This window comes from Notechis scutatus, chromosome Z, assembly GCF_049901735.1.
Source record: "Notechis scutatus isolate UNSWTSFEM ecotype Mainland chromosome Z, rNotScu1.2, whole genome shotgun sequence".
NCBI lineage: Eukaryota > Metazoa > Chordata > Lepidosauria > Squamata > Elapidae > Notechis > Notechis scutatus.
In genome coordinates, this window is record NC_142025.1 from 105686399 (window position 1) to 105753458 (window position 67060).

At 34.4% G+C, this 67060-nt stretch overlaps 2 protein-coding genes across 2 annotated transcripts; one reads left to right on the plus strand and one right to left on the minus strand.

Moving 5' to 3' along the window:
• Window positions 1–5626: 5626 nt before the first annotated feature.
• On the minus strand, window positions 5627–26582 carry LOC113426282 (serum albumin-like). The gene is made up of 15 exons (XM_087946845.1): window positions 26460–26582; window positions 25438–25498; window positions 23094–23229; window positions 21899–22110; window positions 19135–19267; window positions 16388–16485; window positions 13981–14110; window positions 12444–12658; window positions 11181–11313; window positions 9924–10021; window positions 9181–9319; window positions 8074–8297; window positions 7539–7671; window positions 6400–6456; window positions 5627–5808 (listed from the first exon to the last, which is right to left on the minus strand). Exons 1-14 carry the CDS (start codon window positions 26542–26544, stop codon window positions 6409–6411), a joined length of 1845 nt encoding a protein of 614 aa, XP_087802971.1. The 5' UTR covers window positions 26545–26582; the 3' UTR covers window positions 5627–5808; window positions 6400–6408.
• A 9913-nt stretch (window positions 26583–36495) lies between these two features.
• On the plus strand, window positions 36496–37467 carry LOC113426281 (olfactory receptor 2AP1-like). Its single transcript, XM_026688643.2, has one exon. It carries the CDS (start codon window positions 36496–36498, stop codon window positions 37465–37467), a length of 972 nt encoding a protein of 323 aa, XP_026544428.2.
• The last annotated feature ends 29593 nt before the right edge of the window (window positions 37468–67060 follow it).

A 67060-nucleotide genomic window follows, 5' to 3' on the forward strand; every position in this document is an offset into this window, starting at 1 on the left:
TATTGACTCTTTCAAACAGGGTAATGTATTTTTTTAGTTTGGGTCTGCACAGTGGACAGAAATATGGAAAAGCATTGGCAGGTGTTTTTAGGAATAGAGCTATTTGCTTGGGTAATCCTAAGCAATTATGGTGAGTATAGTTATTACAAAGAGAACATTTGATGTAATCTTCATTCTCCTTTAAAGATTCCTTACAAATAAGGCAAGGGTAAGAGTCTTGTGGTTCTTTAGTAGGAGTTTCTTTTTAGGTTGAGGTTTGACATTGGATTGTTTTCCTGGCATGGTGGGTTTGTTGAGATGGTTTGTTGATTGGGTTGTTCAATCAAACAAGGTATTATGGTAATTAATAAAGTAATATCATACCAAACAGTCTATTATACTTATCACACTAGTCAATTAATTTAACTAATCAATAATCACCCTAATAATTAATTACACTAATCAATAAACACACTAGTCAATTAATTGTCCTAATCATTAATTTGCACTAAACATACTAATCATACTAATATTCAAAATAGTTAATCAAACTAATCAATAACCACTAGTCTATGATAATCTATAATAATATATTACTCACTAGTGATAAATAATTGTAAAAATTAATTAATCGTTTAGTAAGATCAGTTAATGAATTAAACAGAGTTATATTGGGAAAAATTAGAGCAGGAAGAGAATAATGGGAGGAAGAGAAGAAGATTTGGTTTGGATGGCTCCTGGGGGATATAGGAAGAGGGCATATATTAGGTTGGAAGTATAGATGAAAGTCTTTTGGCAGAAAGTTACTCTTTACTCATTTCTTCAGATCTTCAGTTAGTGATTTTTGGGAACCAGATCTGTCTTCACATGGATCTTCTTGTCTTCGGGCATATATTAGGCTGAAAGTAAAGATGAAAATCTTTTGGCAGAAGGTTAATCTTCACTTGTTACTTCAGATCATCAGCTAGCGATCTTAGGGATTAGGTCCATCTTCTCACAGATCTCCTTGTCTTTGGTCAGCAATCTTAGGAATTAGGCTACTGCATGAGATCAGGACCTCCGATGTGGGATTTGATGATCACAGATGATCGATGGTGCTCCGGGATCAAGTCCTCAGCTGTTGGAAGTTTGGCGGTTGTAGCTCTGCCGTTGATCGAGGCTCCAATGGGTTCAGGGCTACAGCCCACCCTTAGGAATTAGGAGCTTTGGCTCCTCGGGATTTCAGTTGCAGGCAATGATTTTATAGGTTTCTATAGATAGGAAAGGCTCCAACGGGCTCTGGGCTACAGCGTTTTGAAGGAAACAGTAGCTCCAGTGCTCTGGGATCCCCGGCACAAGTGGTCCTTCAGGGTGGCCACAAGAATGGCAAGTGCTCCTGAAACCGGTCCTCAGTCACAGGATTGGGTAATTATTGCCGATGACTGATGCAGGTGGCGACCTAACAGAGCCTCTTTTGATCAGGGATGAACAGCAAATCTTCCCACGATCAACTATTCATTTCAATCAGGAAGGGAAATGGTAGGGACCCCACTCGTGATCAAATGACCATCGGAGCGAGAGCCTCACCTTGCTAGTTATAAGCCACCATCTTCCTGTTGCATGCTGTTGTCTCATATTAAGATGATTGTCCACTGGAACTCCAAGATCCTACTCACAGTTACTTCTCTGCACCAAATTTCACATAATCTGTATGTATACAATTGGTTTTCCTTGCCTAAGTGTAACACTTTGCTTTTCTCTACATTGAATTTCATTTTGTTTGATAGGGCTCAGTTTTCAAGCCTGTTGAGATCCATCTAGATTTTGGGCCTATCTTTTGGGGTACTGCCAATTTAGAGTCATATGCAAATTTGATGAATTCCCCTTCTATTTCTTCATCTAGATCATTTATGAAAATATTGAAGAATGCTGGGCCTGAGAAAGAATCCTACTGATTACTTCCATCCATCTGGATATAGTTCCATTGAATATGGTTTGTTAGCTAGTTACAAATCCATCTGTTGGTAGTGCTGTCCATCCCACATTTTTTCTAAGTTTTCAAGAAGTAGATTGTAATCTATTTGGCAAATACCTTAGTGAAATCCAAGTATACAACGTACATATTATTTCATTGGTCTACTAGTTTAGTAATTTATCAATGAATGAAATAACCATGTTTGACATGATCTATTTTTTGATGAACCCATGTTGAATTCTGGTTATAACTTTGCTTGTTTCTAGGTATTCACAGATTTGTTGCTTGATTATCTTATTCAGGATCTTCCCAGAAATGGATGACAGGCTGATTGGTCTATAGTTTCTTGGGTCTATTTTTTTTTTAAAGATGGGAAACACATAACCTTTTTTCTAGTTCTCAGGTAGTTTCCCAGTGCTCCAAGAACTTCAAAAGATATGGTACAATGGTTCTGAGATGATATCTGCCAATTCCTTCAAAATGCTGGGATGTAGCCCTTCTTTCTTTCTTTCTTTCTTTCTTTCTTTCTTTCTTTCTTTCTTTCTTTCTTTCTTTCTTTCTTTCTTTCTTTCTTTCTTTCCTCGTCTTCTTCCTCTTCCTCTTATTCTTATTCTCTTCCCTCCTTCCCTCCCTGTATTTTTGCTTCCAGAATTTGAAAATTTCTTTACAAATAATTTTGAATGTTGAGAGATGGTGAAACCAGCAGATTCATTTGTCTACTCATTTCACTATAGATATTCAAAATTTTAGTAACATTCAAATAGCAGCTCACTGAATATCTGGGGAAGGGGGATAGGAAGTGGTGCGAGGAATCATTGAATGTCTTGGTCATCCTTGGGATCCTCTAAACATCTTCTCTCAAGCTTTAGCATTTGTTAATGGGAATACAAATCTCAATGAATTCTGTTTAAGAAGGATAATTTGCTTACATTCTAAGCTCTTTATAGAACATTTAGTTTTGATTTAAAAATGAAGAAATGGAAATACACCTTAATATATTGATATATACCACTTCTATATTAGACTATGAAAATGTTATATGAATTTGAATCTTCAGGGAAGGGCATTAGACAGGCAGATCATTTTGTATGCCCTCCGTTTCAATTTTGAGGGTTGTTCATTTGTCCATAAAACAGATCTCAACATCCCATAAATGTTTATCTATGCAATTGAGGATTTTTTTTGTCTTATTTTCAACACTTACATACCCTTAATGAGGTTTCAAAAAGAGGGGGATATTAGATATTTAAATAATAAAAAGCCAATGGGAAAATATAGTAAGTAGTTTTGTTATAAAATAATAATTTAGTTACAAGATTCCATTTTCTCTTTCCAGCTTCTTTTGCTTACATTTAATTTCACTTTTTAAGCACCTGTTTAACCCCAAAATAAGTTGGATAATGAGTATGTATATATTACATATGTAGCTTTTCTTTAACAGATAACAGATAATCAGAGTTGGAAGGGACCTTGTAGGTCATCTAGTCCAACCCCCCACCCAAGCGGGAGACCCTACACCATTTCTGACAAATGGCAGTCCAATCTCTCCTTGAAAGTCTCAAGTGATGGCGCTCCCACAACTTCCGAGGGCAAGTTGTTCCATTGGTTGATTGTTCTCACTGTCAGAAAGTTTCTCCTTATTTCCAGGTTAAATCTCTCCTTGTTCAGTTTCCATCCATTATTCCCTGTCTGGCCTACAGGCACTTTAGAAAACAGTTTGACCCCTTCCTCCCTGTGGCAGCCCCTCAAATATTGGAAGACTGCTATCATTTCTCCCCTGGTCCTTCTCTTTATTAGACTATCCAAGCCCAGTTCCTGCAACCATTCATTGTATGTTTTAGCCTCCAGTCCCCTAATCATCCTGGTTGCTCTTCTCTGTACTTTTTCTAGAGTCTCAACATCTTTTTTATAATGTGGTGAACAAAACTGGATGCAGTACTCTAGGTGTGGTCTTACTAAGGCTTTATAGAGTGGTATTAGTACTTCCTTGATCTTGATTGTATCCCTCTGTTAATACAATTTAGGATTGCATTAGCTTTTTTGACAGCTGCTGCACACTGCTGGCTCATATTTAGCTGGTTGTCCACTAAGACTTCAAGATCCCTCTCACAGTTACTACTATTGAGCCAGTTTATATGTGCACTTTTGGTTTCTCTTGCCTAAGAGTAGGACTTTACTTTTCTCTACATTAAATTTCATTTTGTTAGAACACTGTTTGCCCAGTGTTCAAGTCTGTCAAGATCCATCTGGATCTTGAGCCTATTTTCTTGGGTGTTAGCTATTCCTGCCAGCTTGGTATCATCTGCAAATTTGGTAAGTTCCCCTTCTATTCCCTCATCTAAGTCATTAATGAAGATATTGAAGAGTACTGGGCCTAAGATGAAACCTTGTGGCACCCACTGCTTACTTCCCTCCATGTAGACTTAGACCCATTAAGGACTACTCATTGAGTACGGTTTAAAAACATAATTTTCTTTGTTTTTCTTCATATTAACATGACAATCTTAGGTATCCATGAGTACCGAAGCATGAATCATATTTGAAGAGATTTTTGGTGTGTGTGTGTGTGTGTGTGTGTGTGTGTTTATGTGTATGTATTATTTAGGGATGTGGATGACTTTTCACCAAATATATTATCTTTTATTTTTAAATATATATATTGGAACTATTCATTTAAAAGGTTTTTCACCATACAGTTAACTAAATTTTCCAAAGGTTATGGCAAAGTATTTCCACATACTAGGCAATAAAACTACAAGGAGTTCTCTGAATGAAATTATCAGGATATGGTTTTTGTTTGTAGAAAAGCCATATGCTTAAGTATGGTCAAACTTTGTTTTTTAAATATGGGAGATGCATATATTTTGATGCTGTCAATGACAGTTACTGAAACATCTATATTTAGTTGATTTTATATTTGAAAAATAAACCTAATTATGAAAAAATATGTTATGTCACTGCAACATAAAATATTTCATATATGTGTGTGTGTGTGTGTGTGTGTGTGTGTGTGTGTTTCTTAAGTGTTCGCGGGTACTTACATGTATGGTATTCAGTTTTGTTCGGGTATTTTCCCACGTCATTATAGTTGTGCTTTTAAAGTTGTAGCAACGTTTTGGCAGAATCTCATCTGCCATCATCAAGCTTGTGTATTGTGTTCGTCTGTGAGTCAGGCTTTCACAGCAGTAGGCTAGCACCAAATTTAAAACAGAAACGGCTGTGAAAGCCTGACTCACAGACGAACACAATACAGAAGCCTGATGATGGCAGATGAGATTCTGCTTAAATGTCACTACAACTTTAAAAGCACAACTATAATGACGTGGGAAAATACCCGAACAAAGCTGAATACCATACACACACACATACACAAACATATTGAGATAATGTGTATACACACACCCTCTTTTAGGAAGAAAAAAGCACTAAATGACCAGAATAAACATTATAAAACAATATTCAGAAACTATTACTTGATTTTTGATGTGTTGGTTATTAAACCTCTCAACGTACCCAGAATTTCATTCTCTCTTTTTCATACTATCTCTTGTACATACACACACAGAGAGAAACAGAGAGACAGAGACTGAGAGAGGGTGGGGGAGGGGGGAGGGAGGGAGAGGGAGAGATGGAAACAAATAACTGCAGGCATGCTGATGCTATATCTTTTTAGCATTAATTGGTAAGTCAATCTTTCTTTTTAAAGCTTTTATTTATTTTCATTTTAAAGATGGTGACACTTTCATAAGAAATAATTGTTTAGCCAAGAATCAAATTGGAGATCCTTGACATTAGAAGGCTGACATGAAAGCAGCAACCAAAGATGCTTGGGGATGTTTGGATTCTTTATCTCCAGCATTCTTCCATTGTGGAAGCTACAAAAAAGAATAGGATGAATCTGTTATTTTAATGCTGAAGACATAGATATAAAATATTTAAACTCAGTTATCAAGAATTAGAGGGAAATTCTTTTGATAGAGACATTATGGAAGAAATACATTCTGGTGACAATGCCATTGCTAATGTTTTACATGAAACATATTTTTGGGCCAACAATATAAATAGCAATTGAGCTAAAAATAACCATGGCACTGCATAAGAACCTATGTGTTCCAAAGCAGAAAATATCAACATAAATCAGGGCAACTGGATAAATAGATTATCAACATCCTGATTTTTCATGGTCTGTTATAAACACAAAGATACAAAATCAATTAAAACTAAAGGATTTTGAGAATAAAGAAAATAAATTAATTCACTTTGGATTATTCAAAATAAGGAAGGAATTATTTGAAGAGACCAAGGAATCATATTATATTAATCTAAGGAATATCATGATTGAATAGAGACTTATTCATACATTTGTATCTTCGGTGTGCAAGGATGGCTTCTTATCCCATTCAAGCATCATTAGCATAAAATTACTAAAGCACTGAGATATAAACTATATCTCTATATTAGCTCACCTAAGATAGTTACTCAGTTATATGACCACTTTGAAGCTGTTCAACCAGTTTTTGACCCTGAAAAACAAAACAAAAAAGTATATATAATCTGAGACTTGCTGAACAAAGTAAATCACATAAATCTTCACCCAGTTGAATAAATTAATTGTGTTCTTCCTAACAGTCATTATTATGAACAGAAGGCTGCTTCTGCACCTAAAACCTTCCATGCTCTTATTCATAAGAACATTCTTCTTAGATTTGTCAGTTTCTCATTCCACAGGAAGACACAGAAGATGTGTAAACACACACACACACACACTTTATTATTTTTATAAACAACTTAAGGTGGTACATACACCTAATATTCTTCTTCTTCCTATTTTTCCCACAATAACAATCCTGTGAGTACAACTGGTCACCCAGACCAAAGGACAACTGGTCACCCAGCCAGCTTTCATGCCTAAGGCAGGATTAGAACTCACAGTTTCCTGGTTTCTATCCTGGTGCCTTAACCACTAGACCAAACTGGCTTCATACAAAGTATTACCAAAACCAAGATAGAAAAGGATAAAAGTAGTATGATGTGGACTTTTGGTCTGCACCCTTTTTGCAGTAATACAAACACAATTCATTTACTTTGAAGATGCTGGGAACTTTTTATGGTGTATATCATTTTCCATGGCATAATACATGGGTGAAAAAACTTTTTCTTGTGCTGCAGATCTGCAGAATTATCTTCTAATAGAAAAATTATATTTTACTATTAAATTTTATATGTCTCTAAAGACTGGATTTCTGATAGCTAAATTCCATTCACCTTGTTTACAAGTTAAAATTGGTTTGTATTTCACAGTGAATGCATATTTATTTATATTATGATAGTAGAACCTTATTAATTGGAACTGTGACTTATAGTTAAAATATTAAAATTATGCAAATTAAAGAATTAAAACTCCACAAAAATCATCATTAAGATGGATTCTTATATCTGTTCCAATCTCTTTTACATATGGCCATGCCAACTAGAATTGTAAGAGTAATAGTTTATTCCACTAAACTGATGCTTATTTGATGAAGGGAAATTTAAATTTGGAGGCAGTAATAATCCAGAACACTTTATTAAACTTTCCCCATGCATTCTCCTATTTAAGGTATACCTTTGTGTCAAAGCATTCTTTTTTGTTTTCAGCTGCACAGCAATCTGTTTGGAGCTCACGGAAAGCTAGGATTCCAACGGCAAGCTCTTCATCTGGGATATTAGGTTTGGATTTTATCAAGTCACTAAGCAAACTGCAAGACAAACAATAACTATTAAATCCTCTGTTGATACTAAGAGCTTCTACAATTTCACTATTTTTTAGATTCCAAAGGTGAGAAATCTGACCATGCATATATACACAATTTTTTAATTATGTACTTTCTTAGTGTAAACTCCCGCTGATGAAACTGGAAATTTCTACCAAAACAAAAGATGAAAAGAGGATGAAAACAAATGCTGCAAGATAAATCACCAAAGACATTTTGAGAAGGCAGATATCCTAAGAAAGGAGATTGATATGGCAGGTATCTAAATAAAATCATGCCTAGAATACAATAAGATGAACACAGGAATTGCAGATGTATGAAGTATCATGTCTTGTTTGATATATATCCTGTAACAATATATTAGATTAAAAGGATTTGTTTTCTTACCTTTGCTTACTTTTCTGCACAGTCTCTTCATTAGGTGAGCACAAATTCTCGGGGGCATCCAGTGTTTTAGGTTTGAATGGAGGAGGGACATAGGATGGATCTGGTCCTAAGTTATTGATACATTCCCAACGGCTGATAAAGGAGGAGTCACAGCAATGGCAAATTTGTTTGTTTGTATGATGTTCCTCATGATAGCTACATATAGATCCTATCACTTTATCTGTCTGAGAAGGGAGAGAGGGGGGTGGGAATCCAATGAACTTCTTCAACTACATGATATAACCAGTATATGCTATGCATGTAGTATACAAGGGTTAGCTTTTATTTGATGCTAACAGGGTTGCATGAAAGGTATGTCAAAAACAAGTCTAGATAAATTAATAGCTTTTTTCTCTGAATGTTCAAAATACACTTTCCTTCTTAGGACAAAATTTTAATTGATATGTGCTGTAGATAACTGCTGATTCTTTCTGCCTGTCTAACTGTCCGTCGATCTGTCTCTTTGTATTCCAACATAGTAACAAGAAACCAAATTATTGAGTTGACTTAGTAAATTGCTTTACAGGAAAGGTTTTATCTGTTGGCTTCTTTTTTGGAAGCAGGAGATTTTAATGTTTCCAATTTGTAAATTTACAGTATAACTTTATTCATAAATGAAATATTAAAAAGACAAAATCAGAATTTTGACAACAAAAACTAATATTTCTCCACTGAGAATACACAGCTTCAAATAACGACATTAAAATATTTTGATTACATATGGATAGGATCACACTCATACACATCTAAGAAGATCCCTGTAACTAATCCCTTAGTAGTTTATATTTGATAAAATGTTTTTTTTTCTTGCTCTCAGTTCAGTTTTATGGCGTTATCGTTTTTAATAGAAATTTGTTGTTTGTGGAAGACTCTGTCACTTGACGATAGAGTATGGAAGATATTGGCCCAGGGGAAGATATTGGCCCAGGGGAAACTCTTAGCTTTGGAAGCCCACATAGCCCTTCATTCCACTGAGACCATCTACAGACATTTCATAGTGATGTGTCACTTAAGGAAGAAATGGAATTGAAGCAAAGGAACAGAATATATGAAAGAAACAGTACTCACATTTTCTAAAGCACATAAGACTTGGTGATTGCTATCTAAATGGCAGCATTTCTCAGCTACCTTTGCCACTTTTTCGGTCAACTCAATCAGCTTAGAAGTTGGAGCCTGTGGTATAATTTTGCTATACTTGATCAAATATCTGCAAGAAAAGGCCAATTAGAAAAGTTGTATGCTTTTGAATAAGACAAGTTTGTAAAAGCACTAAAGGATGCTAGGGAAAAAAAAGAATTCCTGAGGATTGATTTGTAGGGTTTTAGTAAAATCCAAGCAATCTTTCCCTTTCAACAAAATCTAAAAATCTGACTATGCAAACACATCTCAGCCATTCCCTTCTCTTTGGGACATCAGAGAAGCACCTGAGTAATTACATTTTTAATGTTAATTTAAATGATTTATACATGCTGCCATAAGCTTTATGACATTTTATTAAACTCCTTTGGCGCATTTTAAAATCCTTTTATACCTAGAAAACATTATTATTTTAGCATTTTTGTATTATAAAAAGTAGATTCATAGTTGCAATTGAATTATCTAGTCTATTTATAGGCAGTAAAACATTTAGAAATTAATTTCCTGAATATTCCTCTGAAAAAGACTGAAAATCACTACAGGTGCAGGAGAACCTCAAGACATTTTAAACATTTGGTGAAATATTATTTTCTTTCATCCCCTTGAATATAAACAATTTTGCATCCACAAATGGTTCTGCTTATCAAAAATTTATCATCCAAAGAAAAACTTACTCGTTTTGGAAGAAGTACCCTCCTATTTCTTTATAATTATTACAATTATTCTTCACAACTTCATTAATCTTAGTAATGTATGATTTAAGTTGTTCTTCCTGAAAGAGAATACAATTTTTAATACACACACACACACACACACACACACACATAATGTACATATACATACATACACACACACACACACATACATATATTTATATACATATACACATACATACACATACACACACACAAAATAACAATGAGCACACCTAGGAAGAAGCAATATAAATAATGCTAGGACAAAGTTGGAGAAATATATATTCTTACTTTGGAGGAGGCAAGAGATATTAAACACTGTTGAAAATGGGATTGGCAACTTTGGATTTTCCCCATGTTAGAGGAAAATGCGAATGGGAAAAAATAACAAAGATCATGATTTGTTAAAAACAATTTTGCTGTAATCATTTAAATTTGCAAATGTGACTATAAAGGAAGGGACAAACAATATCTTCTAATCTGGCTAGTGCCATATATTCCTTTTATATCTAGAATTTTTCTTTCCACAGCGTTTTTGGAAATTTTTAGAATTTTTAGAAACCTTCATTGGTCATTATAATTTTAGAATAAATCTGTACTCAGTGATTTGTTTTTTTAAAATATCATACAGATGTCTTTATACTTCATTCCATTCTGAAGAAGGATCCTAAAGTCATTTATAGTAACTAAATGATATTAAAAATATCCCCTTTGTATAGAGTGCTGTCATAGAAAATGTCATGTCACATGTTCCTATCATTTGAACCTATTTTATAGATTAGACATATTACAAACTGACATGAAAATTTAAATAGACCTGAAATTTGGCCTGGTAATGAAATCAGTGCAGGAATTATACATAAGACCTGTATAATATAGCAAAAAAATATCTGGCTTTACAATAGTTATGATTTCCAAATATTTTTCAAGAGCTGCTCCACTCAGTATATATTGTAATGACTTCCGGTGTAATGACTCTTCCATCTTCCCAAGCAAAATAAAACTTAACAAAACAAAAGAAGCAAGTTTAAAAAATGAATAATTAAAAAACAGTCATACATTGCCTGAGGCTGACATTTTCCATTCTAAATATGACATTTAATAAAGGTCTTGTCTCAATGCATAATATGTCTTTCAGTTTCTGAGTAATTATTAATAGTGTCGCAATGGGGCTGGGTTGGGCTGGCTGAGGATAGGCCAATAGGAAGGGCCCTGGGCAGAGACAAAGGAACTCACCCCTGTATGCAAACACTGTACGTGGTCTTCTAGTTGGCAGCATTTTTCCAACAGTTGTTCATATTTATGCAAAATTTCCAGATCAATCAGTTTAGAAAGTTCAGGATGATTTCTTGTTAATGTAAAGAGGAAGCTAAAACAAGTGAAAAATTGGATAAAAAAACATTGCTAGCTACAAAATAAGACAATATATTCCATATTCTTGAAATGTATTATTTCAGTAATCATTGAAAAATACTGTCATTATATAATATATAATTATATTATATATAATTCTAGACTTTGCAGATGTCTTCTGGGTGGCAGCGTGGAAAATGGCTTTCAAAACTCACAGGTACTGATTGGAATGGACGTTTGCTGGAATGCTGACATTGGGTCAATCTTGGAAATTATGGAGCAAATACAAAAGAGCTGTGTGTCAGCTTCCAGCATTTTTATAGTATGACTAATCTGTTTCTTTTGGTATCGGTTGAAATTACCCAAACACACATATTTTTTCAGTTTCAATTGTGAATCCATGCTTCTCTCTTTCAGGTTTAGTTTGCTAGATCATTTTTTCTATTTACTACTAATTCGGCTTCTTTTCTTTTTGACTCTTATTTCTGTAGAGAGATTCATTAACTTTTTAATTCCAATGTATTATGTCTAGATCATCCTACTGTTGTGCCCTCCATCTGCCCGAACAGTTTATTACTTGAAACAAAGTATAATGAAAATTTCTCCATTCAATTTGAAAAATCCAACCAGACTGGCAACTGCATCTTGTTTCAATTCAGACAGTGCAATTAAATCCTTCCAGACAATGTCGTTTAGGAGCTGAGATAAAGTTATGAGATACAAATAATTCTTCAAATAACTCCTCAACCCCCTGGGCCCCAGCCCAATACTGGGCCATGGCCTGTTTAGAACTGGGCCACAAAACAGTAGGTAAATGTGGGCATAGCTCCACTTGCATGAGCAACAGATCAGTATGTGCATCCATGAAGATCCATTTGTGCGAGTGGTGGAAACATTCCCTCTTCTTCTCACCCCACCGGTCCTCAAAGCCAGAAAGGTTGGGGACCATTGCTTTAAGGTTTTGAAGTAATACTTAGGGGAAAACTGCCAATACTCTTCTCCAATACCCATTGTCTTATTGCATCTCAACTTGGAGTAGGATCTGTTCCATACATTCAAAGCACAAGACTGTATCTACTTGCATTATTTTGTACAATCTAGCCCCAGCCTTTAGTGAGGACTAGTGTGAAAATCTCTAAGCCATACCTTTCCTTGTAGTCATCTCTATGTTCAGTATAAGATTTACATGCTTCTGTCTCCTTTAATATTTCTCCAGATGGTGGGGGCAGATCCGGAGATCTTGCATCATTTTCTAAAGTAGCAAGGCAGTTTGGCCTTTCCACCAGAGGCTTTTCACAGCAAGGAGCAATGTTAGAAGATATAGCATCTTTGTGCTCACAGGCATATTGTGACAGGGCTATCTGTAAGAAGAGAGAGAAATTGGTCCTTAGAAGAAAAGCAAGTTATAGCTGGAGGAACTATGGACCATCGCAAAACCCTTTCAAGGCTTCTTTCCAAATAAAATTAATAATGGTGAATAAGTAACTCTTCAAAAGATTTTGCTTTGATGTAAATCACTAAATCTGTGGAAACACACAACACATTAGATATATTCTATTTCAGATGTTTAGAGAATGTGACATAATTCTTAAAACAGCCTTTTTCTACACAATGTACAATGCTTATTTATTTTTATTTGCAAATGTTTAATCCTGCAGAGAATAAGTAACCTTTCTCTTCTTTCATTCTAGGAAACTGAAGCAAAGACAGAGGTATTGTGCTGATGTTACTAGAAAAAAATGACTAGATAAAACATCTAGAGAGATGCTAAAAGGTAGGATTTGAGTTCATTCCTGAAACTACTATATAAGTCATTTACTGTATATATGAAGGGTCATCTAGTTTACCAGATCTTTTCTGTGTTTTTAAGAAGTTGGTGTTAATGTGGTTCATATTTGTTAGTTTGTGTCTTTGTCCATCTATGGTTGGTGGTCAAAGTTTTTTAAAAAGCAAATAGAACCACATAAATCTAAATAAATTCTACTCATTTTATGTCATCACACAACCCTCTGCCACTTGTATAAAGTGGTATCACAGCTATGTCCTACTTCTCTTCCTGTTCCTCCTTTTTTTCTTGCTTGGTTGTATACTTGCTTGTTTGCAAAGTGCTGGCATACTTTACGCAGCAAAACAAAAGCTGACAGATAAAGAGTTATATTGTGATGGTTTGGGACTGAGAACAATTGACTTGCCCAAGATCAGCTAGCCAACTTCAATGCCTAAAGAGGACCAGAACCTGGGTCTGAATGTTATATATTTTCTATTTACATTTTCAATCTTCAGTTGTGAAAACAAAATAATATAATGTATCTGTTTGTATATATGTGTGTTGAACCAAATTTTCATGAATTTAGGAAATTTAATTTGAAAAATCAACATAGAAATTTGAAAATGTCAAAAGATGGTAGTAGAAAAAAAGACCAAAGTAAAAAAAAAAATCCTTGGGGTTGAGACAGAGCATTTAAAAAACTACTTCTTAACTTTCTACAGTACTTTGGATAAAAGTTCATTGAGCAAATGCCTTATCCACTCAAAAGCATGGTTGAGTGCTTTGAAGGCCTAGTAAAAAAGAAAAAGAAAGCACCTTAATAAAGTCAATCAGGTAAACAAAAAGAGCCTCTTTCTAGGAGTTTTCATATCTATATATCTTAGATTTGAAGCAGCAGACATGAGTATATCTTACTCTATCAACTAAAACCTCCACGGAATTCCCCTTACAGATTTCTTCATAGATGTGCACAACAACTTTAACAATATGGGATATAGTTTCCTGATTAGCATTGACAAACTTTTCATGTGTCTCAATAAATTTCCTAGAAAGAAAAGCAAAGGAAAGCATTAGGATTATTTCAAAGCAGATTCTAAATAATTTCTACCATGTATTTCCACAAGCAATTGCAATATCATATATTCATGTAATCTTCCACTTTAAAATTGGATATCCCCATAATTGCACAAGGTACTATTTTTTAATTTATTTTGCAATCATATTTGGGGCTTTAGGTTTCCTTTCTTGCATAATCACACTGGTATAGATACAACTATTTTTCTTTCAGTGAACAATAATTCCTTCAGCAGTAGCTCCCTATGCATCAGGGAATTTAGTTTCCAGAGAAGGGATTTTGTTGGAATTCTCCCCTTGGGAATGTTTCAAAAATAAGAAAAAGAAATAACCAATATTGTCTTCAAAGATGTATATGAATGGTGAGCAGAATCTTGTAACTCTAAATAAACAAAAACCTCCCCTCTGCCATGAAAAGTAAGCTAAAAAATCTGAAATAAATTCTCAAGGATCATGAACATATTTTTTAAACAAAAACAAAAATGTATGGAGCAGATTTTGGCACAGCGTCAGTTTTTAAGAGCAATAGGAATCTTTCTTGAAATTTACAGTCCCAAGAATATTTTACATATTCAGAAATCAGTCACTTTCAAGATGACTAATCTTTATAGAATAATTTAGAAAACATAAGAGATAGAAGTTGCCAATAGTATGCCACAGCCAGTAATGGTGCCATTTGTCCTTTGTGGATATCAAATATGTATATATATTCTGGCACAGCAGTAGGCTAGTACCAAATTTAAAACAGAAACGGCTGTGAAAGTCTGACTCACAGACAAACACAATACAGAAGCCTGATGATGGCAGATGAGATTCTGCCGAAACGTTGCTACAACTTTAAAAGCACAACTATAATGACGTGGGAAAATGGAAGAATATCCATCCTGAGATCAGTTATATTTAAAAATTCATTGATTCAAAAATTAACAGAATAATAATTAAATCTTTTAAAGTTCTAAAAGTACTTAGTTGCATCCAGCTCTACTATCTATCTACTATAAACTATTTTAACCAGATTATTCTCCAAATGATTACTTCTATCAATGTCCTTCTGCAATAGAAAATTATGTATGGATTCCGTAAGATTGTGTGTGTGTGTGTGTGTGTGTGTGTGAGAGAGAGAGAGAGAGAGAGAGTGTATACAGTGTGTGTGTGAGTGTCTCTCTGTATGTATAAATTTTCCGAAGTTGTCCTTCCTTCCTCCCTTCCTCCGTCCCTTTTTCATTATTAATTTAGGTTTCTTATTTGGGATCTTTTGTTTATTTCAAAAAGTAAATAAATATAATGGTATGTGAAAATGATTTTGGGAAACAGCAGCCTAGACTACCATCTCAGTCAACAGAAAGAAAAGAAGAGCATGAAGCACCTCAGAAGGGGTCATCTGCAGTTTCCTTAAAAGTAAAAATAAAGGAGTAGAGAAGCTCTGTCAGATTTGTAAGACTCTGTTATTTAAAAATAGAATTTATAAGTTGCAAGTTTGTGCTTCTTATCTGCATTACCTAAAAGGGCTGATTATAGCAAAGTAATAATCTATTAAACATATATAAATCTTTCTCAAATGGTCAAAATACAAAATCGTTGCCTCCAGACCATGTTCTTCATATGATTTTGATCTTGCTTGAGTCTCTGGGTAAATAAAATCTTAAGAATTATAAAAAACTGAATATGATTACTGAAACTTTGTCTTATCAATAAAATGGCTTCATTGTTTATATCCTATTTTCCTTTTAAGATATTTCATAAATAAAGGCTAATTGATTTAGCTATTATTATAGACATAGTGTTGGCTTATTTTCAGTACCACTATCTCTTCTGAATATCCCTGTTGCCAGTTCTTCCAGGTAAACCAGACAGGAAACATGGCTACATAAGCTAATTCTCCTTTATTATAAGGCTACATACAGAATTTTGAGACTGAAGGTACAAACTTTTTGCCACTGCTTTTAACCATCTGATCAGTTAGGGTGGGTCATCCCTAAACTTCTTCCTCTGACTTAAGCTGTTGGGAATTTCCACTTCTCTCGACTGATTATTTCCTAGGCAGCAATTCTTTCCCTTGTCCCACAAGGTCATCCATACACTCTATTACATTGTTTAATCTGTTTCATATAGAGATCACATATTGCCTCATGAAACCTATTGACATATACTCAAGATGGCCTTAAAGTCTAAGTATACCATTTAGTTATATTTAATGCACATTCCCAGGAGTTCATTTCCTACAACATCCCAAATAAACCAGACTTACAATGCATGTAATTTATCTTTTCCATATTTCTTCAGATTATAACAAGTATATTCCTGTTCTTCAAGTATTTCCCTGAATTTCTTTTTGGCTTCTGTTGCCTGTTACAAAAAAGAAAAGAAAAGAAGAAGAAAACATTTTTACTCAGTCTGAGAAGAGAGAGATAAAAAAGAGTGATAACACATAGAAATAGAATGACTATGGCTAAAGAATGTAAATGTAACACCTAGAGCAACATTTGAACACCATCGACTTTGACAAATTCACCCCCAGCCAATATTGCAAAAGGCAACCTTACTCAAAACTGATAACATCTTGCAAGGATACTTCTAACACTATAAAACTTTCATATATCTGTATCCCAAGTCCTTGGGAAAAAACTCAATAGGTGGATAAAAATGCCAAATCCAGTCTGGACCTCTGGCTCACTGTGCAACAAATCAAAATTTCCAATCTAATTGATGTGATAGCTAATGCAATCCAACAGCATCTAGTTGAAACAATGCTCTTTGCTAATAAATAAGAATATTTGTAGCTCAATGTTGAAATGAGAGTTCTTTGGTGCTCTCTGAGCTTGTTTTCTTGCAGACATTTCATTACCCAAACTAGGTAACATTACTAGCATTGATTATATTACCTAGTTTGAGTAATGAAACAACAATTGCAAGAAAATAGCCAAGCTTAGAGAGCATCCTTCAAGCTCTTTGCACCTGAGCAGAAAGGAAACTGCCCAAACAGTAGAGCAGCAAAAAAGCAACTCCTAATTGACAAGGTGATTCTGGAAAACTGCAAGAGAAGGAAGACTTACTTGAATATAGCATAGACTCCCTGACACTAAGTTGATAATCAAGTGCCTAGCAATAATTGGAGTTAGTAGAAACATCAGAAGTTTTCTGCAAAGATTGACAGCACAATGGAAGACATGATTATAGGTCAATGGTGATAGATTGGGAGAAGTTAATATCAAAAGAGGAATCTCACTTTCACTACTATTGTTTGTCATTGCACTGATTTCTCTGTCAACAATACTGAATAACTCAGGTGATGGTTATCAAACATCCAAAGCATCTGCCAGGCTATTCCACCTCCTTTGCATGGATGATTTGTAACTGTATGGAAAAACAACATCTGAAATAGAATTGCTCCTCAACACTATCCATATATGCAGCCAAGATATTGCAATGGAATTGGAGTGGACCAAACTCTCACCATCAAATGTTGAAAAATAATGAAAACTGAAATAAAGAAATAATATCAAGAGTCTCTGATGAAATGAATGGATGAAGATGATCATTACAAACACCTGGCATTCTACAAGCTGACAACATCAAGGACAGTGAACTCAAGAAATAGGTTACAAGTGGATACATCAAGAGAATGAAGAGGTTCTTAAAGTACAGTGGAGGAAATAAAGATAGTCCATGACTTACAATTGTTTATAAATGATCAGTTGAAATTACAACAGCACAGAAAAAAGGACACAAGACTTGTTTTTCACACTTATGACTATTGCAGCATGTGATCAAAATTCAGTTGCTTGGCAACTGACTCATATTTATAATGGTTGTAGTGTCCCGGGATCATGTGATCACAGTTCACAACTTTCTGACAAGCAAAGTCAATGGAAAAACCAGATTCACTTAACAACCATGTTACTAACTTAATTGCAATGATTCATTTAACAAGTGTGTCAAGAAAGATCATAAAATGGGGAAAAGCTCACTTAACATCTGTTTCACATAGCAACAGAAATTTGGGGTTCTGGTATTGTCATAAGTTAAAGACTGGAATAGTACATAGCTGGAATAGTGGTTTGGACCCAAACAGGACAAGAAGTCCTGGATAGAAAGACCAGAAAAATAATGACAGTGAATCATGCTTTTCTTGCAGTGCTGTTGACTGATTATACTTACCAAATAAATTAGGTCAGGGTCCAATGTTGCAAGTACATCAGATAGTTGAACAATAATATAGAGAATTAGAAGAATATCTGAAGGCAGTGAATAAGAAATATCGAAGCTATTCTACTAGGGAAGGTTACTGAGTACTGAAAAAATTGAACTGGCTTACAAAAAAAGAACAATCGAAGAATAGAAAAGAGACATAAGAAGAAAAAATATTATATGTCTGGTATATTACAAGAATAGTAGGCAAAGCATATACTTATAAGGCTATGGATAGGTGCAGAAAAATTGAAGAGATATGGGATTCATTGTGGCTGCACAAAATCAAGCCGTTAGGACAAACACATATATTTGTACACAAATCATAACTGAAAAGACAACAGCAGATAATAAATGCCATCCCCAAGGAAGCTGAAGAAATATTGGATCACCTAATTAGCTGCTGCAATAAGATTGTACAAACTGATTCCAAGCAATGGTGTGACAAAGTAGAACAATGATGCATTGGAAGATCTGCAAGCAATATCATTTGCCTCAAATAAGAACTGGTGGGGCCATAAAATAGATGAAGTAATAGAACATTGCTCTGGGAATTTAAAATTGGATAGACACCTACCAATACTAGACCAGTTTTAACCATAATTGATAAGAAAGACAAATATGTCATAATAGTGCAGGTGGCAGTACCTGGAGGCAACAGGATAGAAAAGAAAGAACTGGAGAAAATAATGAAAAAAGACCTGCAAATAAAAGTAGAATAACTGTGGGGAAAATGTAGATATAGTGTCAACACTAATAGATGCTACAACTTATTTCTACAACATTTCAAGATGCAAGGTGAAATACCTTTTCATTGATACAGACATCTTTATCAGCTGCTGCACAGCAAGTTTCCAAGATTTTGTTATAGTTTTTAGTTGCTTCAAGGATTACAACAACTAATGCTTTGGGGTATCTTCTGGAGATCTCAAAAATATATCTATGAAAAACAAAACATGTGTTTGAGATAGAGGGAGACAGGGAGAGATAGAGGGAGATAGGGAGAGATGGAGACAGGGACAGGGGATACATACATACATATATATATATATATATATATATATATATATATATATATATATATATATATATATATATATATATATTGCTTTCATAGATTTTCACAGGTGCAGGTATTTCATTTCTTGACAACATCTTCATCAACTCCATCAACCAATCAAGAAATGACAACACAGCCAACCTCCCCACCAGTATATATAGGGAGACAGCAGCTCCGATCATGCTTTGCTTGCACAAGCAGGAAGCTGAAAGCACCAGCCTGAAGATGGCAAGTGGGACCTCATCGAAATGTTGCCAAGATGCTCTCAATCTTACACGGGAAAAGACACGCCAAGACCCGCATACCTGTACCCGTAAAAATCTACAAAAACAAATTTACAAAAACAAATCTACGAAAATCTACAAAAACAAACTTAAGAAAACATGTGTGTGTGTGTGTGTGTGTGTGTATGTATGTGTGTATATATATATATATATATATATATATATATATATATATATATATATATATATATATATATATATGTATGTTTTCTGAGGTTCTCGCATGGTATTGGTATGTGGATCTGGTTATTGGGTTTTCTCCCGCGTAAGATTGGAAGTATCTAGGCAACGCGTTTCGATGAAGTCTCATTCATCATCTTCAGGCTTCTGTCTTCGGCTCTGTGCTTCTCAGACAGAAGCCTGAAGATGATGAATGAGACTTCATCAAACGTTGCCTAGATACTTCCAATCTTACGCGGGAGAAAACCGAATAACCAAAGATATATATATATATATACAATGACGTGGGAAAATACCGAACCAAGCCGAACACCATACATGTAAGTACCCACGAAAACTTAAGAAAATATATATATATATATATATATATATATATATATATATATATATATATATATATATATATATATATATATATATATATATATATATACACACACACACACACACACACACACACCATACATATATAACATACATATATAACATACATACACATACATACATACATACATACATACATACATACATACATACATATATATTCTTAAGTTTTTGATGGTATTTATATGTATGGTATTCAGCTTTGTTCGATATTTTCCACATCATTATGGTTATTGCTTTTAAAGTTGTAGCTATTGCAGGAGATCTCATCTGCCATCATCAGGCTTCTGTTTCGTGTTCGTCTATATAGAAGCCTGATGATGGCAGATGAGATTCGCTGAAACGTTGCTACAACTTTAAAAAGCACAACTATAATGACGTGGGAAAATACCCAAACAAAGTTGAATACCATACATATAGACACCTGTGAAAACTTAAGAATGAATATATATATATATATATATATATATATATATATATATATATATATATATATATATATATATATATATATATACACACACACACACATACATATGTGTGTGTGTATATATATATGGTATATATATATATATGTGGTATATATGTATGGTATATATGTATGGTATTATGTATGGTATATATATACACACCAAAGAATTCTTTCATTTCTTGCTCTGAAATTGTTTTCAGTGGAAAGGGAAATATTTAGGAAAAATTACAGAAAATTCTAGAAAGAGTGAAAAAACATTAAATCCCTAGACAAGAAACCAAAAATATACACAGCCTATCTGCTTAAAATTCATTGGTTTTAATAAAATACAATTTATTTTAATAAAATAGATCTAACCCATCATTTTGTCTAGTAATAAATTTGAGTGTAGGATAATGTAGATCAATGATTTTTTTAAAAAAAAAAGTTCTCAAAGTTTTCTCTTCTTAAATTTATTACTCAAATTTCAGCAGCATGTATTTTAGATGCATCTCTCACTAGATTTTGATCAGAGAAATTTGATCAATCACTACTATACTTGTATACAGCTCATATTCAAAGTCTGTATCTGTGCCCTTTAGAATCTGATAAAATAATAGTTATGTTACATTAAAAAAAAAAAAAAAGGCAGATGAGTTTTTTTAAACTTAACCAAAACCACAGTTCTCTAATAGCCTAATGAGGATGAATTTCAGAGTTGGTATCCAATAGTGATGATGGGCAGAATAGTAGTCTTATGCAACAACAAGATCTGAAATAAGGTTAGGTCTGAGATCACTGAGAGTTTATGCTCGCATTCCAGCATGTTTTTTTTAAATGTTATTATTATTGAGAAGATACATGGTTGGAGCTCCTCATTTTAGATAATATGCCTGTCTGTGCATATGTACTTGTTGTTTTCACTTTGATGTTGTGTTTCACATCTGAAATAATAGGCATGATTATATATTATTATCCCTTTCTTTCTTACATTTCCAGAATTATCTAACTATGCTACACTATCTGGAAGAAGTGAAGGATAGTTGAATGAAAGTGTAAGCAGCAATGCCCTGTTAAAAACAATAAATAAAGATCATGTGTTGTTTGCATTTGATAAATGAAATTAAAGAGTATGTGCAATTTTATATTACTGTCATTCACTTAAACAAGAATTAATGATTCTATGCTATAACTTGCAGCCAACTGACTTACTGGGTTAGAGCAGCATCTCTGTTATTCTCATATACTTGGCAAGCTTGTTCTGCAGTAGGATGAACAAAGGGAGGAATACTTCCTCTAGATGAGATTTTATTGGACAAAACACATTCATTTCTGTCTGGATCAGCCTTAGCACAACAGTCATTAATTCCATATTTGTTGGAAAACTCTTCATCATGGCAGAGTACATCCAGAAAAACTATACCCTAGAGAACAGGAAAAAAATATGGCTCTTAAATAAGCACTACTTGGGGGAAAATGAGACATTAGTTCCACATTCTATTAATCTTTCTTTAACTCAGATGATATGAGATTGGGATCCAGATTCATATATGGGAGATCAGATATTTTCTGCTTGTATACCTTATACTTCCCCCCTCCAAAAAAAAAATCAAAAGAAATTAGAAATAAAAAAAGTTAAAGTGTGTTTCTGCCCATCTTTTATTGCTCCACAGGGCTAATCAGATAATATATTCATGTGTGTGTGTGTGTGTGTGTGTGTGTGTAAATTTCCAGAGATAATGACTAACACTCTGATTTGCTGGCAGTGGTCATGCTAGCTGGGGCGTTCTGAAAGCTGAAGTCTTTGGATCTCAGACTTTCCAAGTTGGCAAACACTGAGTTAAAGGATACAACAGTAAGTAAGTAAGTAAGTAAGTAAGCAAGCAAGTAAGATGCTCTGAGTATTTGTTGAGTAAGTTTGCATAAGTTTTCTAGTAAAAGGGGGCATCCTAATGGAGTTCAGAAATGATAATTTGGTTCACAAATTGTGCTAGGTTTGATTTTTAGATTAGTGTATGAACCTGCCGGCTATAACTTGTCTAATAACCCAAGTTAATAAAATGTAACTGAGAGCAGGGATAAGTAATTTGGGGAGGTATCATTAACATGGCAAGTCAGATATAGCAGTCTGGTTGGAAGCTTGAAGGACAGACAGAAATGTCAAGGATTTTGATCTGAAGGAAATTGGTTTCTTAGGAATGGAGCTAATACACTTATTTTACCCTTAAACATATGCCAAAAAGCTCTAGCTAAACAGAACTGTAAATACTGATGATGGGCTCCACTTCAAACCTGAAAGTTTGGAAGAATAAATTTTGATTCTGGTGACTAACTCATTTAGGATCTTGTAAGTACTTAGTTAATCTATATGTCTATATGTACTCCAATTTAGCTTCCAAACACTTACCAAAGGCTTTGCACATTGTGGGCCTGAAAATCCATCAGCAACACATTTCTGGTGAAGTGCTGTAACATCTGCGGACAATTTTTTCACATCCTCAAGTGTGACATTTGGTATACTTTGAGTGACTAAAATTAAGGTACTGGGAGAAAAAAGCACAAGTGATTAAGAAAACAGTTTGTGATTAACAACACATTATACAATAACTTCCGGTTTTAGTCGGCAGCGAGCAGCAGGGATTTGCGAAGCTGCGATCCTGCCGCGCTAGCCGTTTTTGGGGCTCGATCCGGACGGGTACAGAGCTAGCTGCCCTGCAGGGGCAGCTGAAGGTAGGGGATCCGGAGAGGGGTTTGGGGGTGTTGCAGACCCCTCCCCAGCCGGCAGAACCCCTCTTCCCAGGACGGTGCAGCGGCGAACCGTAATGGCCGCCACAAAGAAGCTGGCAAGCCGGGTAAGAATGCGCAGGAGGAAGTGGAGAAAGTGTTCGAAAGGAGAAAGTTTTTCTTGGTTCCTAGGACTCTAAGACATATTTAACAAAATTCCTGAAAAGTATGACTTTCTGAATGATACCTTCGAGAAGAGGAAAAAAGCGGCAGTTTGATGGTGCTGAAAGGAAAGCTTACCCTCTTTTTCTACGGAATAAAAAGTGAATATTAAGAAACCTATTTTTTTTAGGTGAAAACTGGCTTTAAGCGATGAGTGGGAAAGAGAGGACTAAAAAAAAAATATTTGTATGCTAAGACTTTGTTGGAGGAGATGCCTTAAGGATTTGAAGACTAAAATATATTGCAATAAGATTTTAAGATTTTAAGAAACAGATTTGGACTTTCTTTTTCTCTGATTGATACTACCCTAGGAGGAGAAAGTGAGAACTCTGCCTTGGTTTGGACTGATTGATAACTTTGGGATTGTTTTATTTTTTCCTTTGGAATATTCTGGTTGTTGTAAGAGAAAAGAAAAGAAAAGATTTATAATGGCTCCTTCTTTTGAGGAACTGAGAAAAGATTATGAACAAGCAAAAAAAAATGGTAAAGCTGGTATGAAATAAGCCTTCCTTTTTTTAGAAATGGCGCTCATTAACTATCAACAAACATTACAACAGATGAAGACAGCAGAAGAAGAAGAAGGAGAGGAAGCCATCTTTAATAAATCTCAGAACTCGACCAAGAAAGAAGGAAGAGGGAAAGGAAGAGAAATAAAGGAGTTAAGATTTAAAAAAACATTTAAGAAAGGGAAAAATAAGGTGCAAAATCAATATAATGATAGTAAACAAAAGGGAAGAGGAATACGACAGAGAAGGAAGCCAGTAAGGCAGAGGCTAGAAGAAGGGGGTAGAAAGGTTTGTTGGGAGAAGAAAGAAAGGAAAAGGTGGAGAAAAGCTACAAAGTTTTGAAATTAAATGGGAAAAAAAAGGAATCTTTTAGGGATAAAGGATAAGTATAATTTCTTCAAAGAGATTTTGCAAGGTACATAAGATGATATTGTAGTATTGTATTAGAAATAGAAAACTTAAATGGCTTAAGAGTTGATAAGAGATTAAAATGTTGAAATGTTAATAATGATTGGTTTTAAAATTTAATAATATGAGGGGAGGTTTAGAATATTGAGTTTTAATTAAAGAGTTTAATAAGATTATGGTATTGATGTTATTATAAAATTTTTATTATAGTATTTGTTTTTAATATTTAGATCTATTGTTTAACTATGTATTTAATTATTCTGGATGTATTATTCAGATAGAATGTACCAAGCAAAATCGGATTGGGTATTGGGTGTTATTTTTAAAGATTAACTTGATTAATTTAGTGGGGAGATAGAAAGGCATCATACTCTGATTAGTGATTTCAGGAGAAATTTCTTTTTTTTTTAATAACTGGATAAAATCATCAGAGCACCCAGGAGTCCACAATTCAGCCTGAGCTATGAATTTTCTCTTTTACTGGGAACATATTCTACAAGCAAGTGGAAAATGTATAAAGCTCTGGGAAGTGCCTGGACTCTAGATTCATCTTGTTTTGATCTTCAAAGTTTCATGCTCAGGATTCTCCAACATTAGGAAAGAAATGACTAGAGCAAGAGAGACATTCTCCCTTCTGAAGGCAAAAACAAGAAACTAATATATCCCGAGATATGAGAATTACACTAGGTCTCCTTCTTAGTCTGTTAAAATTAGATATATAAACAAATGCTGAATTATGAAGAATTTTATTTCTTTTCACAGGAAGAATAATAGCCATTTTATGGTTATTTTATACTTTTTTATTGCAAACCATCACTATAATTTTCAATTTCTGTGCATCTTTTATTATTTAGATGTATAATTTATAGCACAATTTTCTGGAATACTTACACAGCACCAAAATCAGCAGCTGATATTTGAGAGGCAAGACTGATGGTCAAATGATGGTCATCTGTAAAAAAAGTAGTGAATTTTACTCACTATTAAAAAAGTCATGATTACTAAATTATTTCAAATATTACAAAGACTGAGGAGGCCCTGTAATCTTCAGAATATACTCTAATATACTGCAAATTTGGCCAATAATATAAATAAAATAATTACAAAAACTATGTGTAAATTTCATTTGCTTTATAATGAAACAAAAGAAAATAATACATGTAATGCAATTCCCAGGAACTATTTGAAGACATCCTAAATGGTTTTCATGGCAATAAAATAAATTGGTTTTACCATTTCTTGTCACAAGTTGTTTAGATGCCTTCTGTCTGATATTTCTTAGTGGTCCACTATATTCCAACTAACTTGATATGACTCTGCTTAGCATTTTGAAATATTCTGAGGTTAACAAAAATCAACTGAACAAGAACATCTTAGTAATATTTAGTAAAAATTTATAGCATTATACTTTTCTTGCAAGATATGTCAGGATCTGGAATAGAGAATGCTATGACTTGGGGCATAGAAAATATTTAGACATTAAAGATCAGTAGGCACATAAATACCATTTTGGAATTATTGTGGGGAATGTCTTACCATCTAAATATTGCTAACCATAACCATCAAATGCTATCAATTGTATAGACAATAATATAGAGAAAGCATATAATATACATAAACCATAATCGTCAAAATCTATCTTTTATAGACAATAATAATAAAGCAAACATGATTCATTGGGAAATTCTTGGGATAAAAATCCAATTGAAAATATAAAATATTTATACAGTTTGAATAGAAACTAGGGGACAGTTTGGAAACTCAATTGATGTAACATGCAATTCCCATAAACTTTTCCTCTGTGTTTCCAAAGTAGCAGTATGAATTCAATACAAATCTGAGCAATCAAATGAAGACATGAAAACTTTAAAAAAAAAAGAGAGAGAGAGAATGAGAAATAGATAATATCATACCAACATGCCGATATCTTCGGGGTATGTTTTTCAATTCAGCAAAGCTTACCAAGCAAAGCAAAGGAATGAATATTACCCACTTCATGTTTCCAAATTGTTTTGGGGCTAGAGAGGACAAGGTAGGAAGAACACATGGACAGATGGAACTTTTATAGTATATCACCCTGGATCACCACCCACCTTATCCTGTACCCATGGGAAGGTCAAAAGGAGAACACTTGTTAATAATTACAGTAATAAAATATTTGCCCATTTTGTTTGTTAAAGACAAGTATTGCCTCAAGAAATGTCTGCGTTTTTTTTTCCAGAACATGGATAAATAGACTTTTGGCTTATCACACTTCAAAAAAGTAAAGTAAACTGTTTTCTCTCTTGCCCTATAACCTTAGACCTTTGGAAATTTTGTCCAAAGGTGAATCAAATTGAAATAGATGGAGTAGTAGTTTTTCATCAGGTTCAGAGCAAAGATCCATGATGTTAATTTTCATGACTACACATCTGAGCAAATATTTGACTTTCGCAACTGAGTCTGAAAATCTGGGCTAGAATCTAGTAGATTAACTAGATTTTAGTAGAATAACTAGTAGAATAGTAATCATTATTAGTCCATGCACATCATCATATTAAGTGTGTTTGTGTCTATATATGTGTGATCTCTTCATTAAGGTTTAAGGACCATTAACTATCATGCTGATCCAATACTGGGTAATAGAGAAATTTTTATGACTTTCTTCAGTCTAGGGCTGAGAGAAAGCAAAAGATCCAGAGTCATCCATCTGGCTGACCATGCATAAAAGAGAAATAGAACTTTCATCTCTCTGTTCCTGGTCCAGAACTCTTTCTATGTATGCATATATCATCATCACCACCACCACCACCATCCCCTATCCATCATTTAAGGCTGATAGATAAATGATTTTCAAGTTCTTAATTTATGAAGGAAATAATAATACATGTAAATATGTAGGAAAAATCCCTTGGACTGAAAGAGAATGGCTGTCCCAAAGGAAGGCTTACCCTAGCCCTCCATCCAGCAGCTAAGAATTATGGGCTCACCTACCTCACCAAAGGTCTCTCATGGATCATGGCATACAAATCAAAACAAAGTGCCATGAGTCCAGGCACCCTTTTGATTTTTTCTCTGTCTCCCTCCCTGGGAACTGTGAGAGGAGATGGGAAGGCCATCAAGAGGATGCTGGCAAGACACTCCTAGGGAAAGGATGAAGCGACCCTACTGCCAGAGCCCAGAATTTTAAGGCAAAAAGTGAAAGGGGGGAGTAATTTCAAAGGCAATAGAGAAAAAGAGCAAAGCTCTTCTGTTCACCATCCAAAGTGAATGCTGAGGCCAACCCTGTGGGAAGTGATCTAATTCTCCATGCAAAACTTCATGGACTTTGAAGAACCATTGGGGAAGGGGAGCCTGGCTTTGGGATGCAAAGGAGGAAGGGGCGATCTCCCCCTCCTTCCTTCATTCCACTACAGGGCCACCATGGAACTCATGCAGGGCAGTGCAACCATTGGCGAAGGGGGTGCTGGCAGTCTGGCAGTGGGGGAGGTGCTCTGGAGATATGGAACATCTCCCCCATTGCAGCTCAGGTGATCTGCGGGCTGCAATTATTATTATTTAAATAAACTTTATAAATTTTCCAATAAAAATAGACAAACAACACGTACATAAATGTGAGAAAGGAAAGGGAAAAAAAGAAAAAAGAAAAAAAAAATTAAAAACAATTTCATCCTTGACAGTTTGGGGGACCTTATTTTTAACCTTATTTTATGCCATATGTACAATTAATCCTTGATACAAATAGATAGATAGATAGATAGATAGATAGATAGATAGATAGATAGATAGATAGATAGATAGATAGATAGATAGATATAGATATAGATATAGATATAGATATAGATATAGATATAGATATAGATATAGATATAGATATAGATATAGATATAGATATAGATATAGATAGATATAGGTGTGTGTGTGTATATATATGTGTGTGTGTGTGTGTGTGTGTGTGTGTGTGTGTGTGTAGGTCTAGGTGTGTTCGGGTCTAGGTGTGTTCATATAAGATTAAGAGTATCTTGGCGACGTTTCGGCGAGGTCCCACTCGCCATCCTCAGGCTGGTGCTTTCGGCTTCGTGCCAGTGCCTGCTTGCAGATTGGCTGGCTTTTTTCTAAGAACATGTGTGGCTGAGGTATTGGCTGTGTGTCTATCAGACTCCTGTGTTATAATGACCGGGGTAATGGGCTGTGTGATGACCTTCTGAGTTCTATTGTTATGACATCCTGGGTCTTATGCTGTAATCTCCTGGGTTGTAATGACCTGGGTCATGGGCTGTGTGATGATCTTTTGAGTTCTATTGTTGTGACATCCTATTGTGCTGTAATCTCCTGGGCTGTTGGCTGTGTTGTAACCTCCTGAGTTTTGTGATGTGATATCCTGAGCCAGTGGCTGTGATGTGATGTTCTGGGTTTTGATTTGGCTCCCAGTTTGAGGCCTGGCTATGCGTTCATGGTGTGTGTCAGTTTGCTTGGTTTGGAGGTCGGGGTGTGTGGCAACTGGTGATGCAGCCTTGGTCTAGTTTCTGGACGGTGGTTGCCTTTTGTCTATGGGGTGGGTTTGGGTTTGATTCTGGTGAGGGAGAATGGTGGTGGCATCATGTGTTGTTTTGGGTCCGGTGTTGGTTTTCGTGGCTGGGACTCATTTGTTGATAAGGGCTAGTTTCCAGATGTCTGGTAGGCGGGAGGTATCGTCCCGTTTATTCATGTTATGGGGGTGTTTCTCTATTTCGATGGCTTCCCTGATTATTCTCTTGTTGAAGTGTTCAGTATTGGAGATTAATTTGGTTCCCTCAAAATTAATTTCATGTCCTGTGGCTTTAAGATGCTGGAAAAGGGAGGAAGTATTTTCTTCTTTTCTGACTGCATTCTTGTGTTCTGTGATGCATGCATTTATTCTCCAATGTATGTGGCTGGGAAATTGTTGCATGGTATTTCATAAACTCCTTGGTTTTCTAGCTGGATCTTGTCTTTGGGGTTTCTTAGGATGTTGGCTATTTTTTGGTCAGTGCCGATTACAGCACAAGACCCAGGATGTCAAAACAATAGAATTCAGAAGGTCATCACACAGCCCATTACCCAGGTCGTTACAACACAGGAGGCTGATAGACACACAGCCAATACCTCAGCCACACATGTTCTTACAAAAAAGCCAGCCAATCTGAAAACATCAATTCCATCAACCAATCAAGAAATGACAACACAGCCAACATCCCCAGCAGTATTTATAGAGAGACGGCAGTTCAGATCATGCTTTGCTCGCACAAGCATGAAGCTGAAAGCACCAACATATATATATATATATATATATATATATATATATATATATATATATATATATATATATATATATATATATATATATATATATATATATATATTTGTTTTCTTAAGTTTTGGTACTTACATGTATGGCCTTCAGCTTTGTCCTATGCTACAACTTTAAAAGCACAACTATAATGACGTGGGAAAATACCCGAACAAAGCTGAAGGCTATATATGTGTGTGTGTGTGTGTGTGTGTGTGTGTGTGTGTATAAATTCTTTATTAAGGATCCCTAATTTAAAGAATTCTGGTTTGAATTTGATCTGTTCTACTGTCATTTCCTCCAACTATTTTCTAATTTTCTGCCAATATTTTTGAGCCTCTGTACAAGACCACCACATATGGAAGAATGTTCCCTCCTTTTTTTGCATTTCCAGAAATTCGGACTCATGTTGGGGTGCATCTTCGCTAATCTTGTGGGGGGGGGGAGGTGCCATCTATAATACATTTTACAGGCATTTTCCTTGTATGCTGCCGATTTTGTGATTTTATTATTTCTACTCCAGAGCTTCTCCCATTCTGTTAAAGTGATACCATGTCCTATATTCCTACTCTAGGCTATCATTATTCCCTTTGACAATTTCTTCCTCTAATTCTGTCTCTAGTGGTAATTAATAAAATTTTGTTATATTTTTTTTATCTGGGCCTAATAGAATTTTGTTTAGTTGCTGAAGTTTATTATTGATTCCAAATTCTTTCTTATCATGTTTTGATTGCGGGCTGAAATTAAGGGGCCAAGCCTCCATGAGGTGACTGGGAAAGAGAAGGTCTGCCTCCTGTACTGTCCATGCCCACCCTTTCACTAGGGCTTATTTTGGGGTAGGTCTTATATTAGGCTCACCCCAAAAATCAAGCTAGGTCTTACTTTCAGGATAGGTCGTATATTCAGGAAAACACAGTATATTGGTTGCCCCCCCATTTGTCATCATATTGTTTTAATCATCTATATCTATGTCAGCTATATCTACAGTATATCATTATCTATCTATCTATCTATCTATCTATCCATCTATCTATCTATCTATCTATCCATCTATCTATCTATCCATCTATCTACTATCTATCTATCTATCTATCTATCTATCTATCTATCTATCTATCTATCTATCATCTATCTAATTTTTTACTGATAATTCTTCTTCTTAGTTTCTTCAAGATGGAACTTTTGGCTCCATCACTGAAATTGCTATTGTTTTATGGATGATTTCTTAGACATGTATTTTGAGTTTCATTTTAAATCAAATGAATGCTGACATAAAATAGCATAGGATTTTGCTTGAGTAAGAATTAGGAGATTTTCCTGTACAAAAGAAGTACAGATTTCTGAAAATGTTCTGAGAAAATTGGGGCAAACAGAATAGGTGTGGGTGTATTGGCTTTCAAGATGCAATATGATGTGCTGGTCATCTTCTTTAAAGTCTTATACTGCACAGAGCCAGACTGTGACAGGGATCACTTTTCTCTAAGGCTATCTCCCTGTCATATATATAGTAGTCATGCTCCTAGTGCTTTCACCAAATATTGTCAATTGGTGAGAATTAGGATATTTACTTAAAGAGAAATTGCTTCATTTTGCCCCTTAGAATCCTGAAATGGGGAAAATTGTCCCAGATTTCTTGGTTTTGTTTGTTTGCTTGTTTTCCAAAGGAAGTCTTAAACCTAGAGCTAATATACTTGAACTGCAAAATCCTGGATTACAGCAAATAGTTATTCCATTGCTTACTTGCTATATAATGGCACATGTTTTTGCAGCCTATATCTAGTATCTGTACTTAAAGATTTTTAATGATTAGGATATATATATATATATATTGGCAGATGAGATTCTGCCGAAAGGTTGCTACAACTTTAAAAGCACAACTACAATGACGTGGGAAAATACCCGAACAAAGCTGAATGCCATACATACATACATACATACATACATACATACATACGTGTGTGTGTGTGTGTGTGTGTGTGTTTTTCTTAAGTTTTCGCGGGTACTTACATGTATGGTATTCAGCTTTGTTTGGGTATTTTCCCACGTCATTGTAGTTGTACTTTTAAAACAGACAGAAGATATTAGAAACACCAATCAAGCAGAACACAGCAAACTCCAAGACCAATAAACACAGACCAAGACTCCCAACCAATCAGGAGGAAGAAAAAACCATTCTGGCACAGCAGTAGGCTGCCCCAAATTTAAAACTGAAACAGCTGTGATAGTCTGACTCACAAACGAACACAATACAGAAGCCTGATGATGGCAGATGATATATATATATATATATATAACAAATTTTATTCAGTTTTTCACATAAAAACAAAAAACTCTTTTTAGTGGACAACATATTTCGGGTCATCACCTTTACATACAAATATGACAGCAATTATACATTCATATATGCATACTTAATTCTATTATTACCTTTTCCATTCCAAATTTTCAGTAAGGAGAGAAACAAACAAATTAATCCTAGCCTCTTTCATTAATCTCAATTGAAACATCTTTTTGTTTCATTTCAATTATTTCAAATATAATCCTTTAATATTTATTTTAAAAATAAAGATAAACAATATATGTTTGCATAATAATAATAATAATAATAATAATAATAATAATAATAATAATAATAATTACCAATGTCTCTCCTTCCTTTTAATAGTCTATGTTAACTTATTAATTTAAGTGGTTCTTTAATCTGTCATATTCCCTTTCCATCACCCATTCTTTTTATAGGTTCTAGATTAATATAAATTTTAACACTAAAGGAAAAAAATGAGTATAGGTTTCCCCCCTTTTACTGCTTTGAGTGTGACACCTCAGTGGTTAAAATATACCTTTATTCCCTCATCTTGATTCCCAATAAACCATTATTTTTAAGAAGTTACAATAATAATCATTACATCTTTTCATTTGGATTCCGCAACATATTCCCCCCCCCTTAATTTTTAATAAGAGTTATCGGTATCTATCCCTCCTTTAATAATCTATATTACCCTATTTTCTAAATATTTTTAATTGCAGATATATTCTTGTTACCCCTTGTCACCCTGCAGAATCCCCTTTTAATTCATCAACCATTATCTCTGAAAAAAACAATTTATTTTCACCATTTTACTATTTCTGTATTTCTTTATTTCATGCACCTGTTTCTTACTGCTTCTCCTCCCCCTCTTTTCCCCATATCTTTTCTCATTCCAGTTTATATCCCTCTCTTTCTTGATATCTTTCTTTCCACTTTTCTGCTGGATCTTTCTGCCTTTCCTGACTTCACAGGTATTCCCCTTTTTGATTGCCTTCTTAAATTTCAACTTTTTAGCCTTCCTTCTTTCCCCACGTTTTTGTAGTGTTCTTTGTGTTAATTGTCTATTTAAGATGTCTTCTCCTTGAATCGACTTCTCCTCTAAAGTTCTTTCTTCTTGTTCTTCAAATGCCATTTCCAATTTTTCTAACACAGAGCAAAGTGATTCACCTCTTTCCTGTAGTAATTCTCTCATATTTTTATGTTCCATTTTTAATTACCGAAGAGATATCATCATTACACACTTATTGAAGTCCACAAAAAACACTTTTACTTTCCTTCTTTCTTCTTTCAATTTTCTAAAGTTCTCAATTATTCCAGCCCAGGGTCTATACCAAAAACATCAATCAATCCCACAGTCAGTCTTTCCTTGCTTCTTTCTTTATTCTGGTTCAGTTTTCACTTTCTAAGATTCTTATTTTGTTTCAATATTTCTTTAACATTATATCAACACAAGTTCATTCAGAAACAGGATGCTTTCCCTTTTGTTTGAACTCAAGTTTTTGTCAAAAGGTGGCACTCTCCATTATACAAAGTCTTCACCTTTTCCCCCTATTTTTTTATTTAGGGTTTTTCAAACCTCAATATTCCAGCACAATCCAGTCTCTAATTTGTAAATTTTATTATTATTATTTTTTGACAATCTTAAATCCAGCTTTGTTTTATGCCTGTTTATTGCCAAAATATTTTAGTCCAATTTAGTTAAATCTTTAGTTCCAGCTTCTCCCTTTCCCGGTTCAAAGCCCCACTTAGCTGTCAAAAATATTTTCTTTCTTTTTTTCCTGTCCCTTTGTATTTTCGCCGCTCACTTTTCTTTTCTTAAAAGTTCAATGTTACCTTAATCCCAAGGTACTTTTGTTTAGTTGTGTTGCCCATAACTCTTAGTCCAGCTGAGTCCTCCCCTTCGGGGTGGCCATTTTAGACCACCGCTTCAGTTGTCTTCGGAGGGAAAAAGACCAAGCCCAGGAGGGGAGATGCAGCTCCCCTCAACCTGGCTTGTGGCTTCCCCTTACTCCAGGGGTCCCCAACCACCGGGCCGCGGACCGGTACCGGGCCGTGGAGCACTCTCTACCGGGCCGCAAAGATTTTTTTTTTTTAAAAAATGGCGGCTTTCTTCACCTTCGGTGAATGCTGCTGGGATCAGGGATCAAGGACACAAATGAAAGAAGGGGAGGGAGGAAGCAACCGAAGCCTGTCCTTCTCTCTGGGTCAGCTCTCTCAGTCTCTCTCTCGCTCCTCCACCAGCACAGGAAGAAACTGCTTCAAAGAAGCAGGGGGCTTTTCCTGTCGCCGAGCGCCCGTTTCTCCCCATCCCCCCCGTCCGCCCGCTCGCCGCCGCGCCGCTGCTGGATTCAACCCAGTGCTCGTTTGCCTGCCTGCCTGCCTTCGTTAATGGTTGAATCGGAACAGCTTCGGCTGAGTAAAAGAGCGAATAGTTATTATTCTCAGCCGAAGCTGCTCCCAAACAACCAGAAACTAAGGCAGGCAGGCAGGCAGGCAGAACGGGACACTGTGGATTGAACGGGCGGGCGGGGTGGGGGTGAACGGGCGTTTCGGAATAGCTGCGGCGACAGGAAAAGCCCCCCCTTCTCTCTCCCCCGGTCCTTGCAAAAATTTTCTGCTTGAAACCGGTCCCTGGTACAAAAAAGGTTGGGGACCACTGCCTTACTCCACTGCCCCTCCAAGGCAGCTTCAGCCCCTAATTCCGATGATCGGGCTCTCCAATGAAAGAGCACGGACCATAGCCATGGACAGTCATGATCTACAGTCCGTCAGTGAGGACATATGTAACAGCTTACAACAATAAAATAGAAAAATGATAAAAATGTAAAAATAACAACATAAAAAGGAATGAAAAAATAAATTGTGGAAGTACAGTAATTGTCAAGTAAGGGGAAATCAGGAAGTCAAATCAAATAGGCAGTAGATAACAGTCAATAAAATTCAGGGTGGGCCCTTGGGATAACCATGTGGGCCTTTGGGACAACCATGATTGAGAATCTCTACAGACTTTTAGCTATACAATTTTGTGTATACAATTTGAATGGTGTGGGAGTATGAATGGATTTCCAGAGGGAGAAAATTGCAGACTTCAGGAACCAGAAGCACTATTCAGGTGACCCTGAAGACACAGATAAACCTCCAAGTGCTTCAACAACCCTTGAAGTGCTATTGCTATTATGTGAATATAATATTACATTTAAAATCTACTGTAACAATCCCTTTCACTCTCTCTGACTTCTTTCCCCCATACTTTTTTAAAAAAATTGTATTTATTTTTACGGATAATTTCATGTTTACTTTAAAAAGAAATATATTTATTTCACATCTTTTCTGTGTTTTCTATTTAAAAAAATGTACTCTGAACACTTAACACAATTCCCCGTGGCGGATGTGCCCAGAGATATTAGATCTTCTGAGAAGAAAGATAAACAAGCAACAGATATAAGCTTGAAAATTATTAGGTTTTTTTCCATACCTGGAACAAACTGCATTGTATTTCTTTAAGGGTCATGTATGTTGAAGAGGAAATTGAAATGAATAACAATACATTCAGTACTCCTGATAACTTGAAACATGAAGTCAAAGCAGCAATGAATGATACCAGTTTGAACATACAAAGGTCTCTGTCCCTGTCTGTCTGTCTGTCTGTCTGTCTGTCTATCTCTCTCTCTCTCTCAGAGAGAGAGAGAGAGAAAGGGGGAGGGAGAGATAGATTTTACAGCATTATCTATTTGGATTTCTTCCAATTTCAGGAACTTTTACAAACATTCCATTGTATATAGCAGTGATATTCTGCTTTCTGAATAATAGCCCAAAGAAACATATTCTTTCTCTATACAGATTCTCAGTCATCCAGGTTATGGTTGTCTCAAAGGTGCCTTTTTCAGGAGGCAACTTCTATATTCTTCTTCATTTAAGCAACCTACTTATGCATCCTTACACATTTTCACAAATTTGGGGGACTTTTTAAAATAGATTTGGGCAGTGCACTCATGATAATAAACCCCAACATGTAAAAAGAATTGTGTTGATGGTATTTAGGAGTATCCCCTTTCGATTCTAAATTTTAAGGTAATGTAAGATAAAATTACCGGGGCAATTCTAATGAAAACAAAAACAAAAGTAATTGTAGCTAAATTCACCTTATTTAAATATATGCCTCAGCATTACTGTTAATTCTTTTAGTATAAAATGTCTAAGATTGTCCATAAAATTGGTGATCAGCTTTCATCAGTACATGAGGGGGAAAAACTATGCAAAGCCTGATTATTACAGTCAACATTTTAAATCAGAACTTTTATTGAACATTGCAATATTGTTTTACAGAATATATGACCATTTGATGAAATACTCCATGAATAAAGAGGAGAAGGATAACCAAACAATGGTTGCAGAATTTATCCTCCTAGGATTCAGAACTCTTCCTCATTTGCAGATCATCTTTTTTGTTATATTTTTAATAATATACATGGTGACAATGGCTGGAAACATTCTTATAGTTGTAGTAATAATAGTTAATCATAGTCTTCACAAACCCATGTTTTTCTTCCTGGGAAACTTGTCTTTTCTGGAAACCTGCTATACTTCAACAATTCTCCCTAGGATTTTGGCCAGTTTTGTCACTGACTATCATAGAATTTCTTTTAATGGATGTTTCCTCCAATTTTATTTCTTTGCTTTTCTAGCTGCAGCTGAAAGTTACCTCTTATCTATAATGTCTTATGATTGGTATATAGCTATATGTAAACCAGTGCATTATATAACTATAATGAAAAAAAGGTCTTGTATTCAATTATCCCTTCTCTCTTGGATGATTGGCCTTATGGCTGTTGCAGTCACCATATTCTTCACTTCTCAGTTAACTTTCTGTGGTGCTAACAAAATTGATAATTTCTTTTGTGATTATGCACCATTGTTAATCCTTTCATGTAGTCCCATTGAGCAGACTGAAATGGCAGTGTTAGTCTTGGGTTCTGCATGCACATTACCACCTTTGTTGCTGACTATGACCTCTTATATCTTCATTATCAGAACCATTTTAGGAATACCTTCAATCATTGGAAGAAGCAAAGTATTTTCCACTTGCTCCTCTCATCTTATTGTGGTGACAATTTTCTATGGGACCCTCATAATTGTGTACTTATTATCAAAGGATAGCAAACTGAGGAGTCTGAACAAAGTATTCTCAGTTTTCTACATAATCCTGACTCCCATGATCAATCCCTTTATTTATCCTCTGAGGAATGGACAATTTAAAAAGGCTCTTGGGAAAACTATTAGCAAACTCTCATTATTGAGAATATCATTGGGTATACAATCCAGATAAAATATCCTGAGATAGTAGCAGGGATTTTGATATTTGAAATTCTATTTCTCTGCTTCGTTGATGATGGTGATGGTGATGATTGATGATGATGATGTTGATATGATCATAGAAACAATAACAACCTATCCAGGATCTTGGGAATAGAACAGGGGTGGGCAAACTTTTTGGCTCGGGGGCCGCATTGACTTTTAAAATTTGACAGACGGGCCGGGTCAGCACAAGATTTTTTGGGAATTGCCCCCCCCTTCCCCCCGTCTTCTCCTCCTTCCCCTCCCCTCAGAGGCCCCCTGAGTCAGGAGTTGCTACCGCCGGCGCGGCTCCAGTCCCGCATTGCGGGAAGACGCTCCAGCCTGCAAGCTTTGCCTTTGCAAAGTTTAAGCCTGGAAGCACCGGAAAAAAAAGGGGATCGGCGGGACTCACCTTCGGAGAGGTCGCACTTTCAAGGTGATTTCGAACCCAGCTGGGGCCTTTGCAAATTTCTTTTCTTTCCTACCCCTAGATCTCTCCGCACTGTTTTGCAGCTTTGGGGCCACGCGGCACAGGGGCAATACGCCACACCCAGCGATTTTTTTCAGGGGCGGGCCGCATTGGACAGACCAACGGGCCGGATGTGGCCCGCGGGCCGTAGTTTGCCCACCCCTGGAATAGAAGGACAAAAATAAATACCTGGTTGACTGTGCAATAAGATATATAAACATTAAATTCTCTTCCAGTTTACAATGCATAAATAAAAAGACAGTATAATAGAGTATAGAAAGTGTGAGAATGTGAAGCATTAATACTTTTTCTAGAAACCAAAAATGCATGCAGATTTTTATCTTTGTTCTTACATAGATAAACTTTCATTAATACCAAACTCATTGCTATCTTATCTGCAATCTGAATTGGAAACTAGTAGTGATCTGTCACAAAGTGTTCCCTTCCTTTCCTCTCCAAAAGGTAATTAGAGCCACCATGACCTTCTTCTTGGCATTTTCTACATGGTTTTTCTACAAGCATTTCTAGAAAATACTTTATCTCTCAATTCCATTGCATATTCAGGTCAGTCCTTGTTTAAGTGGAGATGAAATCTACAAAGAATTTGATCTAGAGAAGATAAATGGGACTCCCTTAATAAAGGAAAAGAAAAATACTGCACTGTAAAATTCATAGGAATTTTGTTGTTTTCTAACCCAAATGAATTTTAGGGCAAAAAACTGAGTTGAATGAGATAAATGTTTTGGAAAATACATATTTGAAAGAAAAGAAAGATAGCAAGATCAATACATTTTTACACATCATTTATTTAATCTAAATTTTAGATTAAATAAATGATGTGTAAAAATGTATTGATTTTGTTAAAATGTCCACTTATGTGGGAAATAGAAAAGACAGTTTTTATCCCATTGATCCTACACTTTTCCAAACATGAAATCTTTTTTATGCATAGTAAAAGATGGATATGTAATAATAGGATGGATAATAAGTATCTATCACTTGAGGTATATTATCACATCTCCCCCTACTCCAAACATTTCAAATTAATATTTTTATTGTATAACAAGTATCTCCTTTCCAAATTCCATAAGAACATCAGCATGGAAAACCCTTTGCTTAAGAAATAGAAGAACACAATTTATGGAATATATATTTTGCTTGTCATGAGCCATTTTCTACCAGACATGCTATTTTATTACTTAGTTCAAAGCTGAAGTTATAGTAAAGTTCAGTTCCTGAAAAACAGCACTGAATTTTGGTTTTCCAATTAATTAGTGAAGGATCAAAAAGAACCAATGAGAAAAATATATATCATAAAGACAAATCTGGTTGGACCTTTGCCAATTGAGAGATTATTTATTTATTGAATGTAACAGTGTTTATGATAAATAAGGATATAAATTGCATCTAATTTTTATAAACAGTGGTCAGCCATTTTAATAGTAGAGGCCAAAAATAATTAAGACAATGAGGGATCTTTGTTCCATGACTGTGTCTCATTTTGGAGATCATAAATATCTTTTGGATTGAAAGTACTAATGTTCAATGTCAGATTGATTAGTGGAAAAACATCTTGGCAAGAGAATGCGTAATTACATCGATTGACCTCTGGATATAACCTAATGTCTACAGATAATTGATACACTGGCTTGTCCTTGTTCCCATTTTTTTCAAGGAAGGCGGGGAGATGAAACAAAGTGAGTAAGAGTCAGAATAATGTAACTGAAAAATTCAAAATAAGTCTGCATATACCATAGAAATTGCATTTATCTATCATCATATCTATACTATTGTTTCATATAGTAAACAAATTACAAAAGGACTAATAAATTCTGCTACATTAGAACACATCAATTTGAGACATGACTTTTTATTTTGTGTTGATTTTGATTATATTGATATGTTTTCATTGAATTATATATGATTTCATATTAAGTATGTACTTTTGTTATTACTTCTACCTACCTTAGGGAAGGTGAACAGGTGGCTTATTCACAAATGTAACCACACTACCTATATTTGGTTATTGTTTTCCAGAATTCAAAATGGCAAGACTGATTTGTCTACAATTTTGGACTGTGAACAAATTTAGGATGTTGAGTTCATTAGACATGATACTTTGATAATATGTTTGGCACTGTAGATACGTTCATTAGAAATAAGTTAGGAAACATGAATTCTACTGAAGCTATTAGCACTTTGTTTTGCAGGATCCAAGCTTCCCATTCATTTTCTTTAATTAAATAATATGGAAAAATAAAAAAAAATAAAAAAAATATTATTGAAAAATAAATAATTAAAAACTTGACAGATAATTAGTATGCCTAGGAATTCATGAACATTAAGGAAAATATTGACACTCTTTGAAATACCAAGAGGAAGGCAGTATATAGATATAATTGCCATTTAAATTATATGAATTCTTTAGTAAGTAATTCATTTTTCTTCTATTATGGGCAATGCAAAAAATAGGATAGTCTTTCTTGTTCCTTCATGTATCATTGTCTTACTGAATTTTTGTTTTCTTATAACTTTTAATTCACTTAAAAGAGCTTTTGGAATCTCTAACCTAGTTCCAAACTTTCTTTCATCATTTCCTTCACGCTTTGCAATTTCAACCTTATTTCCATATATATTCCACTCATCTTGTAGCCTTTTTCTTTTTCTTTCTCAATATTTATATCCAATCCAAATGTTCAGTATTTTATTTCAGCCAGCATCTATTTTTTAATTAAAGCAGCCAAATTCTATAAATCTTTATATCTCAGTTCTGTTCAATTGCTTCTTTTCAAATTCCTTTTCAAAGCCAATAGTCAATTCCGGGGTAAAATCTCCCTATATCTCTTTACAATGATATTTCAGCATTACATTTTTTGGGGGGGTTGTTACAATAAAATTCCTCTTATTTCATTTCATAGTCCAATCTTAAATAGACCAAGCCCTTTTCAAAAAGTCAATAAAATTTTTCTTTTACCATTAGATGGTGCTCATAATTCAATTCCATGTTCCACTCTTTATGTTCACTTTTTTCCTTTTTTTAGCTTTTTATTAATTCCGCTAATTCCAAATTATTAGCTATTATTCTTTTTAGTACAGTCAAATCCAGCATTTAAAATGCCTATTTTAGTGCCAACAAGTAATTATCCAGTTCAAGTTCAAAGTTATTATAGTTAAATGTTTTCAAATCCAAAATCAATTTTCTTAATTATCCAATTTTCCTCTCACTCTACAGTCGCCATTTCTGCAAACTTTTATACCAATTCTTCTCTTCAATCCTGGGGTTACCTTTTAATGTCCAAATATTTTGCCTGGTCCACACACTGTCCACAATTTCACTGCTCCAGCACAACCTTATTTCCCGTTCAGCCTTCCATCTCCAGGGTGGCCATTTTAGACCACCACTACAGCCCATCTTTGGAAAGAGTATAACTAGCCAGGGAGGGGAGATGAGGCTCCCCTTGACCCAACAGGCTCCCCTTGACCCAACAGGCACTTTCCCCCTTCTTCACCAACCTTCCAAGTTTCCGGTCCCATTTGGAGTCCTCCAATGGGTACAGCATGGATCAAAGCTGCACACAATTGCAGACTCTGATCCATCTTTGATGGAAGTGCCACTGGAAGTCCCCACCCAGGCCTAAATCCTGACTGGTAGGGTGACACTTCTCTGCCTTACCTGAAAACCATTCCATCTCCCATCACTAACACTCTTCCTTAAAAAAGTGGAAACCTTCTCCAGTTGACAAACTATCAGGGGCAAGGTGAGCCTTGCATGCACTATAGCCCTTGCCCTCAGGGCCCTCAAACTCACACCACCCCTTCCTAACTGCCACAGAAGGGTCACATCCAGAGTCCCCATATCTCCCAACACATATCCACTCAATGCACAAACAGCACCTTGACCAATTGCTCCCATCCACCAAGCAAGAAGTCACCCCCCCCCCCTCAGCTCTCACTCAGGAGACAGGGACCAACACACTTGCCTCTCACCCTACTTTGCCTTCCAGCCCCAGAATTCCCCAAGAGCCTTCCCAGGCCCAATTACAGAACACACAGAAGAATGCAAAAAGTAGTCAGAGGAGTAGCAAGAAGGCCTGCTATGCTGCATTAGATATTGTAGCAGCTGTGTAGTCCTCTGATTATTTAATTAGAACAATTAATCGGAGGACAATTTGCCTCCAGAAGTTGTGGGTACTCCAACACTGCAGATTTTAAAGAAAAGATTGGATAACCATTTATCTGAAATATTATAGATTTTCCTTCTTGAGTAGGGGATTGATCTAGAAGATCTTTAAGATCCCTTCCAAATCTGTTAGTCTCTTATTCTTTTATGCTCAAGGGAATTCCTGTCCCTGTGCTCACACTGCAGTTGCTCACTCCATTAATCATCTGGCAGCAGCTATTTATTTGCCTACTGTAAAAGGAAGGGAAAAGGAGGGGAGGGGAGGGGAAGAGGCAGGAGAAGGGATAGAGAAGGGAGTGAAGAAAAAGATTAGGAGGAAGGGAAGAAAAAAGAAAGGGAAAAGGACAGAAAATAGGAAGAGATGGAGAAAATTAGGAAGGACAAAAGGAAGGAAGGAAGGAAGGAAGGAAGGAAGGAAGGAAGGAAGGAAGGAAGGAAGGAAGGAAGGAAGGAAGGAAGGAAGGAAGGAAGATTTTGAATACACATTGCCAGCTCTTCCCACAACTGGAAAGCTGTAAAGGGGGTCAAAATTGCTTTGAATTTTTGCTCACCAACAGTCATTCTGTTTCCCTATTTATGTAAGGAAATATCTCTGACATGATTACCAAATGGGTCAAGGTTTATCAAGTATTCCTCTATAATTATTACTACACTGGCATTATCCAAATGTAAAGTTATAAGTTTCCATATCTGAATGTCTATGGAGAATCTCATACCTGAAGAAAAGTAAAACAATTTTGTTCCATAGTTACTGATGTGCCCTCAAAATGCTGGAATAGAATTAGTGTTAGCCCTTAAAAGATGGAATAGAATTTATAATATAATGCAGAAAGAATAGAAAAATAATTAATTAATTTTTTTAAAAAAATGTACTTCATTTTGTTTTATTTTATGGTAGCATGTACAGTATCAAATCACTACTGAGGAATAAAAAACCCATATTGAATTAATTTGATTTTGTAGAATATTTTCAGAATATAATTCTATTTAGGATATTTCTAATATAGTTCAGCATTTTTCTCTCAATAGTTAAATAACCTTGAGAATGTTAAATTCAAGCCATGAAAGCAATAACTTCACACCACATGTTTCCATTAGTTATTAGTTTATTATCTCTGATCATAATCACCAAGAATCTAGTTTTAAGTGCTCTCAATATAACATTGAGTCATCTTATCTAACTATGATAAAGAAACCAAGTACCACATAATGTGAAGTGTATGCTGATCATAGTTATTTCATTTCATTTTATTTATCAAATTTTAAAATTATCCATTTCCCTCACATAAGGACTGTGGGCAATGTATAGTAAGGTATTAAAATATAAAACCAGATTGTCCATCTAATTCTTCCTGGAGAATCTATGATCCAAGCAAAAAACAGAAAATGGCAATATATTGATGAAGATTCTTAGTCATTTAGAGTTGTCTGGAAGTTGAATCATGGCAAATGGCTTTTTTTCTTTTTGATTGAAATGTTTTGTTGCTTACCAAGTAGCTTTTTCAATTTCTAAAGAAAACAGTGCAAATTGAACAAAATAAATATTTTTCTTTCTCTTATTGTTATCCATTGAAATTTTCATACAAGAAATTTATATAAATTAAATAAATAACATTGCTTCAATTAAATAGAGGAGAGAATTTGAAAAACAAAGCAAAATATTTTCAAAGTGGAGTATGCATAGGTATAGAATAGGTGGTACCTGGTTCAACAGTAGTAACTATGAAGAAGAACTAAGTATTCTAGTTGACAACCATTTAAGTTTGAGTTGCAGAGAAGAACAACAAAGTTGATAAATGATCTGGAAGTTAAATGGTTTGATGAATAGATGAGTGAGCTAGCTATGTCTAGCATATCAAAGAGAAGGATCAAGGGGAATAAAGCTGTCTTCTAGTATTTGAGGGGCTATCCTAGAAAAGAGGGGATTGACTTATTTATGAAAGCATCAGAGGGCAGGAAAAGAAGTGATGGATGGAAGTGTGTTAAAGAGAGATCCTACCTAAAAGTAAGAAGAAATTTTCTGACAAGGAGAACCATTAATCAACACAATAGCTTGCCTCCAGAGTTATGGTGCTCCATCATTGGAGGTTTTCAAAATATAAGCTGGACAACATATTATGGAATGGTATAAGATCTTCTGCCTAGGAGTTGACCTAGAAAAACTCCCAGGTTTCTTCTAGCCCTATGATCTTATGTTCTAATATTTCCTAAAGGAACATCTTAAATTTGTGAATTTCGTTGTATGTATATTGTGTATATATGTACAATGACAATAAAGAATTCTAATGGAAAGTTACTGTATATCATTTTATTATGTGTTTAACCTGGAATTTCTGAGAACATAAATATCCAAAAGGACGTTGTCTTAATTTATTGCAGGATTATATCTAGAGAATACAGACTCAAACATTATCACAGGTTCATTTTCCATTCTGTAATCATATACAAATTGTGGAGGAAATGGAAAAGTACCAAAGACTCTTTATGTAATCTGCTTTTCCTAATATGCTGAAAAACAGGTCAAAGCACCATTGGGAAAGAATGTTTGATGGTACAAAGATTTGTGTGAATAGCGATAGATAGAGAGAGAAAGTATCCTACAGATGTTACAAAAGTATCAGGGGCTTGACCTCTCTCGGGACCTGTTACAAAACTTGTTTATTTTACAACAGAACAAATAGACTTTAGGAATTTTTCTTTCAAACATCTAAAACTTTTTTGGAACTGGTACAGATTACATTCTTGTTAGTATAAAGTAGGACTTCTATACATTTGTTTCCTACTAATCTTATTTCAAAACTGAAAATACCAATGGAAAGAGCATTTGAAAATCCTCTTTCTAATATTCTTATAAGCCATGAATAGACTTGTGTTAAAAAGTTTAGACTTGTCCCAATTAAGTACCTGCAAAAAGTCTTGTTCTGAGAGTGGAATATTCTAAAGAAAGGACTTTTTGTTCCTTGACCGAACAAAGCTGATCCAACTATTCTGGGTAGTATAATGTTTTTCTAGAAGTTCATTTTGTAAACCAGAAACAGATGTGGTCTTCAGAATGTGTTCTGGTTCAGGAAAATACTTATCTAATAAAGCCCAAATTTCTTCCAGGAATAATATCTACCTACATAAATGCTGGGTTTGACTTTGGATCTGAGTGAACAAAACTAGAACAAAATATTGATGAATTTGAATGGAAAATATATATAGTACAAAGCTGGATCTGATGGTGGGAGAGAACACTGAGTTTCTAGATATCCTTTCTGAATTTTACATATATGTCTGGAATCCTGCCAGTCTTGTTTCTTGGAGGCTTTTCTTCCTTTTGTTTCCTTTTGTTTTCTTCTCTTCTCTTCTCTTCTCTTCTCTTCTCTTCTCTTCTCTTCTCTTCTCTTCTCTTCTCTTCTCTTCTCTTCTCTTCCTGTGTCATGTCTAAATGGCTTCTTCAATCAGCATACTGTGATAGTATACAGGTGGTACTCATTTAGTGTAAAACTGAATGCATGCATGCATGCAACCTTCTACAATGCTGTCACAAATCTGGACTGGAACAACTAGTAACCAACAATACTAGACTTAACAACTGTCTCGATCTCATCTTCTGCAATAGTTTGAATTCAATTGATGGAATATAAATTAAAGAACCCTTTTCCAACAGTGACCACAACATAATTGACTTTTGTCTCAACATACATCCACACAAAAATCATCATAACGATGGGATCCCCAATTATAACTTCAAAAAAGGCAACTATGACCTTACAGACAATGATCTCTCATCTCTTGATTGTCAATTTCTATGCACTGGATGCAATACTGTTGAAGACCATTACAACATATTTTTACTTGAAGTCAAAAGAGTCATCAAACTGTATGTACCAATAACAACTCCCAAAACCAGAAAAAACAAATTACCCATAACAATAAGGAAGCTTCAATCCAAAAAGAAATCAATTTGGCGGAAAAACAAATCTGGTCACATTGCCAACTTCAAAAGCTGATACAAAAATTTATGCCATCAGATAAAGACTGAATGCACCAATTATCACATAAAACAAGAAGAAAACCTTCTACACACCAATTCTACCCATGCTTTCTACAATTTTGTAAACAACAAACTAAAAGACTCAAGGTCCATCCCACCCCTGAAAGGACGTAATGGTAAAGACTGCAACGATGACACCATTAAAGCCAACATCTTTAACACATTCTTTGGCTCAGTATTGGTAAACAGCAATGGATCATGCTTACTATTTCCTAGTCGAACCACAGACAACTACAATGATCTAATACATATTGATTTTACAGAAAACAATGTTGAAAACATTGCAATCTAAAACCATCTCTATCTATTGGACTGGACAGAATATGTGCCTACTTCTTTAAAAAGTTATCCACTGCCATAGCTGAACCTCTAAGCATAATCTTTGAAAAATCTTTCAAGATCAGTTCCTTGCCAAAACTATGGTCATCTCCATCTTCAAAAAGGGAGACCCCAGCCTAGTTGAAAATTACAGACCAATCTCTTTGTGCTGCATCATCTGTAAGGTCATGGAATCAATTATTAACCAATCCATCATCCTCCACTTAGAGACAAACAACCTACTCTCTAATAAACAATTTGGTTTCAGGAAAAAACTATTATGTAATATGCAACTCTTACACTACAAAAACATATGGACTACACAACTTGATCAGGGCAAAGCAATAGACGCAATCTAAAATAAAATCTAAATAAAATACAAGCTGAATAGTCACGATCTTGCTGATGATCCAAACTCTGTCAAGGACCTTGGAGTACTCATCTCTAATGATCTAAGTGCTAGAGCCCACTGTAAGTACATAGCCAAAAAGGCATTAAAAGTTGTTAACCTAATCCTACATAGCTTTTTCTCTGGTAATATCACACTACTAACTAGAGCATACAAAACATTTGCTAGATCAATACTTGAATACAGCTCATCAATCTGGAACCCGCATTATGTATCTGATATTAATACAGTTGAGAAAATCCAGAAATATTTCACAAGAAGAGTTTTTCACTCCTCTACTCCAGGGGTCCCCAACCACCGGGCCGCTGGCTTGCTGGGCGCCACCATCTTTTTTTGATGAAAATGGTACTGGGCTGTGGCGCCCAGCTGATGCCGGTACCGGGCCGCGGCATCAAAAAGATTGGGGATCACTGCTCTACTCATTGCAAAATACCTTATGCCACCAGATTTGAAATTCTAGACCTAGAAAATTTAGAACTACGCCACCTTCGGTCCGATCTAAGTATAATATATAAAATTATATATTGCAATATCCTACTTGTCAATGAATACTTCAGTTTCAACCATAACAACACAAGAGCAGACAATAGATACAAACTCAAGGTTAACCGCACCAAACTTGATTGCAGGAAATACGACTTCAGTAACAGAGTGATCAATGTTTGGATATTCTACCTGACTCTGGTTTCTTCCCCAAACCCCAAAAACTTTAACCTTAGACTGTCTACTATTGACCTCACTCCTTTCCTAAGAGATCTGTAGGGGGCCTGCATAAGCGCCCCAACATGCCTACCGTCCCTGTCCTATTGTTTCTTTTTATTTTTCTTATATGTATCCATTTCATGTATTCATAACTATGTTTATACTTATATCTGTTATCTTATATACACTTAACAAAATAAATAAAATAAACATAAATAAAATAGTGTTTATTTAGTGAGCGTTTAAAGTTACAACAGAAGTGAAAAAAGTAACATGACTGTTTTTCATAGTTACAATCTTTGCAGAATCCCTGTGATGATGTGATCAATTTTCAGATGCTTAGCATATTATGACCATTGCTGTGTCCCAAAGTCATGTGATCAATTTTTGTGACCTTCTGATAAGCAAAGTCAATTGGGAAGTCAGATTTGCTTAACAGCCAGACTGGTAACTTATCCACTGCAGTGATTGACTTACCATCTGTGGCAAGGAAAGTCAAAAAATGGGGCAAAACTCACTTAACAAATCTTTCAATTAACAATAGAAATTTTGGGTTCAATTGTGATTGTAAGTCGAAGACTATCTGTATTGGCATAATTGAAAAAGTAGGGAAATTGCTGAGGCAAGTTATAATTGAACAGATATTCTGTTTGTCTCCTTAAATATAACTTTGCTTGAACAAATTTATGTTTTACTACCTATGGATCCCATTGTGGAAATAATGTCTGAAATTAGAATTTATAAAATAAAAATTAGAATTTTCATAAAATAATTGTACACCAGAGAGATATGCAAGCATTAATAAAATGTCAGCAAATATATCATCTCTGTATTTATCCAATAAATTCACTAAACAAGTTCTACCTTTATGAAAGAAATTAAAGAACTATGCATATTTGCTCCTGTTGTAATTTTCATGCCTTTTCAAACTTCAAGGGCTAAAAGTAAGTTTATATACCAAACATGGCTAATAAAGTAACTAGCGCAAAAATAAATAGTCAATGTAAAAGATACTAATAGAATAACAATTTTTACTTTCTTGATGATGAGATGGTGATTAGACTTTGATAAGTGAAGTAGATCCCAAGCATTCTGAAATTAAACATGAAATATATATGCTAAGAAAATCTGAACATTTCTGTGATTTCTTTTTCCACAAATACTTAGTCATGAAATAACACAACCAATGGCAAAAAATTTTTTTTTCAAATCAAACAATTCATGGATTCAATTAGTTCCTAGACTTCATATTTCCTTCTCAGCAATTTATATGACAACCAGTGTTGGAAATAAACTTGCATTATTCACAATATCCCAGGAAGTACAATCCAAGAAAAATATTATGTACTAAGGTTTTTAATATTTGAAATGGTAAAGAGAAACCTATTGCAGTACTCCATTGCAATAAACAAACAAATAAATACAAAATCCCTCTCAAGTGTTCCAGTGCATAGAGCATAAACAAACAAATAACAAAAGTGTAACGGTAAAGGTTCCTCTGTACATATGTGCTAATCATTCCCAACCCTAGGGTTGGTGCTCCGTTTCAAAGCCGAAGAGCCAGTGCTGTCCAAAGACATCTCTGTCATCATGTGGCTGGCATTACTAAATGCCAAAGGAACACGGAACGCTGTTACCTTGCCACCAAAGGTGGTCCCTATTTTTCTACTTGCATTTTTACATGCTTTCAAACTGCTAGGTTGGCAGAAGCTGGGACAAGTAATGGGAGCTCACTCTGTTACACAGTGCTAGGGATTTGAACCGCCAAATTGCTGACCTTTCTGATTGACAAGCTCAGTGTCTTAGCCACATCCCTACTATTTGTTACAAAAGTGTAGCAAATGCTAAATTCATATTAGAGGATTTTAAATGCTTATTCATCTAGACATATGAATAGGGGTTGATTTGTTTGTTTTTGCTTGTCGTTTTATTATGCCAAACTATTTATCCCATTTTCAATCTGAATTGGCAAATAACCAACAGTTGGGAAAAAGTATTCTTTACCTTCCTTTTTTTTTTTAATAAAAGGCAATTAAAATTGCAGAAAATACTGCTACCAAACAGAAAACATGCAAGATTAAAGAGCTTTCTTTGAACTCATAGTTGAAACTACAACTATCTTGCATGGTTTTCTATCTGATACTGAGAAATATCTACTCCTGGATCCCACTACATATTTAGGTCAGTCATTGCATGTAAACAGAAATCACAAACACTTTGATCCAGGTATGCTTAAGAAAAAGGAGCAGCTAAAGGGAAAAGGTGGCAAAAAACAAGGCCTTTCAATCGCTCCTTACCAAGAATTGCAGCCATCAAGATCCTTTCTTCTCTATAGGTGCCTGATCATTCAAAGGTTATCTTGGATCTTTCCTAGTGTCCCCTTCAAAAAACAGTGAGTAGAACCACCAAATAACCAGCTTTGGTGGCAAAACCAGCTGTTCGTCAGTGGGCGAAAAAGAATCACCTGTCATTCAACACATTATCTTGGGGAGGAATCTTAAGCACAAATTTGTTATAATTTGCATCTTTTAAAGCTTCACAGTCTCTTGATTTATGACTAGTTGACTTCTGACCTATTTAATAACTTTTAAACTGGATTTTTACAACATTGTTTTCTGTTCTTTCACTGCTTACTATTAAATCCCAAATTGTTTTGACATTAATTGTAAAGAGGTCTGTGGTGTATGCTTGTATGTATGCATGTGTGTGTCTGTCTGTCTGTCTGTCTGTCTGTCTATCTATCTATCTATCTATCTATCTATCTATCTATCTATCTATCTATCTATCTATCTTCCACACATACTGTTGATGAGACATAATTAGTTTTCCTATGCATAGTTAAAAGAAAGTTTTAATTAATATCAAAAGACAATTGGAATTGAAAAACACCAAATGGAACATGAGATTTAATTATGTACAAATGATAAAAATATGATAACAAAAATGTATAAACTTTTGTTAAGATGTGAAACAAAATAAGAAAAGGTTAAAGATTGCATGACAGAATGCTATTAATTTTGGATATAATGTAGACATGGACATGTGGAAGAGAATGTGGGCATCTGGTATTAAATTTATACTGTATCATAATTTAAGACAAAAATTTAATAAAATGGTTGTCATTGGATACATAGTATAGGGAACTATAAGGAAGCAACATATGAAGATATTTCAAACCAGTGTTGGAAATGTAAAAAGCATGAAGAGATATGTTTATCACACATTTTGGATACAAATTCAGGCTAAACATATTAAATTAATATTGCTAGGATAGTTGCAATATTTTATTGGGATTTATGGGCAATTTATTAGAAAAAACTCATGGCACATAAATTTTGTATAGGGTAACTGTAGAAAGATTTTTATATTCACAACTAGAAGATAGAAAACAATATTTTTAATTAGGGTTGAGGTATGGAGTCCTTGATGTTGTTGATATTACCTAATTTGGTAATGGAATATCTCAAGAAAATAACTAGGCTGAAAGAGTACTGAGGACCCTGGACAACTAGAAGAATAATGAAACTCACACAATGGAGGAATAGATTTTAAAAATGTCAGAATTTACAGAGAGAACAAAACTGGGCTCTACTTTGGTCAGAGAACAAACAATAAAGCACTTTTTTAAAATGCTAGACAACTCAAGATGGGCTTTTTAATGAAAGAAGGAAAATTATGATTTGTGAATTTGAAGATTTAGCAGATATGGACTAAATGAAGAAGGGAATGACATTTGTAAATTATTTAAAATAAGGGATGACAATAAGTTTGTAATTATCTGTTGAAAACAAGGTCAGAAATCATTTATATGTTTCTTAACATTTTCTATTGTACTACCTTATATATTTTTTCTTTGCTTTTGCTTATCTTTTATAATATGAAACTTCTTTAAAAAATATGGTTAAATAAATAATATGTAATGTCATATAGACTTACAAAGCATCATATGATAGTATGTTATGAAATAACAAACGGGGACAAATATTTTCTATACCAAGCATAATATTTGTACCAAATGAACATAGAAAAAACTCTTCAGTTTATTTCTTTCTCCTATTCCAATATGACTCTTTTTTAAACAACAATTTCATAATATTATTGACCACAGTACTAGACAAGAAGCCATTGCATTGCCCTCCCATTCCACATTCTGCAATATTTCCACCTTGAAATATCCCATGACTTCTTTTTTTCTCCCAAAAGAACAATCTATTGCCAGATATTGTGCAAATTAACCAAAAAGATCAATTTGTATGTTAAATATAGAGAAAAGGAACATGTTCTAGTAATATGTGCAGGGAATACATTCTCCTTGATAAAAATAATTGCAGATATTTCATAGATTAAAAATGCTTATAAAGAAAAACAGTGATAAAAACTCAGTTACAAAAACAATATAAGGAACAATTGAAAACTGAGTACAATCAAATATCACAGACGTGCTATTCACGTCTGTAGTCAAGTTCAACATATGGACTGTCAGTTCATATTTGCAAATAGTAAAGATGGTTTGATTATTCAGCAGTCTTCTTATATATAATAGCTATGTTTATCTTTTGGGGAGAGCAAGTATGCCTTTGAATTAGTATTGATTCATTGTGATTGCCTGGATTAGGTTCTGTAGTTTACTTGGCAAGACTTTTGGTAGTGGTTTTCTCTTTCCTCCTTCCTAGGGATGAGAGAGACTGTTTCAATTTCATCCAATTGGCTTTGTGCATAAGGTAAAATTAGAACTCACTCTCCCACTTTAGAGACTGATGCCTTAACTACCACATCAAACTGGGCATGTAGTGAATCTTTAACAAGAAAAACAAACAGACTGTTTCCTTACAAGCAAATTTAACACTGTCTGTAACACTTTAAAACAAAAAACAATAAATTGTGCAGCATATAGATGGGAAACCTCACCAATATAAACCGCTGAATCTGTCATAGAAGAGAGAAGGTAGGAAAGTGGCCAAATACAAATAAATAATTTAAGGACAATTTGAAGAAATACAAAAATTATTTACCATTGGTTACCCAAAATAAAACTCAACTAGCATTCCTTCATCATTTTTTTTTAAATAGAGCTGACATCCAGCTATTGTAGGGCTCCAGGTGACTGCCCTAATTAAATCATGAGCTTAGAGCCAAGCTTCAAAAGAATCCAAAAGATTTATTAGGAACAACATGTCAGCATTGACCCAGCTATAACTATGAGTAGCACCACTATAGATTAGGTGCAAGGGTTAACATTTTCTATATATGGGAGAAAAGCAATGTGTGTTTCTTTTTTCTTTTTTTATCAACTTGAACACCTATAGAAAATCCTTTGAAATCATAGAATAGATTTGAAATACAGCAGTTGCAAAAAGAACATGAAATTAGATCTCTGGCTCCATTTTATTTAGTGAAAATGTCTACTGGATCAAAGTTTGGAGAAATAAAAAACAAGCCAATATTGAATTTTAAAATATTGTCTAAATAGGCAAACTGCACAACCACATCAGAGAAGCTAGTATAGATTAAATTCCTGTTTTTAACAATTGGTTAGCTAAATAATCTTGGAAATAATATATTTAGTCTATGAAAAAAAATCTCCTTCCCCTTTTTAGACACCATCTTCATCCTTATCCTCATCCTTAATCTCTTTAATTTTGCTGTCAGTTTAATATACTGGTATAGTTTATACCACAATATTATAGTTCTTATATTACAATATTAAACTTAAATGCAGTTTATATGTGGATTTTAGAGAGATTTGGATTTTCCATTTCATGTTAGCTACTTCTATTTATGATATCATTAGTATTAGCCAACTTATATAAATATACCATATTCATTTTTGTCTTTACAATCTTAATCTCATACTATTAATGCTGCTGGCATCACATTTTTGTAGTTTGGCTTGTGATTTAAATTTTAGCAGTTTTTGTAATATATATTAGAGTATTACAAGAATTGGTTGACTGGAATTTTATTCTTGAATATTATGTTATTATGTCTTTTCTTTTATGTACACTGAAAGCATTTGCACCAAGACAAATTCCTTGTGTGTCCAGTCACATTGGCCAATAAAGAATTCCATTCTATTCTATGTTACTGTATGTTGATTGATGATCAAAATAGAAGCTAATACTAACTTCCATCATTATATACCTGTAACAATTAATTGTCTAAAGTATATTGTCATGGGTCATACAGGAACCTGATAGCTATAATAATATATTTTAAAGTCTCTAACTTTGTTTCTGCAATTTTGTTTTCCTTTTTGAAATCACCCAAATGTATGAGAGTGTGAATGCAACTGACTGGAGAGGGATGGCAGAGCCTCTGGCTCTTTGAGAGAGAATGACCACATGGAGAGATGTCAGGCAGGACCACGTATCAGAGTGGTGATGGGCATAGGCTGATATGGAAGCCAGGGGGGAGGCCATTATAGGGAAAGATGGTAGAACTCTCTGCTTGTATTCTTGTTTTAACAGGAGTTAAACAAAGATGCATATCTTGCTTCCTTCTGTAGAACGTTTATATTTATTCTATAGTCCAAGTTCTATATAAAACTATGCTTAATTTTCACACTTATCTAATGATATTTATTGATTAATTTGTGCCTGTTCATTAATATTTATATTATATCTACACTTTTTTTAAAAAAATAAAGTTTTATTGGGGTTTTCACACATACAAAATACAAGTAAAACATCTTTTTTGAAAATAGCATGGTCCCGGGTTGAACTTCTTTATAAAGTCACAAAACTCAATTTCATGCTCCTTTTTGTATTCTATTCCATATCTTATACTATTTTACATTTTCTATATAGTTTTTCCCCTCTTTTGATTTTCTCAATTTTAATTTGATTATCTCATCTCAATTCAAATCATTATATTTATATTTTTGTCTGTTCTATTGTAATTTCATACTATCTTTTCTCATTAAACAAGTTTTCTCCTGTAGTTACTAATTGGAGTATGACACCTTTATATCTTTTAATTACATCCATTCAACTCTTATTTAAACTTCAATATATACCTTAAGGTTATGACCTTCAATATAATACACAATACATAACTTCCAATCGAATTCTGCTTGGTACATTAATTAATTTTTCCCTTATTTCTCTTCACATATGTTTTATAAATCATTAAATATACCTTTTATTACATTTATTTATTGACAAGTATTCCACTGAATAACGATAGCTATTTTATCAGACATTTGAATCATACATTGTTTCATATTTTCTAAAATTATTTCTGTTTCTAATATAACCTAATACTGTTTCTAATACTATCTTATGTACCTTTGCAGAATCCCTTTTTCCATTAAATTTTCACCCATTATCTCTAAATAGGCCCTGTTTCTCTGTATTTTGTTTCTGTCCTTTATGACTTCTTTTCCTTTCTTTCTTCCCTCTCATCTTCTCCCTCCCCTTTTTACCCCCTTGTCTCTCTATTTCTAATTCTCTCTTCTGCATTTCCCTCTTCTGTTGCATTCTGATTTTATACTTATTTTTCACTCTATTTTTTTTGAGTTGTTTTTTCCAATCTTAAACTTTCCATTCTCTTTTCCCCCTTTCCTTTTTCTTCCCCATCTAAGATTACTTGTTCATTAAAGATGGTTTCTTCTTTGTCGCAATCTTCTTGTTCTGCAGGCATTTCTTGTTGTTTCTCATAATTCCAAATCTCCATTTCTAAAAACTGAAATACGAAGCCAAAAGACCCTCTCCCTTCTTGTGCATCTTCTTTGTACTTTTTAAGTTCCATTTTCAGTTCTTCTAAAAGTGGAGCCATTTTAAACAGTTTTAGGCAACCATCCAATTGATTTTAGTCATTCAAAACAATAACGAAGAATCCAGAAATCATCAAGTAATCCAGATAGTCCCGAATTATATCTTCTTATTTCTTTTTCGACTTTCTCTTTCTGGGGTTTTTGTTGCGATATTTCAGTTAGAATGTATCTTTTGGAAGTCTTGTTGAGATTTTGCTGTAAGTTCTTTTTTAATTCCAGGCAGTCCCCTCCTTTCCAGATCCTGCCCTTTTATTCTTCCTCTCTCCTTTCCTGTTTTCAAAAGCTTTTAATTATCCAGAAATCTTTATTATCCCTTTGACTTTTTATTTTTCAGCATTAAATGCCTATTGATGTCAAAGTGGATTTTTTCCCAATTTCTTACTTAAGTCTCTTAGCTGTCTGTATAGGAAAAGGAGAAAAAAAAAATCAAATCTTTTCCCCTGTCTCTCTCCTTCACAGCTTAAAAATCTTCTTAGGGAATAATGTTATTGTTTTTTTTTTTTAATAAAAGTTTTTATTGATTTTAACGACAAACAAAAACACAAAAAACATAAAACATAACATAAAAAACATCATCATTCTTCATATATTTACAGACAGTGTATCGGTTGGTTTACCACTCCTTTTTGTTCATCCATTTCATAGTCATCATAATAATTATGTTACATAATAACTCATATTATCAATCAACAATTATATATCCTAATATCATTATTAAACAATCATTTGACTATAATTTTACTAATTCATACTTAAGCGAGATATCTGTAATTTAGTTACTTTATTTTATAACAAATCATAAAATCATACCAAGTCTATCTTAATAAAATATTCTAAAAGTGTTATCAAGACCAAGAAAAAATGTATATTCGTTATTTCCTAAATTTCTAACTATTCTATTATTATATTGTATTATCTAACCATTGATAAAAAAGATTCCAAACTTCATAAAATTGTTTATCTTCTTGTTCTCTAATTTCAAATGTCAATCTACTCATTTCAGTACATTCCAATATTTTCTTAATAATTTCTTCCTCTAATGGTATTTTCTCACTCTTCCAATTTTTAGCAAATACAATTCTCGCCACTGTTAATACATTTACAATCAAATACTTTAAGTTTTTATTATATGTATCAGGTAAGATTCCCAACAAAAAATCTCTGGCTTCAAATCTATATGTTTCTTTGTCATTTTTTCCAACCATATGCGAATTCTAGTCCAGTATTTCCTGGCCTCCTCACAAGTCCACCACATATGGTAATATGAACCAGGAATCTGATGACATTTCCAACACTTTTCAGATTTGTTCTTGAACATTCTTGCTGTTCTTGTCGGGGGAAAATGCCACCTGTAAAACATCTTATACAAATTTTCTTTATATGCTGTTGACATTGTCATTTTATAATTTTGAGACCACAACTTTTACCATTTCTCTAAGTCAATCCCATATCCAAAATTCTTCCCCCAAGCAATCATCGTTTCTTTAACTTGTTCATCCTCCAATTTAATTTCCAACAAATAATTATATAATTTTTAATCACTTTTTCATCAGTACCTGTCAAAATCCTATCTAAATCAGTCATTTTGTCATAAAATCCTTCCATTTTGGAATCTTTAAGATACCTTGAATGTATTTGCGCATATGAAAACCAATTCATCTTTATACCTTGTTCTTCTAAATTTTGCATCGTTTTAAGTTCACCCTTTTCATCTAGTAATTCCCCATATCTAACTGTTTGTTCCTTCTTATAAATTATAGGATAAGAAAAGGCTTCAATAGTTGATAACGAAACTGGAATTTTCAAATAACATTGTTTCTTAATTTTCTCCCAATTCAACCATAACGATTCCCGTATATAATGTCTTCTAAAATAACCCTGTGATTTAGTTCCCTTATACCATAGAAAAGCATGCCAACCCAATAGTAAATCATGTCCTTCTAATGCCAACAATCTAGTCTTTCTTAACGTTATCCATTCTTTAGCCCACATTAAATTTGCAGCTTGATAATACAACTCCCAATTAGGAAGGCCAAATCCTCCTCTAATTCTAGCATCCTGTAAAAGTTTTAATTTTATTCTCGCTTTCTTACCTTGCCATATATACTTCAACACAATTTTATTTAATTCTTCAAAATAGTCTTTACCTAACCTAATTGGTATTGTTTGAAACAAATATAACATTCTAGGTAAAATATTCATCTTAATTGGTTGTTTTTTTTCAAGACAAACAATACATAAATACAGATAAACACAAAACATAAAAGCATAAAAAATCTCTTTTCTGAAAGTTGCTTAGTCCCGGGTTAAAACTCTTGGTACAGACACACGTTCAGTTTCATATTCATTTTACATACCATTTCATATCTTATTAACATTTTCAATTTTCTATATAACTTCTCCTCTCCTTTAAATTTTCTCAATTTTATTTTATTTTTTCCTCCTCTCAATTCATATCCTAATATTTATTATTCTTTGTCTGTTCTATTCCAGCCAATCATTTATTTTTCTTCTTTAAAAAAAAGAAGAAATACTTCTCCTGTACACTATATGGAGTATGATGCCTTTATCTTTTTTCCCTTATATTTATAGTACCTAATATAAAATACATAACATACATTGGGATTCTGTCTGGTACATTCTAAAATTATACTATATAATCAAAAATAGTACAAACCTATTCATTAGTATTGATATTCATTCATATCTTAGACGTTTAACTCATTACTTTTCAATTAAATCACATACTTTTATGAGAGCCCTATTTTCCATAATTATCCCCCCCCCAATCACATATTATAGCTCAATATTTCGTTGAAATGTTCCTCCTTCTTCTACTTCAAATCTCATTTCACAAAAGATTTTGCTAGTATACCATGTTCTAATCATTAATTTTAACAATCATTTATATCTTAAACATTTTATCCATTTCAATTGAATATCATGCCTTTGTGGGAAAACTTATGCTTTCCACGATTATTACCCCCCACATCACAATCTTGGATCATATTTCATTACAGTACTCTCTTTTTCTTAACAAAAATTTCACTTATTTATGTTAGATATTTTATCACATTTTAAGCTACATATTATTTCTAATTTTCTATAATTACTTCTAAATACAGATATAAAAATGCAATCTTATGTACCTTTCTAGAATCCCATTAACAATAAGATCTATCCATTATCTCTGAAAAACTTTTGCTTCTTAATATCTTAATATTCATCTTAATTGTTGAAATTCTACCTATCAGTGACAATTGTAAGTTTTCCCATTTTTTCAGATCAGATGCTATCTGCTGCTTAAGTTTAATATAGTTATTCTCTTTCAGTGTAGTACATCTTGACGTCAAATATATCCCCAAATATTTAACTTTATTCGTAATTTGAATTTTCAATAGGTCTGTCAGCTCTTCTCTTTGTCTTAATAACATGTTCTTTGTCAAAATCTTTGTTTTGTCTTTATTTATTTTCAAGCCAGCCATCTCACCATACATCTCTATTTTTTCAAATAATTTTAAAGCTGTCTCAAGAGGATCTTCCAGAATAAAGACCAAGTCGTCTGCAAAGGCTTGCAATTTGAATTCCTCCTTTTTAACTTTCATTCCTTTTATATTTGTATCCTCTCTAATATTTCTATTTAACACTTCCAAAGTCAATACAAATAACAAAGGAGATAATGGACATCCTTGTCTTGTACCTTTTTTAATATTAATAGAGTCTGTAAGTTCTCCATCTATCATTACTTTTGCCGTTTGCTTATAATATATGGCTTCTATTGCTTGAATAAATTTTCTAGCAAAGCCCATCTGTTCCAATAATAATAGCATAAATCTCCAATTCACGTTATCAAATGCCTTTTGACATCTAAGAATATCAAAGCCATTTGTTTTTCAGGATGCGCCTCGTAATATTCCAATGTATCCAGGATTATCCTCATATTGTCTTTAATTTGTTTTTTTGGTAAAAATCCATTCTGATCAGGGTGAATAAAATTATTTAAATATTTTAAAGCCTCTCTGCCAAGATTGAAGCAAAGATTTTGTAATCTGCATTCAATAAGGAAATAGGTCTATAGTTCTTAATTTGTAATGGGTCAACCCCTTCTTTTGGGATAAGTGTAATATAAGCTTCTGACCATGTTTTAGGTATTTTCTTATTTACCATAACTTCATTCATGACTTCTAATAGTGGAATGCTCAAATGATTCTTGTAGTGTTCTATAAAATTCTACCGGGAGACCATCTGGTCCTGGTGCTTTTCCATTGTTCTGTCTGTTGAGTGCTTCAGTTAATTCCATCATTGTTATAACATTTTCTAACATTTCCCCAGTTTCATCAGGTATCTTAGGTAGGTTAGCATTTTGTAAATACTGTTTGATTTTTCCCTCATCAAGATCCTCCTGTTTATATAATTGTCCATAAAAATCTCGAATGATTGCTTTTTTCTCTTTATTACCATAGCATACTTGGCCTTGATTGTCTATTAACTGTAATATTTTCCTTGATTCTTTCTCTTTTCTCAATTTATATGCTAACCATCTACCTGGCCTATTTGCATCTTCAAAATAATTCTGTTTAGCACTTCTAATTTTTTGTGCCAGTTCTTCTTTCTCTGCTTGATCCATTTTATGTTTAATTATGTCCATTTTAAGTCTGATATCTTTTTTTTGTGGCGCTTTTTGTAATTCTTTTTCCAATTTTTTTATGGTCATCTTCTAGAGCTTTAATCATTTGCCTCTTCCTAATGTTCTTTTCTTTGAATAGTCTATTATTAATCCTCTTGCATATGCCTTCATTGTATCCCAAACATTCTGTATTGAAGTGTCCTCTTTTTTATTTACATTGAAGAAGAAGGCCAACCTTTTTCCATCCATGTGTAAAGTTTTTTCCTTTAAAATAGTATTATTTAATGTCCATCTAGATCTTCTTTTTTTGTCCTTTCCATTTAATTGATCATTTGGATTATGGTCTGCCCATGTACTTGTTTCAATATTTATTTCTTGAATATTAGATAATAATTCCGTTGATGTCCAAATCATATATATTCTGGACCATGATAAATGTCTATTGGAATAAAAAGTAGATTGTTGAGTTTAAGCATTTCTTTCTCTCCATATGTCTTTAAGATTTAATTCATCTGTCATTTAAAAAAAGATTTAGGGAGAGTCTTCCTATTTTGTCGTGTTGCTTTTGCTGTATAATCCAATTTATTGTCTACAATTCCATTGAAATCTCCCATCATAAGTATATTAGCTTAGTCCAGTTCAATTATTTTCATGTGTAATTTTTTATAAAATTCTTTCTTGTTTATCATTCGGGGCATAATGTGCAACCAAAAGTGTTTTTGTATTATTGTCCACTATTTCAACCATTACTCTTCCGTCTTCATCAGTAAAAGTCATTTTTCTGGAATAGTTTCCTTAATATACAAAACCACTCCTCTTTTCTTACAGTAAGTCAGAGAAGTAAATATTTTCCCTAATTTTGATCGTGCCAGTAGTTGTTCGTGTTGTTTTTAATGTGTACTTTTTGTAGGCAAATTATATCAAATTTTAGCTTCTCTAATTTGTGAAAGGTTTTTCTTCTTTTAGTAGCTGAATTCAGTCCATTTATATTAGTAGAAATCAATTTTTTTTCCTCCATGGTTATACTTTATATTAAGGTCTAACAGCTCTCGTGGATCTTACTTCACGTTGTTCTTTGGTCTCCACTTGTCCACCTATTGCACCTTCCTCTTTTCTCATTTCCATTTGATCCTCTTCAGATTCAGTTGAAATGTTCTCTTTTCTATCTCCATTTCTCTTCTTTCAAAGAATTCCTTGTAGAATGTTTCTGCTTTCAATTGAATCAATTCTGTATCTCTGTTCTTGCCACGTAAACATTAATCCTTCTGGAATCAGCCATCTATAGTTCACCTCTTTTCCAATAGCCTTTAGTCAAAAATCGATATTCTCTTCTAATCTCTCTCACTTTTCTAGGTACTTGTTTTAAGACCACAATCTCTTTGTCTTTATACTTCAACACCTCTCTCTTGCCACTTGTAATATTTGGGTTTTAATAGTTTTTTTGGTGAATCTAACATGAACCTCTCTTGGTAATTGGTTCCTCGTCGCATATCTTGTGAAAACTCGATATATCTCATCTACTCCATCCATCATCTTTTTCTTCTGTTATTTCCAAGGCTCCAGCCAAGATTTCAATCATTACTGCAGCCAAATTTTGTCCTTTTTCCTCCTCAATATTTTGAAATCTAAGATAAAATTCTGACCTGTCCATCTCCCACTTCAACATCCCACTTTTTTTTCAACCGTTGTTAATCTATTATCGATATTTCCAATTATGTCATCTCTTTGCTTGTCTTTTTCTTCTATTTTTGGATTCTCTCATCATGATTCACCATCATTTGTTGAAAATTTTCAAATTTTTCATCAATCTTCCCAATTCTTTTATCAATACTCTCCATTCTTTGTTCCATGCTCATTTTAAGATCTTGTATTCTTGCATAACCGTTGTTAAATCCATTTGTGCTTTATCTTGCTTTGCCATTATAGAAAGTCGTCCTCCAGTTGATGGGGAAACAGGAGCAGAAGTTGAAATGCCCGAAGGTAAAATTCTCTTTTACCAGTCAAAAAGGAGAAAAAAGAACTAGTAAATATAAAAGAAAAAAACAGTCTGCTTAACTAGATCACCATAGAAGTTCAATGAAAGAAAAAAAAAGGTAAAAGTAAAAAGCCAAGCCTCACTTTGACATTTCTCTTTAAAAATCGCCGCTAAGTCAGTTTTGTCAAGAATCTTACAGATTTCTTCTCATTCTTAGAGTGTCCTTTAGTCCCAATATTAATATTTTTTTTAAAAAAAGTCCTCACCAAGCCGATACACTTTCTCTTACGATCTCTTCCTTCCGGAGCTGTCCCAGCTTCAGCAGCTTAATGGCTGCCTCCCGCCGATGGTAAAAAGGGCTTCTTCTGGATCAACCAGGGACTTGCGATGTCCCTGGGATCTACAGGACGCGCCCCTTACTATCACCGGTCTCTACTGGGACGGTTTAGGTCCGTTGGGACCAACCACCAGAGCGGGATATCAGCTGCAATCTCAGAGCCCCGAGATAGCAGCTGTATCGCAGCGACAAGGCTCCGCCTTCTCCATGTTATTGTTTTTTAATAGTTTCAATTCCAGGGTACCTTATTTGTTGCTTTTGCTGTTTGACCCGGTCAACCAAAACTTTCTCCTCTTATCTTCCTCCTGCACATTCTTTTCCAGTCGAGTTCTTCTTTGTGGTGGCCATTTCTGACCACCGCTGCAACCGCCTTTGGGAAAGGGAGTAATGGCCAGCTGGGGAGGAGAGATGCAGCTCTCCTCAACCCTGCAGGCAGTCTCCCCCCTCTTCATCACCTCTATGGGGTGGCTTAGCCCCAAAGTCAGCCAGCTCGGGGTGCCCAGCGGTGAGCATGGATCAAAGCCTCACAGAGACAAGGTTTCGGGCTGTCGCTGAAGAAGCTCAAACCGGAAGCCCCTACACTTTTATTCATTTATTGTGATTCTGCTGAAGTGAGTTTTGTCTTTGGTGACAAAAAAACAAAAAGGCAAATAAAAAGTAGAAGTTGTGCACAAAACTAACTTTCTCGACGTTGGGACATAGAACAAAATCTCTAGTAATTATGGTAGATCAAAAGTAATCTTATGAAAGGCATGCAGTTGCTAAAATGTATATTTTTGTAATCTCATTCAATAAATATTTATAACTGTGGTGTCTCTTTCAGGAACTACTGCATGAAACCATCTATAGCAGTGGTCCCCAACCTTTTTTATGCCGTGGCCCGGTACCAGCATCAGCTGGGCGCCACCATCTTGTTTTGATGAAAAAGTGCTTCCGGTGAGCTTCTTACCCGGAAAAGCTCACCGGAAGCACTTTTTCATCAAAACAAGATGGCGGCGCCCAGCAAACCAGCAGCCCGGTAGGATTTGTTCCACGGACCGGTACCGGTCCGCGGACTGGTGGTTGGGGACCCCTGATCTATAGCAATGGGAGAAAGCAGCAATCAAACAGTGTGACAGAATTCATGCTTCTAGGATTCAAAACTTTCCACCATTTCTAATTCAAAACTCTTCTTTAGATTATCTTTTATGTGGTGACCACACTAGTTGGAAACATCATAATAACTGCAGTAGCTCTTATTAATCATAATCTTAGGAAGGCCAGTTTTTTAAAGAAAGTTTTATTTGGGTTTTCACAAAACATACAAATACAAATAAAATATCTTTTTTTTTTTTTTGAGAACAGCATGCTCCTGGGTTATTACTTCTCCATACAGATATAAACTCAACTACATATTCATCTTATGTATTCTGATCCATATAACTATTTTCGTAGTTTTCTCAATAGTTTTTCCCTTTCTTTGCTTTCTATAACCTTATTTTTAATTGTCTCATTCCTGTCTAAGTTCAATTACATGTCTTTTTCTAATTTTCAATAACGTTCCAATCAATATTTTTAAACTTTCATCTGTCCTGTTTACAATTTCATATTTTCTTTTCTCATGAAACAAATTTTCCCCTGTAATTACTAGACTGGAGTGTAACTGGAGTCTTAAGTTTTTAATTCCCTTTCCCCCCCTTTCCCTTTTTTACCCTGCTTAAAATTGCTTGGGCATTAAATATGGCTTCTTCTTTGTCCCACCCTTTTTTTTTTTTTAAAAAAAAAAACAAGTTTTATTAATTTTCAAAACACACAAATCATCATTATCCATTACATGTTTAAACCTTTTTCCATTATAAATTTAACAAGTCAGATAGACTATAATTCTGTTTTAAACCATTTCCATATAAACATACAAAAACCTCTTATCCAAAACCATATACACACAACACACAAAACATAAAAACAAAAATCTTTTTTGGAAAGTAACTTGGCCCCAGGTATCTCTCTCTTCATGGACTTCAATTATATTCATGCTCATCTTACATGTCATTACTTATTTTATTTACCATTCTAAGTCTTCTATATTAACTTCTCTACATATTTCACTCTTCTTAATTCTATCTTAATTAATCATCTTAATTTGAGTCATTATATTTGTATCTTTTGTCCATTCTTTATTGTCCCTTTGTCTCGTTCCTTAAAAAAAGAAGAAGTTTCTCCTGAAATCACTAATCAGAGTATGATGCCTTTCTATCTCCCCTAAATTAATCAAATTAACCTTTAAAATAACGCCCAATACCCAATCCGATTTTGCTTGGTACATTCTATCTAAATAGTACATCCAAAATAATTAAATACATAGTTAAACAATATATCTAAATATTAAAAACAAATACTATAATAGGAATTTTATAATAACATCAATACCATAATCTTATTAAACTCTTTAATTAAAACTCAATATTCTAAACCTCCCCTCATATTATTAAATTTTAAAACCAATCATTATTAAACATTTCAACATTTTAATCTCTTATCAACTCTTAAACCATTGAAGTTTTCTATTTCTGATACAATACTACAATATCATCTTATGTACCTTGCAAAATCTTTTTGAAGAAATTATACTTTATCCTTTATCCCTAAAAAAGATTCCTTTTTCCCATTTAATTTCAAAACTTTGTAGCTTTTCTCCACCTTTTCCCTTTCTTTCTTCTCCCAACAAACCTTTCTACTCCCCCTTCTTCTAGCCTCTGCCTTACTGGCTTCCTTTCTCTGTCGTGTTCCTTTTCCCTTTTGTTTACTATCATTATATTGATTTTGCACCTTATTTTTCCCTTTCTTAAGTGTTTTTTAAATCTTAAGTCCTTTATTTCTCTTCCTTTCCCTCTTCCTTCTTTTCTTGGTTGAGTTCTGAAATTCATTAAAATGGCTTCCTTTCCTTCTTCTTCTTCTGCTGTCTTCATCTGTTGTAATGTTTGTTGATAGTTAATAAGCGCCATTTCTAAAAAAAAGGAAGGCTTCTTTTCAAACCAGCTTTACCATTTTTTTTTTGCTTGTTCATAATCTTTTCTCAGTTCCTCAATAGAGAGAGCCATTATAAATCTTTTCTTTTCTTTTCCCTTCTTTCTTCTTACAACAACCAGAATATTCCAAAGAGAAAATAAAACAGTCCCAAAGTTATCAATCAGCCCAAACTAAGGCAGAGTTCTCACTTTCTCCTCCTGGGGTAGTATCAATCAGAGAAAAAGAAAGTCCAAATCTGTTTCTTAAAATCTTAAAATCTTATTGCAATATATTTTAGTCTTCAAATCCTTAAGGCATCTCCTCCAACAAAGTCTTAGCATACAAATATTTTTTTTTTAGTCCTCTCTCCCACTCATCGCTTAAAGCCAGTTTTCACTTAAAAAAATAGGTTTCTTAATATCCACTTATTTATTCCATAGGAAAAGAGGGTAAGCTTTCCTTTCAGCACCACCAAACTGCCGCTTTTTTCCTCTTCTAGAAGGTATCATTCAGAAAGTCATACTTTTCAGGAATTTTGTTAAATATGTCTTAGAGTCCTAGGAACCAAGAAAAACTTTCTCCTTTCAAAAACTTTCTCCACTTCCTCCTGCACATTCTTACCTGGCTGCCAGCTTCTTTGTGGCGGCCATTACAGTCAGACCGCCGCTGCACTGTCTTGGGAAAAGGGGGTTCTGCCGGCCGTGGGGAGGGTCTGCAACACCCCCTAACCCCTCTCCGGATCCCCCCTACCTTCAGCTGCCCCTGCAGGGCAGCCTAGCTCCGCACCCGTCCGGATCGGAGCCCCAAAAGCGGCTAGCGCGGCAGGGATCGCGCAGCCGCGAATCCCTGCCGCCGCGAAGCCGACAAACCGGAAGTCCCCCTCTTTGTCCCACCCTTCTTGTTCTGCAAGCATTTCTTGTTGTTTTTCATAGTTCAAAATGTCCATTTCTAAAAATTGAAATACGAAGCCAAAAGACCCTCTTTCCTCTTGTGCGTCTTCTTTTTGTTCTTTAAGTCTCATTTTTAGCTCTTCAAGGAGTGATGCCATTTTAAAGTTTTTTAAACAACCCCAAAATGATTTTATTTCATTTCATTAGGATCCACCATCCAGAATTCCAGGAATCACCCAATAATCCAAAGCTGTTTCTTGCTTCTTTTCTCACTTTCTCTTTCCAGGGGCTTTGTTATCTTGTAACAAAGTTTCAGCTACAATGTGTCCTTTACAAGTCTTGTTAAAATTCCACTATAAATTCTTTTTACTTCCAGGTGGTCTCCTCCATTTTTCCAGATTCCACCCTCTTTTTTTCTTCCTCTGCTTTCTTTCTTTTTAAAATTTATATTACCCAAGAATCTTTATCCCTTTGACATTTTATTTTCAGCTTGAAATAGCCTGTTAATCTCAAAGTGGATTAGTATCAATTTCTTGTTCAGATCTCTTCTTCTTGATGTTCCAAGTCAATTAAAGCTGTCAATGTGAGAGAAAAAAAGTTCTTTTTTCCTTTTCCTTTCTCTTTCACCGCTTTAAAAGTCTTTTTTAGGAATAGTATTAGTCTTTGTAATTCAAGTTCCAGGTACCTTAAATAGATGTTTTCTCTGTTCCACCCAGTCAGTCAAACTTCCTCCTGCACAATCTTGTCCGGTCAGGTTCTTCTTTGAAGTGGCCATGTCTGACCACCGCTGCAACTGCCTTTGGGAAAGGGAGTAATGGCCAGCTGAGGAGGAGAGATGCAGCTCTCCTCAACCCCTCTGGCGGTTTCTCCCTTCTTC

Excerpts from the sequence above, each read along its gene's own strand:
- LOC113426281 (XM_026688643.2), top strand. The coding sequence starts at position 36,496 with ATGAATAAAGAGGAGAAGGATAACCAAACAATGGTTGCAGAATTTATC.
- LOC113426282 (XM_087946845.1), bottom strand. The coding sequence starts at position 26,544 with ATGAAGTGGGTAATATTCATTCCTTTGCTTTGCTTGGTAAGCTTTGCT. Across the intron at positions 8,298-9,180 it reads TCTTATGTGCTTTAGAAAAT|ACAGATAAAGTGATAGGATC; the intron begins GTGAGTACTGTT and ends CTCCCTTCTCAG. Across the intron at positions 6,457-7,538 it reads AAGAATGCTTTGACACAAAG|GGTCAAAAACTGGTTGAACA; the intron begins GTATACCTTAAA and ends TTTGTTTTTCAG.